Source organism: Bos indicus, chromosome 15 (assembly GCF_029378745.1).
Source record: "Bos indicus isolate NIAB-ARS_2022 breed Sahiwal x Tharparkar chromosome 15, NIAB-ARS_B.indTharparkar_mat_pri_1.0, whole genome shotgun sequence".
Classification (NCBI taxonomy): Eukaryota; Metazoa; Chordata; class Mammalia; order Artiodactyla; family Bovidae; genus Bos; species Bos indicus.
In genome coordinates, this window is record NC_091774.1 from 46,898,490 (window position 1) to 46,967,987 (window position 69,498).

The 69,498-nt window shown below is 40.0% G+C and overlaps 1 pseudogene; it reads left to right on the forward strand.

Annotated features, from left to right (window-relative positions):
* Positions 1-26,676: 26,676 nt before the first annotated feature.
* On the forward strand, positions 26,677-34,318 carry LOC139187317 (interferon-induced very large GTPase 1-like; annotated as a pseudogene).
* The last annotated feature ends 35,180 nt before the right edge of the window (positions 34,319-69,498 follow it).

Sequence of the window (69,498 nt, forward strand, 5' to 3'; positions counted from 1 at the left end):
TTTCCAGCACCACGAAGAATGGGTAAATAATCTACCTCTAGCCCAAAAGTCCTGAACTGTAGGCAAAAGCAAAGTAGACAAGAACTAAGAGAATCTTTTCTTCTCCTCATCCTTCTTCCTATTACACATATCTCTACTTCTCTTTCATTGACACAACACCAGTGTTAGCTCTGAGGCACATAAAGCTACAAAGAATGACTCATTGACATTAGACTATCAGAACAAGTGCCTTATACACAAGTGCTCAAATATACACACTATTTTATATGTATTTTTCTTAGAGAATAAGTCAGTGAAAGACAAAACAAGATCTTCAACAATGATGTAGTCCTATGATTATTGCTATTACCAGATCCTTGCTAGAACTGACAAGATTGAGTTTTATGTGACTTCAAAGGATTTCTTCCCAAACACTCTAGTTGGAGGTGGAAAGGAGGGATCCTGGTATACAACTTAACTGTAAAACTGATTTACTCCTGAGGAAAATACTAGTGTGTTCTGGACCTACATACACCTAGTAAAGACCTCTGCATTCGTCTTCAGCAGAGATCATTTTGTTAGGTTACAATAGATACCAAGGATTCAGTCTTTAGCAAGAATTAAATATACTGATTGATTTCCACATTACTCTTTCTGTGGTCAATATAAAATCTTACTTTTACCATGCTGCTTGGTGATCAAAGGTTGTGTTCATTGGGGTGTAAACCAATGTACTCAAATCACAGGCAGATCATCTCCTAATGTGGGGATATATCCATAGTGTGCCAGTTCCCTTCAGGGAAGGTAATCTTGAAAAATATCTTCTGACACATTCAACTCCTACCCAACACTCAGCACAGTTACTCATGCAGAATGAAGAATGACGGGAGCCTGACAGTGTAACAGGACAGACTCCCCAGCTTTCCAGTGTCACAACAATATCTGTCCAAATCTGAACCAGATCATCAAGTGGAGACAATCATTGAGAAGTCTACGCTCCTCCCTATGTGTCTTTGTCTGTGCTCTCGAACTGACAGCTCTGAGAATTCTCGGTCAGTAGACTTAGTCTTAAAGACTTAGAAGGAAAAAGCAGAAAGAGTTACTGTCCTACATTTTTTGTTCTTTCCTAACCTATATGGAGGTCAATGACTATGGCATTTCAAATGCTGAAGAGGTATTCTTTGGGTTACAATCTCCCACATCTCCTAAAGGAAAGCATTTCCCCATTTTGAGACAAGAAGAAAATAATAAAATTGCTAAAACATTAGCAGAAAAGACAAACAGCATCTCCATTAACTTTCAGTCTATACCAAAATGTTAAAAGTTATTTTCCATGTTGCAGCAATTTCCATATAGCTATTTCCTATTATTTCCTAATTGGAAATTGGAAATTTCCAAATTGCTATTTCCTAATATCGCCTATCATCTCATGGCAGAAGCTTCAGGAGACAGAAAGTCACTTCTGAAAGAAACCCTACAAGATCAATGTTCCTGACTACAGTTGTGGTATGTAGTTTCTAGTTAAAAATCAAACAAACAAAAAAAAATCTCGGCCTTAATTTAGACCCTTCAGTCTTGATCTTTCCTTTCATTCTCCAATGTATGTAAGCTTCCCAATCTTTATTGGGCTTGACATATTATCATTAAACCTTATATTTATTCTCCCTGGAGTGGTGGGTCTGACATTCTACTTTCAGTCTTCATGGTCTCCAGGAGAGTGGAACCTGCTTCTACCTTGAGGAGCTTCTCTTTTCCCTATATTTCTATTCTTGGTCCCATAGATCATCTAGTCCTTAGAATTTATTCATCCCATTCAAACAGCCTTTTCTCTTTTCATGATGTTTTCCCTGATACTCTTGCCACTTTTCAGGTTACTTTAGTTCACAGGCCAATCTTAACTGAATATCATCTCTTAAAATTTGCCTCTACCACCTGGAATAGGTATAGGCACCAAATGAATTCCATGTACAGAATAGCTCAGTTATAATCCTAAGCCACCTAAACTCTAAGTCCCTTTGGTCAACTAAAAGGATATCTTGAAGGTTATATGTATCTCCATATAACAGCCATCTTACTTGTTTGGATGGCATACACTCCCTGGGCTATGCTACTCTCTTAATTCCTTTCTATACTCTACCTTGATGCACTGAAAAATTCCCTGAAACCTAATCTGCATATGTATTCCTTCCAAGTTCTCTGGTTTAAGTCTTTAAGTCTCCACAAACAGTTCCTCTCTCCAGATTTTCCTAAACTGTGAAGCATGCTCTTATAAGTCAGAGAATCTGATTCTCCTTTGGCTAGGTGGTGGCAAACTCCTTTAGAGCCTCATCCCCTTCAGTGGGATTTACCTCATTGAATCTCACATCCCTCTGGGCACTGAGACTGTGGTTCCAACAGAGACTTTAGAAAAATCGAAAGATGGGAGGTGTTAACATTTATTGAGCTCTTAGTATATGTCAAACACTGGACTGAAGACTTCACATACTTTACCTCTTGGCATGCAGATGGGGGTAGCTCCATGATTCAAGGCCTACCTAATGACTTCCCTTTGCTGCTAAACAATAGAATGTAGCATAGATGAAGGAATTTTCAGATAAAATTAAGGACCCAAATCAATTGATTTTGCTTTAACCAAATGGAAGATTATCCTGGATAGGCTCAACTTAATCAGGCCAAAGGCCTTAAAGAGAGACTCAGCCCTTCTTTAGAGATAATTTTCCCTCCTGCTGACTTACAGAAGTAAGCTGTCATGTTGAAGGAAGGCCTATGGAAAAGATAATGTGGCCAGGAACTGTGAACAGTCCTAAAATCACAAGAAAATTAATTCTGTCAACATGTATAAGCTAAGAGCAGCTTTTCTAGTTGAAACTCTAGATGAAAATACAGCTCAGTCAACACCTGGAGTGCTGCCTTATAAAACCTCGAGTACAAAAATAAATAAATAAAACCTTGAGTACAGCATCCAGCTAAGTCACGCCAGACTCCTGACAGAAACTGGGATATATCTGTGTTTTGAGATACTAAGTTTGTGGTAATGCATTATAAAACAATATAAAAATAAAACAGATTTTGATGCCTAGAAATGGTACCTAAAAACTTGGAAATAGCTTTGAAATCAGTCAAGTGAGCAGAGACAAGAAGAACTTTGAGAGAAAGCCTATATGTTTTCAACACACTGTTGGTAGAAATCTAATCTTTAAGTATGCCACAGTGAGAGTCAGAAGAAATTGAGGAACATGTTATTAGAGACAGAAGGAGAAAGATTTTTGTTACAAAGTGATAAAAAAAACTTAGCAAAATTATATCCTGGAGTTATGTTCAAGAAAATAAAAGCTGGTTTTATACTTAGGGAGACTTCCAAGTAAAGTGTTAAAGTGATTCTTGAATTGTTTTTTCTACTTATGATAATATGTGAGAGGAGAATGATAAATTAAGGAAAGAACTTTTAAACAAAAAGAAATCAATACCTTACGATTTTGAAATTTCTCACCATCTGTAAGAATTAAGAGATTCACAGTCTTAATCTCTGTTTAGTATGATTGTACAACTTTTCCCTAAAATTTCAGAAAGATTAAAAGGTGAAGGAATCAGGCACAAAAATAGGCCTTCCTATCATCTTAAGGATAAAGGTTCCTTATAAAACTAGAAATAAAACTACCATATGACCCAACAATCCTATTAGTGGGCTATATATATACCCTGAGAAAACTGTAATTGAAAGAGACACCCGAACTCCAATGTTCACTGCACCACTATTTATAATGGCTAGGACATGGAAGCAAACTAGATGTCTATTGACAGATGAATGGATAGAGAAGCTGTGGTATATATATATATATATACAGCAGAATGTTCAGTTCAGTTTAGTCCAGTCGTTCAGTCGTGTCTGACTCTTTGCAACCCCATGAATCACAGCACGCCAGGCTTCCCTGTCCATCACCAACTCCTGGAGTTCACTCAGACTCACGTCCATCGAGTCAGTGATGCCATCCAGCCATCTCATCCTCTGTCATCCCCTTCTCCTCCTGCTCCCAATCCCTCCCAGCATCAGAGTCTTTTCCAATGAGTCAACTCTTCGCATGAGGTGGCCAAAGTACTGGGTTTTCAGCTTTAGCATCATTCCTTCCAAAGAAATCCCAGGGCTGATCTCCCTCAGCCATAAAAAGGAATGCATTTGAGCCAGTTCTAATGAGGTGGATGAACTTAGAGCCTATTATACGGAGTGAAGTAAGTCAGAAAGATAAAAACATATATGATATATTAACACACACACACACACACACACACACACATATATATATATATATATATATATATGGAATCTAGAAAGATAGTATTGATGAACCTATTTACAGGGCAGCAATGGAAACAATCCTAAAAGATGATGCTGTGAAAGTGCTTCACTCAATATGCCAGCAAATTTGGAAAATGTAGCAGTAGCCACAGGACTAGAAAAGGTCAGTTTTCATTCTAATCCCAAAGAAAGGTAGTGCCAAAGAATCCTCAAACTACCATACAATTGCACTCATCTCACATGCTACTAAAGTAATGCTCAAAATTCTCCAAGCTAGGCTTCAACAGTACATGAACTGTGAACTTCCAGATTTTCAAGCTAGTTTTAGTAAAGGCAGAGGGACCAGAGATCAAATCGCCAACATCCATTGGATCATCAGTAACAGCAAGAGACCTCCAGAAAAACATCTACTTCTTCTTCATTGACTATGCCAAAGCCTTTGACTGTGTGGATGACAACAAACTGTGGAAAATTCTGAAAGAGATGGAAATACCAGACTACCTGACCTGCCTCCTGAGAAACCTGTATGCAGGTCAAGAAACAACAGTTAGAACTGGACATTGACAATGGACTGGTTCAAAATTGGCAAAACAGTATGTCAAGGCTGTATACTGTCACCGTTCTTATTGAACTTATATGCAGAGTACATCATGCGAAATGTCAGGCTGGATAAAGCACAAGCTGGAATCAAGATTGCTGGGAGAAATATCATAATCTCAAATATGCATATGACACTACCCTTATGCAGAAAGTGAAGAAGAACTAAAGAGCATCTTGATGAAAGTGAAAAAGTTGAAGAGAGTGAAAAAGTTGGCTTAAAACTCAACATTCAGAAAGCTAACATCATGGCATCTGGTCCTATCACTTCATGGCAAATAAATGGGGAAACAGTGGAAACAGTGACACTTTTATGTTGGGGGGCTCCAAAATCACTGCAGATGGTAACTTCAGCCATAAAATAAAAAGATGCTTATTCCTTAGAAGAAAAGTTATGACCAAACTAGACAGCATATTAAAAAGCAGAGACATTACTTTGCTAACAAAGGTCCATCTAGTCAAAGCTATGGTTTTTCCAGTAGTCATGTATGGATGTGAGAGTTGGATTATCAAGATAGCTGAGTGCTGAAAAATTGATGTTTTGAGCTGTGGTGTTACAGAAGACTCTTAAGAGTCCCTTGGACTGCAAGGAGATCCACCCAAGGAGATCAGTCCTGAATATTCATTAGAAGGAGTGATGCTGAAGCTGAAACTCCAATACTTTGGCCACCTGATGCAAAGAGCTGACTCATTGGAAAAGACCCTGATGCTGGGAAAGATTGAAGGCAGGAGGAGAAGGGGACGACAGAGGATGAGATGATTGGATGGCATCATCGACTTGATCGACATGAGTTTGAGTGGACTCCAGGAGTTGGTGATGAACAGGGAGGTGTGGCATGCTGCAGTCCATGGGGTTGCAGAGTCAGACACATCTGAGCAACTGTCCTGAACTGAATGGAAACAATGACACAGAGAACAGATTTGTGAACAGAGTAGGGGAAGGAGACGTTGAGATGAATTCAGAGAGTGACAGGGAAATATATATTACCATATATAAAATAGATAGCTAGTGGGAATTTGCTATATGATGCAGGGAGCTCAACCCACTGCTCAGACAACCTAGAGGGATGGGATGGTAGGTTGGAGGGAGGTTCAAGAGGGAGGAGACATATGCATACTTGGCTGATTCATGTTGATATATGGCAGAAACCAACACAATACTGTAAAGCAATTATCCTCCAATTAATAATAATAATAATTAAATAAAAATCTTAACCACACCCTCCCCAAAAAAGAGGATAAGGGTTTGCCTCACAGATATCAACCAAACTAGAAGTCCTCTAGGGAGCTTAAGGGTACTGTTTCCTACTATTTCAGCAGGAGGGCAAGGCTTAGTAGGGTTTCTCTGGCAAAGATCTATAAATGTGGCTTTTGCCTAGAGGAATGAATCCCACTGACATTTACAGAAGATCCCCAAAGTTCTTGAGAAAATCTGTTCAGCAGAAATACTATTAAGTTGATGTTGGAGAGAGTGTCTGTTTATGTCTGTCAGATATAGCTGGTTTAGAGTATTGTTCAATTCCCCTGTTTGCTACTGGTCTTCTACCTGTTTCTCCATATGGAAAGTACAGCATTGAAATCTCCAACTGTTATTTTATAACTGTATATTTCTGCTTTCACTTCTCAATTTTTGTCTCCTATGTGTTAGAGTTCAGTTTTTAGGTTCCTAGGTTTATATCTTCCTGATGGGTTCACATTTTAATCAATATTTAGTGTTCCTCCTTGCCTCTTGTAACAATTTTCGACTGAGTCTATCTTATCTGATCTTTGCACTGATATCTCAGTTCTCTTTTAGTAGCTATTTGCCTGGAATGTCCTTTTCCATTCTTTTACTTTTGACCTATTTGTCTTGGATATGAAATGAGTCTTTTCTATACAGCATATAATAGCATTTGCTTTTTAATCTATTTTGAGAATATTTACCTTCTAATAGAAGAGACAAGAGTACTGGAGTGAGGTGCCATTGCCTTCTCTGAATAGAAGAGTTTAATCCATTTATAATTACTGATAATGAAACATTTATTTCTGCAATTTTGCTTTGCCTTTCATATGTTTCATATCTTGTTTGTTCCTCAATGTCACCATTAACTGTCCTCTTTTGTGTTTGTATTTTTGTAGTGTATGATTTTGATTCCTTTCTAATTTATTTTTCTGTATATTTAAAAATTATTTTAGCATTGGTTGTGCTGGAGCTTGTAATTAACCTCACAAACATGTAACAATATATTTTGAATTAATATCATATGAACTTCCATAGGTATGTAAAAATTCTGTTCCTACATTTCTCCATCCCTCCCCCCTTTATGTTACTGTGTCACAAATTACATCTTTCTACTTTGTGTGCCCATTTAACATAGGCTTATCATTATCATTTTATGATTTGTCTTTTTGATCAAACTGGGAAAGAAAAAGGAGTCACAAATGGAAAATACACTAATACTGGCTTATATATTCCTTTACCTGTGTTATTTCTTCCAGAGGCTTCAAGTTTACTGTCTAGTGTCCTTCCATTTCCACCTGAAGGTCTCTTTTTAGCATTTCCTATAGAGCACATCTAGCATCACCAACTCAATGAACATGCATTTGAGCCAACTCCAGGAAATAGTGAAGGACACAGAAGCCTGACAGGCCACAGTCCACAGGGTCACAGAGACTGGGACACAACTCAGCGACTGAACAAACAGGACACATCTACTAGTGATGAATTCCCTCAGCATTTGTTAATCTGGGAATGTCTTAACGTCTCCTTTATTCTTGAATGATAGTTTTGCCAGGTATAGAGTTATGGGCTTTCTCTTTCTTTAGGTGCTTTAAATATGTCATCACGCTGCCCTCTGGCCTCCATGTTTTCTGCTAAGATGTCCAGTCTTTTTCTTAATGAGTCTCCCTTAAATAAGACATTCAGTTCTCTTTTGCTGCTTCAAGGTTCCTCCTTTGTCTCTGACTTTTAAAAGTTTTTTTTTTTTTTTTTTTTGCCTTCTTTTTTTTTTTTTTTTTTATTCTTCCAATTTTATTTTATTTTTAAACTTTACATAATTGTATTAGTTTTGCCAAATATCAAAATGAATCCGCCACAGGTATACATGTGTTCCCCATCCCGAACCCTCCTCCCTCCTCCCTCCCCATACCATCCCTCTGGGCCGTCCCAGTGCACCAGCCCCAAGCATCCAGCATCATGCATCGAACCTGGACTGGCAACTCGTTTCCTACATGATATTTTACATGTTTCACTGCCATTCTCCCACATCTTCCCACCCTCTCCCTCTCCCACAGAGTCCATAAGACTGTTCTATACATCAGTGTCTCTTTTGCTGTCTCGTACACCGGGTTATTGTTACCATCTTTCTAAATTCCATATATATGCGTTAGTATACTGTATTTATGTTTTTCCTTCTGGCTTATTAGAACATGTCTCGGTGTGGATCTCTTGTGTTTTTCCTTTCTAAAGTTCATTGAGCTTCTTGAATGTGTAGATTCATGTATTTAATCAAAGTATGACTTGTTGGTCATAGTTTCTTCAAAATTCTTTTACATCCCTTTCTCTCTGTTCTCTCCTTATGAAACTTCCATTATTTGATGTTCTATTATTGATGGTGTCTCACAGATCTCATAGGCTCTCTTCATTTTTGTTCATTCCCTTGTCTTTATGTTCCTCAGACTGGATAATTTGTAAATGACTTCTTTTCAAGTTCTCTGATTTTCAACTCTGACTGCTCAAATCTGATGTTGAAATTCTTAGTGAATTCACTTCAGGTATTGTAATTTTTAACCTAGAATTAGTTTGGTCCCTTTTTATAACCTGCATCTCTTTAGAGGTGTACACTGTTTCAGTAATATCATTCCCTTGAAGTTATAGAATTTTTGTCCATGATTTCCTTTAGTATTTTGAGCATATTTAAGCCAGTTGAATTAAAGGCCTTGCTGACTAACTTCTATGACTTGATTCCTCATAGATAATTTCTACTAATTTTTCTGTGAATGGGTCATATTTTCTTGTTTCTTTTCAAGTTTTTTTTAATTTTTTTGTGTAAAACTGAACATTTTCAATTTTATAATAAGATAACTCTTGAAATCATAACCTTTCTCGTGCTCAGGGCTTGTTTTGGTTCGTTCCTGTGGGTTTTGGTTATATGTCTAGCACTTTTCTACCTTTTTCTCTAAAAATATTAGTGGTATGTGCTCTTAGGAATGTGTCCTTTATCTTATGGTAAGTTTATGCATTGTTTTGAGGTTTTTTTTTTTTTGGCCTGGAGACAAAACAAAAACATACCCAAAGCAACAACAGCAAGAAAAAAAAAAACACCTCTTTGCATACTGGCTCAGGGTTTAGCATGCCTTCAATGCTTTGTTGTTCAGTCACTCAGTCATGTCCAACTCTTTGCGACCCCAAGGATGGCAGGACGCCAGACTTCCCTGTCCATCACCATCTCCCAGAGCTTGCTCAAACTCATGTCCATTGAGTTGGTGATGCCATCCAACCATCTCATCCTCTGTCGTCCCCTTCTCCTCCTGCCCTCAATCTTTCCCAGCATCAGTGTCTTTTCAAATGAGTCAGCTCTTCGCATCAGGTGGCCAAAGTACTGGAGTTTCAGCTTCGACATCAGGCCTACCAATGAACACCCAGGACTGATCTCCTTTAGGATGGACTGGTTGGATCTCCTTGCAGTCCAAGGGACTCTCAAGAGTCTTCTCCAACACCACAGTTCAAAAGCATCAATTCTTTGGAGTTCATCCTTCTTTATGGCCCAACTCTCACACCCATTCTTTGATGTTACCTTTCTTTGGGATTGGAATGAAAACTGACCTTTTCCAGTCCTGTGGCCACTGCTGAGTTCTCCAAGTTTGCTGGCATATTGAGTGCAGCACTTTCACAGCATCATCTTTTAGGATTTGAAATAGCTCAACTGGAATTCCATCACCTCCACTAGCTTTGTTCGTAGTGATGCTCCCTAAAGCCCACTTGACTTCGCATTCCAGGATGTCTGGTTCTAGGTGAGTGATCACACCATCTTGATTATCTGGGTTGTGAAGATCTTTTTTGTATAGTTTTTCTGTATATTCTTACCACTTGTTCTTAATATCTTCTTCTTCTGTTAGGTCCATACCATTTCTGTCCTTTATTGTGCCCATCCTGACTCCAGCTTGTGCTTCATCCAGCCTGGCATGTGGCATGATGTACTCTGCATAGAAGTTAAATAAGCAAGGTGACAATATACAGCCTTGACATACTCCTTCCCAATTTAGAACCAGTCCATTTTTCCATAACCAGTTCTAACTGTTGCTTATTGACCTGCATACAAGTTTCTCAGGAGACAGGTAAGATTGTCTGGTATTCCCATCTCTTTAAGAGTTTTCCACAGTTTGTTGCAAATCACACAAAGGCTTTGGTGTAGTCAGTAAAGCAAAAGTAGCTATTTTTCTGGAATTCTCTTGCTTTTTCTATAATCTAATGGATCTTGGCAATTTGATCTCTGCTTCCTGTGTCTTTTCTAAATCCTTCAATGCTTTACCAGGCCCTTTAGAATTCTGCCTTAGCCTTTAGTTTCTGCTTCTCTTGAACCTAAAGATCACTTAGAGATATAAATCCTACACACAGGGAATATTTTACTGTTCCACTTCCCCACAAAATGTCTCTTCTCAGTCTCTCTTACCAAGTTTTCAACAAGTCTATTGTTTACCTCAACCTTAACATCCTCCCCCCAGATAGGAGGGGTTGTCTATTTACCTTTTGTTTGCCAGGAATGCCCTCCACTTGGCTGCATTCTAATGGAGCTGTGTGCTGCACAAAACAAAAACCAAACTGCATTTCTTCAGTCTTTCAGATAACTCCCAGAGAGCTCCAAGTAGAGAAACATTATCTTTGAGATCAGGGTCTGCTCCTTTCCCTTTGAAAGCAGGGAGAAAGTTCTCACAATGGGGACCTGGCCTATATCTTCATGACTCTCTTAAGCAGGGGAGGAAGGTGGCCCAAAGGCAAGTAAAAGTGCCACAACACTCCCCTCACATTTTTAAGTTGCCTTTTCTTGATCAGCACACATAAACCTTTAATTGTTTTCCAGATTTTCTTTTTTTTAATATAAATTTATTTATTTTAATTGAAGGTTAATTACTTTACAATATTGTACTGGTTTTGCCATACATCAACATGAATCCACCGCAGGTATACACGTGTTTCCCATCCTGAACCCCGCTCCCTCCTCCCTCCCCATACCATCCCTCTGGGTCGTTCAGTGCACCAGCCCCAAGCATCCAGTATCATGCATTGAACCTGGACTGGCGATTCATTTCATATATGATATTATACATGTTTCAATGCCATTCTCCCAAATCATCCCACCCTCTCCCTCTCCCACAAAGTTCAAAAGACTGTTCTATACATCTGTGTCTCTTTTGCTGTCTCACATACAGGGTTATCGTTACCATCTTTCTAAATTCCATATATATGCGTTAGTATACTGTATTGTTAATATACTGTTTCTCTTTCTGGCTTACTTCACTCTGTATAATAGGGTCCAGTTTCATCCACCTCATTAGAACTGATTCAAATGTATTCTTTTTAATGGCTGAGAAATACTCCATTGTGTATATGTGCCACAGCTTTCTTATCCATTCAGCTGCTGATGGACATCTAGGTTGCTTCCATGTCCTGGCTATTATAAACAGTGCTGCGATGAACATTGGGGTACACGTGTCTCTTTCAATTCTGGTTTCCTCGGTGTGTATGCCCAGCAGTGGGATTGCTGGGTCATAAGGCAGTTCTATTTCCAGTTTTTTAAGGAATCTCCACACTGTTCTCCATAGTGGCTGTACTAGTTTGCATTCCCACCAACAGTGTAAGAGGGTTCCCTTTTCTCCACACCCTCTCCAGCATTTATTGCTTGTAGACTTTTGGATCGCAGCCATTCTGACTGACATGAAATGGTACCTCAATATGGTTTTGATTTGCATTTCTCTGATAAACAAAGTAGATTCTGATGTTTTTTCCTCATTTATTGTTTCAGTAGAAGGATGGACCCCTGGAGTTACTTATCCCTTCATATTTGCAGATGTGCTCCCATGTAATTTACTTTTAATAATGGTTGTGCTTAATAACTGTCTTACAAAATCCTGAACATTTAACAATTTTCTTATGAGAGAGTATAGGCTGGTTCCATGATATCATGAAATATGGTCATTGAAGGCATAACAGATGTTTACAGAGGTTTCTGAGAAGGCACTAAGAGGGAATCTATAAGAAAAGTTTCCCAAATCAGTCAAGAATTGAAGGCCTGTGACTGAGATTTTATTCCTCCCTGAAAATGCTCTTGTACGCTCTTCTAACCATTTTATCACTTATCCTTGTCCCCTACACATATCCCACTTCTAATCTCAATGAGAGTTTCTCACAACATAGACCCTTACCTGCTCTAGCTCTCAGTTATCAGAACTGCTGAAGATTTTAGGCTCCTTTCAGCAGGCAATGTAATAAAATATTGCAGTATCATAAGATAAATGTCAGGTAATATTCTAAATCAAGCCTTTCTGGAAGAAAATGTGTGAACCAAAATTTCATAGGCTGTGTTATTATTTTAAACATTATAGTTATAACTGGGGTCATAGGATATAAAAACAGTACTGAAATGTTTATTTCTAAATGAAACTTCTGTCAGAAGAATGAAGTTAAGACAGAATCTGTACTACATGGCAATATTTCCTTATGTGAAAAAGTTTTCTATCCTTGCCAAGGCATTGATTGCTGAATTAAAAAAAGAAGAAGAAAAATTATTGTTTCTGGAAAATGAGAGAAAGAGAAATAAAACTGAAAGCATTTCCACAGCAGTGGGTAGAAGCAAATGAGGGGCTCATCTTGACACCTGGGTGATGAATAGGGCTTATATGTGTGATGTTCCACCCAGGGGTACTCACACACATACACACACAAGATAACCCATCTTATAATCAGTAGTCCTCTTGTGATAAATAATAACAATAAGTAAATAATAATAATATTTTATTATATTATTTATTATATCAATTTATGTAAAAATTATCTGCTCATGTGAGTGAGCAAGGACATCTCTGTCTTCTTCAGTGAGCAATCTATAGAACCTAGAACATTACTAGTAAAAGACCAGTATTGTAAACACTGAAATAAATGTGGGCATCCTTGGTTTGGGCTTCCCTGCTGGTTCAGATAGTAAAGAATCTGCCTGCAATGTGGGAGACCTGTGTTCAGTCCTTGGGTTGGGAAGATCCCCTGGAGGAGGGCATGGCAATCCACTCCAGTATTGCCTGGAGAATCCCCATGGACAGAGGAGCCTGACAGGCTATAGTCCATGGGGTCACAAAGAGTTGAACACGACTGAGTGACTAAGCACAGCACAGCACAACCTTGGTTTATTTTTGCTCACTCTGATCTATAATATTTACTGTATTAAACTAGCTTAGATAAACACAGGAAAGAAGAAAACAGTTTCATTGGACTTAATAATCAGTAAGATGAAGACAGAGTACAAAAATATGTTATTTAACTTAGCAACCAGAGATTGAAGGACAGGATTGTGTTATTAAAAGTCATATGGCACAACCTAAACTTATGAAAAAATAGTAAACTGAATGTTCATTAGCTTATTTAGCCATAATATATTCATATTTGAGGGCTTCCCTGGTGGCTCAGATGATAAAGAATCTGCGTGTAGTGTGGGAGACTTGGGTTCAATCCCTGAGTTGGGAAGATCCTCTGGAAGAGGGCATGGCAACCCTTCTCCGGTATTCTTTTTTTTTTTTTTAATTTTTTTTAAATTTTATTTTATTTTTAAACTTTATATAATTGTATTAGTTTTGCCAAATATCAAAATGAATCCATCACAGGTATACATGTGCTCCCCATTCTTGACTAGAGAATTCCCATGGACAAAGGAGCCTGGTGGGCTACCATCCATGGGGTCACAAAGAGTCAGGAGTGACTAAGTGCATTCATATTTGATGACTCAGAGAGTAAAGAATCCGCCTGCAGTGTAGGAAACCCAGATTTGACCCCTGGGTTGGGAAGATCCCCTGGAGAAGGAAATGACTACCCACTGGAGAACTACCTGGAGAATTCCATGGACAGAGAACCCTGGGAGACTATAGTCCATGGGGTCGCAAAGAGTGACACACGACTGAGTGACTAAGCACAGCACAGCCCACATAGTCACACTTACTAAGATAATGTTTCAAGTTTTTGGAAATATTATAGTGGAAGGAATAAAGAGACTGAGAGCTTAAAGAGGAGACAAACTCCAACCTGTATTTATTTAGAATAGGAATGCCTGAGCATGTTAGGGGGATAATATGAAACAATCAGGGGATAAAAATAGATGCAAAATATGAAATAAAGGATAAGTGAGAGAGCAAAGCTCAAAGAAGGTGGATGAACCTTATGCATTCTCTGGAGAAGGGAATGGCAAACCACTTCAGTATTCTTGCTTTGAGAACCCCATGAACAATATGAAAAGGGAAAAGATATGACACTGAAAGATGAACTCCCCAGGTCGGTATGTGCCCAATAGGCTACTGGAGAAGAATGAAGAAATAACTACAGAAAGAATGAAGAGACAGAGCCAAAGTGAAAATAACACTCAGTTGTGGATGTGACTGGTGACTGAAGTAAATAAAGTCTGATGCTATAAAGAGCAATATTGCATAGGAACCTGGAATGTTAGGTCCATAAATCAAGGTAAATTAGAAGTGGTCAAGCAGGAGATGGCAAGAGTGAACATCACCTTTTTAGGAGTCAGTGAACTAAAATGGACTGGAATGCGTGAATTTAATTCAGATGACCATTCTATCTACTATTGGGGGCAAGAATCCAATAGAAGAAATGTAGTAGCCCTCATAGTCAACAAGAGCCTGAAATGCAGTACTTAGGGGAAATCTCAAAAATGACAGAAAGATCTCTGTTTGTTTCCAAGGCAAACCATGCAATATCACAGTAATCCAAGTCTATGCCCCAACCAGTAATACTAATGAAGCTGAAACTGAACAGTTCTATGAAGATCCACAAGACCGTCTAGAATTAACATCCAAAAAATATGTCCTTTTTATCTTAGGGGACTGGAATGCAAAAGTAGGAAGTCAACAGATACCTGGAGTAACAGGCAAATTTGGCCTTGGAGTATAAAATGAAGCAGGCCAAAGACTAACAGAGTTTTGCCAAGAATAAGCACTAGTCATAGCAAACACCCTCTTCCAACATACAAGGGAAGACTACACATGAACATCACCAGATGGTCAATACCAAAATAGGGTTGATTATATTCTTTGCAGTCAAAGAAGGAGAAGCTCTATACAGCCAGCAAGAACAAGACTGGGTGCTGACTGTGGCTCAGATCATGAACTCCTTATTGCAAAATTCAGACTTCAATTGAGGAAAGTAGGGAAAACCAATAGACCATTCAGGTATGACCTAAATCAAATCCCTTATAATTATACAGTGGAAGTGACAAATAGAGTCAAGGAATTAGATCTGATAGAAAGAGTGTCTAAGAACTATGGATGGAGGTTTGTGACACTGTACAGGAGACAGGGATCAAGACCATCCTCAAGAAAAAGAAATGCAAAAAGGCAAAATGGCTTTCTGAGGAAGCCTTCCAAATAGCTGAAGAAAGAAGAGAAGCTAAAGGCAAAGGAAAAAAGGAAAGATATACCCATTTGAATGTAGCGTTCCAAATAGCAAGGAGAGATAAGAAAGCCTTCCTCAGTGATCAATACAAAAAATAGAGGAAAACAATAGAATGGCAAAGACTAGAGACCTCTTCAAGAAAATTAAAGATACCAATGGAACATTTCATGTAAAGATGGGCAAAATAAAGGACAGAAATGGTATGGACCTAATAGAAGCAGAAGATATTAAGAACAGGTGGCAAGAATACGCAGAAGAATTATACAAAAAAGATCTTCATGACCCAGATAACCATGATGATGTGATCACTCACCTACAGCCAGACATCTTGGAATACAAAGTCAAGTGGGCCTTAGGAAGCATCACTATGAACAAAGCTAGAGGAGGTGATGGAATTTCAGTTGAGCTATTTCAAATCCTTAAAGATGATGTTGTTAAAGTGCTGCACTCAATATGCCAGCAAATTTGGAAAGCGCAGCAGTGGCCACTGGACTGGAAAAGGTCAGTTTTCATTCCAATCTCAAAGAAGAGCAATGGCAAAGAATGTTCAAACTACCGCACAATTGCACTCAACTCACACGCTAGCAAAGTAATGCTTAAAACTCTCCCAGCCAGGTTTCTATAGTACATGAACCGTGAACTTTCAGATGTTCAAGTTAGATTCAGAAAAGGCAGAAGAACCAGAGATCAAATTGCCTACATCTGTTGGATCATAGAAAATGCAACAGAATTCCAGGAAAATAGCTACTTCTGCTTCATTGACTACACTAAAGCCTTTGTGTGAATTGTAACAAACTTTGGAAAATTCTTAAAGAGATGGGAATACCAGACCACCTTATCTGCCTCCTGAGAAAACTGTATGCAGGTCAAGAAGCAACAGTTAGAACCGGACATGAAACAACAGACTGGTTCCAAATCAGGAAAGGAGTATGTCAAGGCTGTATATTGTTACCCTGCTCATTTAACTTAAATGCAGAGTACATCATGAGAAATGCTGGGCTGGATGAAGCACAAGCTGGAATCAAGACTGCCAGGAGAAACATGAATAATCTCAGACATGCAGATGACATCACTCTTATGGCAGAAAGCAAAGAGGAACTGAGGAAGTGATGAAATGATGAAAGTGAAGGAGGAGAGTGAAAAAGCTGGTTTAAAACTCAACATTCAAAAAATAAAGACCATGGCATTTGGTCCCATCACTTCCTGGCAAATTGATGGGGAAACATTGGAAATGGTGAAAGACTTTATTTTGTTGGGCAAAAAATCACTGCAGATGGTGACTGCATCCATGAAATAAAAGATATTTGCTTCTTGGAAGAAAAGTTATGATCCACCTAGACAGCATATTAAAAAGCAGAGACATTAGTTTGCCAACAAAGGTCCATCTAGTCAGGCTATGGTTTTTCCAGTAGTCATGTATGGATGTGAGAGTTGGACTATAAAGAAAGCTGAGCGCTGAAGAATTGGTGCTTTTGAACTGTGGTGTTAGAGAAGACTCTGGAGAGTCCCTTGGACTGCAAAGAGATCCAACCAGTCCATCCTAAAGGAAATCAGTCCTGAATACTCATTGGAAGGACTGATCCTGAAGCTGAAACTCCAATACTTTGGCCACCTGAAGCAAAGAACTGACTCATTGGAAAAGACCCTGTCACTGGGAAAGATTGAAGGCAGAAGGAGAAGGGGACAACAGAGGATGAGATGGTTGGTTGGCATCACTGACTAAATTGACATTAGTTTGAGCAAGCTCTGGGAGATGGTGATAGACAGGGAAACCTGGCATGCTGCAGTCCATAGGGTCACAAAGAGTTGGATATGACTGAGTGACTGAACTGAACTGAACTGAACGGAGAGAGCAAGGCTCAAAGAAGGTGGATGAACCTTATGCATTCTCTAGAGAAGCAAGAACTAAAATTAGTCTAGTGAGGATTAGAGGAGTTCCCGTTAAAGCTCTGTTTCTCCCTCCTCCTAGACTACTCATGATTTTCTTTCCTCCTAGACTGATGCAGAACCTTCTCTGACCTTGTCTTATTCATACCTATAACCCCATTTTCAATCAGAACACCTGATACATAGTCTATGATATATACACGTTTGAACATATGGAAAAATTTGAGAATATCATGTCTGATTGAGGTGAGCTAAAGAGACACAGAAGTCAAAGAGAACTATTTGCAACCTGAGACACTAGAAAAATTAGAGTGGGATGAATGTGATGGGAAAACAAAAGGAGGAAGAGGTCTGGAAATCTGGTGATAAGTGCAAATTGGGACATCCTTTTTTGATCCACCTTTATGGGGAGTCCTGTCTGCTGAAGACCACATCTCTGTCTTAGGCAGATCTCTAGATTGGCTCTCCAAATACATATTTTCATGTCCTTACCTCAGGTATTCAACTTTCTTCTCTCCTTTCAACTGTCCACAAACAATACCCAAATATGTGTCTGTCCTCTGTCCAGATAAGCAGTTTGTGCCGAGCCTAGAAGTTTCCCAAAACTCATTAGAGACACAATGCAAACATGTTGTGAGCAGTTTTAAATGAGGACATTAGGTTGATTTGTTAATCATATTGTTTCAGTGTTCTTTGTATTTACTGATTTTTTATTGATTTATCAGGTACAAAATATACGGTAATATTAAATCTTTCCTAAAGTAGTTGTAGATTCAATTTCACCAAGTCTGTAAACTTTGCTTTATTTTTATTGAATTTATTTTTTAGAGCAGCTTCAGGTTTACCCAAAAATGAGCACAAGTTACAGAGGCTTCCCCTATACCTCTCGGCCCCACAAATGTGTGATCTACTGCATTATCAATATCCTCCAACAAAGTGGCACATTTGTTACAGTGATGAACCCACACTGAAATGTCAGAATCACCCAGAGCACATAGTTTATGTACATCTTGCATATTCTGTGGGTTTTGAAAAATGTCTAATGAAGTGTAACAAACTTTTCAATATACAGAATAGGTTCATTGCCCTAAAAATCCTCTGTGCTCCTCCTTCTCATCCTTTCCTTGTAACCACTCATCTTCGTGCTTTTACTATAATTTAGTTTTTTCAGAATATATTACAATTGAAGCCTTTTTGATCTGGCTTTATACATTTTGCAATATATATTTACATTTGCTCCATGGCTTCTCATTTCATTTCATTTAATTCTTTTCATTTTTTTTTTTAGATAGAATTGAATAATATTCCATTGTTTAGAAGTATCACAGTTTATTTAGTCACTCACCTACTGAAGGATGTTTTGGTTGTCTCCAAGTTTTTGAAATTATAAATAAAGTTGCTATAGATATCTCTGTACTAGTTTTTGTGAGTATAATTTAGGTATAAATACCAAGGAGCATGATCGCTGCTGCTGCTGCTGCTAAGTCACTTCAGTTGTGTCTGACTCTGTGCGACCCCATAGACGGCAGCCCACCTGGCTCCCCCGTCCCTGGGATTCTCTGGGCAAGAACACTGGAGTGGGTTGCCATTTCCTTCTCCAATGCATGAAAGTGAAAAGTGAAAGTGAAGTCACTCAGTCGTGTCCGACTCTGAGCGACCCCATAGACTGCAGCCTACCAGGCTCCTCCATCCATGGGATTTTCCAGGCAAGAGTACTGGAGTGGGATGCCATTGCCTTTTCCGAGCACTATTGCTAGTTGCTAGTCATATGGAAAAAGAACATTTAACTTTGTAAGAATGAAACAAACTGTCTTTCAAAGTAGCTATTCCATTTGCATTCCCAGAAGCAATAATTAAGAGTTGCTTTCACACCACACCCTTGCCAGCAATTTGTGCTGCTAGTGATCTGAACTTTAGCCATTCTAATAGGGGTACTGATGCCAAAGAATGCTCAAACTACCGCACTACTGAACTCATCTCACACGCTAATAAAGTAATGCTCAAAATTTTCCAAGCAAGGCTTCAACAGTACATGAACCATGAACTTCCAGATGTTCAGGTTGGTTTCAGAAAAGACAGAGGAACCAGAGATCAAACTGCCAACATCTGCTGGATCATCAGAAAAGCAAGAGAGTTTCAGAAAAACATCTATTTCTGCTTTATTGACGATGCCAAAGCCTTTGACTGTGTGGATCACAATAAACTGTGGACAATTCTGAAAGAGATGGCAATACCAGACCACCTGACCTGCCTCTTGAGAAACCTAAATGCAGGTCAGGAAGCAACAGTTAGAACTGGACGTGGAAGAACAGACTGGTTCCAAATAGGAAAAGGAGTACGTCAAGGCTGTGTATTGTCACCCTGGTTATTCAACTTATATGCAGAGTACATCATGAGAAACGCTGGGCTGGCTGAAGCACAAGCTAGAATCAAGATTGCCAGGAGAAATATCAATAACCTCAGATATGCAGATGACACCACCCTTATGGCAGAAAGTGAAGAACTAAAGAGCCTCTTGATGAAATTGAAAGAAGAGAGTGAAAAAGTTGGCTTAAAGCTCAGCATTCAAAAAACTAAGATCATGGCATCCAGTCCCATCACTTCATGGCAAATAGATGGGGAAACAGTGGCAGACTTTATTTTTGTCGGGCTCCAAAATCACTGCAAATGGTGACTGCAGCCATGAAAGTAAAAGATGCTTACTCCTTCAAAGGAAAGTTATGACCAACCTAGACAGCATATTAAAAAGCAGAGACATTACTTGCCAACAAAGGTCCATCTATCAAAGCTATGTTTTTCCAGTAGTCATGTATGGATATGGGAGTTGGACTATGAAGAAAGCTGAGCACTGAAGAATTGATGCTTTTGAACTGTGGTGTTGGAGAAGACTCTTGAGAGTCCCTTGGACTGCAAGGAGATCCAACCAGTCCATCCTAAAGGAGATCAGTCCTGAGTGTTCATTGGAAGGACGGATGTTGAAGCTGAAACTCAAATACATTGGCCACCTGAAGCAAAGAACTGACTCATTGGAAAAGACCCTGATGCTGGGAATGATTGAAGGCAGGAGGAGAAGGGGACGACAGAGGATGAGATGGTTGCATGGCATCACCAACTCAATGGACATGAGTTTGGGTAAACTCTGGGAGTTGGTGATGGACAGGCAGGCCTGGTGTGCTGCAGTTCATGGGGTCACAAAGAGTCGGACACAACTGAACTGAACTGAATAGGTATACGGGCATATCTCATTTTATTGTGCTTTGTGGATATTATGTTTTTTACAAACTGAATTTTTGTGGCAACCCTGCATTAAGCAAGTCTATAGGCACCAATTTTTTTTTTTTTTGGTTTTGTATTATTTATTTATTTATTTATTTATATTATTTTTTTTTTACTTTACAATATTGTATTGGTTTTGCCATACATCCACATGCATCCACCACGGGTGTACACGTGTTCCCAATCCTGAACCCTGCCTCCCACCTCCCTCCCCATACCATCCCTCTGGGTCATCCCAGAGGCACCAATTTTTTTTTCTCTCAACAACCTCTGGCAACCACTGATCTATTTTACAGTCTCCATAGTTTTGACTTCCACTATTTCATATAGTTGGAATAATAAAGTATGTAGCATTATCAGACTGTTCTCTTTCACATAGCAATGTGATTTAAGATTCTTCTGTGTCTTTCATAGCTTTATAGCTCAATTCTTTTTTTTTTTTTTTTTTGCTAAACAGTAATAATAAACTAGATGGCATATTAAAAAGTAGAGACATCACTTTGTCAACACAGGTCCATATAGTCAAAGCTATAAGATTTCTAGCAGTTATGTACAGATGTGAGAGTTAGACCATGAAGAAAGCTGAATGCTGAAGAACTGATGCTTTCAAATTATGGTCTTGAAGAAGATACTGTCTCTATAAATTAAGTTGAGAAGAATTGATGCCTTAACAATATTAAACATAAATATCTCTCCATTTATATAGATATTCCTTGATTTCTTTAATCAGAGTTTTGTAGTTTTCCTTATAGAGATTTGGCACATATTTTATTAGGTTTATATCTAAGTATTTATTTTGCAAGGGTGCTAGTTTAAATGGTATTGTGTTTTTAATCTCAAATTCCAATTGCTTATTGCTAGCATATTAAAAAACAATAGTTTTTGTATTCTCACCCTTATATTCTACAACCTTGTTGTATTCACTTATCAGTTCCAGGAGATTTTTTGTTGAGCCTTTGGCATTTTTCACATAGTGTCATCTACACACAAAGACATGTTTTATTTATTTATTCCCAAATCAGTATATTTTTATTTCCTTATCTTATTAACTAACTCTTCCAATAGACTGTGTGATAGGAGTGATGAGGGGGGATATCCTTAACCTATTTTTCTTTAAGATGAAAGCTTCTAAGTTCTTACCATTAAGTGTAATGTTAATAGTAGGGCTTTTGTTAATGTCTTTTATCAAGTTCAGTAAGTTCCCCTCTATTCTTAGCTTGCTGGAAATTTTAATAATGAGTAAGTATTGAATTTTATCAAATGGGTTCTCTCCATGTGGTTTTTCTTTTTAGTTCATTGTAGTATATTACATGAATTGATTCTGAACATTGAATCCACTTTGCTTACCTGAGGTAAATCCCACATGGTTGTCGTATATAACTCCTTTTTACATTATTAGATTTAATTTGTTAATTTTTTTCATAAGAGATATAGGTTTTCAGTTTTCTTTCTTGTAATGTCCTTAACTGGTTTTGGTATTAGGGTAACATTGACCTCATGAACTAAACTAGGAAGTATTCCTTCTGCTTCTGTCCTCTGAAAGAGATTGTACATATTTGGTACTGTTTCTTCCCTTAATGTTTGGTAGAATTCACCAGTGAATCCCACTGGGACTGGTGCTTTCTGTTTTGGATGGCTGTTAAATATTGATTCAATTTTTTTAACAGACACAGGCCTATTCAGAGTATTTATTTCCTCTCCTGTAAGCTTAATAGTTGGTCTACCAAGGAATTGATACCTTTTATCTAGGCTATCAAATGAAAGAGTAAATAGTTTTTCATAGTACTCACTGCATTCTGGCTTCCATCAGTGCTGTTGAGGTCATCATTCTCTCTAATTATTATTTGAAGATAAAATCCACTTACTTCAGACAGTCCTCAGAATGGGAGAAAGTAATAGCAAATGAAAAAAAATTGACAAAGAATTAGTCTCCAAAATATATAGGCAGCTCATGTAGCTCAATACCAGAAAAATGAACAATCCAATCAAAAAGTGGGCAAAAGACGTAAAAAGTCATTTCTCCAAAGAAGACATACACATGGCTAATAAACACAGGAAAAGATGCTCAATATCATTCATTATTAGATAAATGCAAATCAAAACCACAATGAAGTATCATCTCACATTGGTCAGAATGGCCATCATCAAAGTCTATAAGACTAAATGCTGGAGAGGGTGTAGAGAAAAGGGAATGCTCTCACACTGTTGGTAGGAATGCAAACTGGTACAGCCACTATGGAAAACAGTGCAGAGATTACTTAAAAAATTGGGAATAGAATTGTCATCAGTTCAGTTCAGTCGCTCAGTCATCTCCGACTTTTTGTGACCCCATGAATTGCAGCATTCCAGGCCTCTCTGTCCATCACCAACTCCCGGAGTTCACTCAAACTCACATTCATCAAGTCGGTGATGCCATCCATCCATCTCATCCTCTGTAGTCCCCTTCTCCTCCTGCCCCGAATCCCTCCCAGCATCAGAGTCTTTTCCAATGAGTCAACTCTTCGCATGAGGTGGCCAAAGTACTGGAGTTTCAGCTTTAGCATCATTCCAACCAGTAATCCCACTGCTGGGCATACAGTCCAAAGAAACCAGAATTAAAAGACATCCTTGGAAGGAAAGTTATGACCAACCTAGATAGCATATTCAAAAGCAGAGATATTACTTGGCCAACAAAGGTTCGTCTAGTCAAGGCTATGGTTTTTCCTGTGGTCATGTATGGATGTGAGAGTTGGACTGTGAAGAAGGCTGAGCACCAAAGAATTGATGCTTTTCAACTGTGGTGTTGGAAAAGACTCTTGAGAGTCCCTTGGACTGCAAGGAGATCCAACCAGTCCATTCTGAAGGAGATCAGCCCTGGGATTTCTTTGGAAGGAATGATGCTAAAGCTGAAACTCCAGTACTTTGGCCACCTCATGGAAGAGTTGACTCATTGGAAAAGACTCTGATGCTGGGAGGGATTGGGGGCAGGAGGAGAAGGGGACGACAGAGGATGAGATGGCTGAATGGCATCACTGACTCGATGGATGTGAGTCTCAGTGAACTCCGGGAGTTGGTGATGGGCAGGGAGGCCTGGCGTGCTGCGATTCATGGGGTCGCAAGGAGTCGGACACGACTGAGCGACTGATCTGTTCTGTACTCCAGTGTTCAGTGCAGCCCTCTTTACAGTAGCTGGGACATGGAAGCAACCTTGATGTCCATTGACAGATGAATGGATAAGGAAGTTGTGATACATATACACAATGAAGTATTACTCAGCTATTAAAAAGAGTGCATTTGAGTCAGTTCTAAGGAGGCTGATGAGCCTGAAGCCTATTATACAGAGTGAAATAAGTCAGAAAGAGAAAGACAAATACTGTATAATAACACATATATATGGAATTTTGAAAGACAGTACCAACAATCCTACATGCAAGCCAGCAAGGGAGACATAAATATAAAAAACAGACTTTTGAACTCAGCAGAAGAAGGTGAGGGTGGGATGATTTGAGAGAATACCACTGAAACATGTACATTCAGTTCAGTTCAGTCACTCAGTCGTGTCCCATTCTTTGAGACCCCATGAATCGAAGCACGCCAGGCCTCCCTGTCCATCACCAACTCCCGGAGTTCACCCAGACTCACATCCATCGAGTCAGTGATGCCATCCAGCCATCTCATCCTCTGTCGTCCCCTTCTCCTCTTGCCCTCAATCTCTCCCAGCATCAGAGTCTTTTCCAATGAGTCAACTCCCCGCATGAGGTGGCCAAAGTACTGGAGTTTCAGCTTTAGCATCATTCCTTCCAAAGAAATCCCAGGGCTGATCTCCTTCAGAATGGACTGGTTGGATCTCCTTGCAGTCCAAGGGACTCTCAAGAGTCTTCTCCAATACCACAGTTCAAAAGCATCAATTCTTTGGTGCTCAGCCTTCTTCACAGTCGAACTCTCACATCCAAACATGACCACTGGAAAAACCATAGCCTTGACTAGATGGACCTTTGTTGGCAAAGTAATGTCTCTGCTTTTGAATATGCTATCTAGGTTGGTCATAACTTTCCTTCCAAGGAGTAAGCGTCTTTTAATTTCATGGCTGCAGTCACCATCTGCAGTGATTTTGGAGCCCAGAAAAATAAAGTCTGACACTGTTTCCACTGTTTCCCCATCTACTTCCCATGAAGTGGTGGGACCGGATGCCATGATTTTCGTTTTCTGAATGTTGAGCTTTAAGCCAACTTTTTCACTCTCCTCTTTCACTTTCATCAAGAGGCTTTTGAGTTCCTCTTCACTTTCTGCCATAAGGGTGGTGTCATCTGCATATCTGAGGTTATTGATATTTCTCCCGGCAATCTTGATTCCAGCTTGTGTTTCTTCCAGTCCAGCGTTTCTCATGACTAAGATAGAGTTAGCTAACACCTCTATCATATCACAGTACCATGTCTTTATTGTGGTGAGAACAATTAAGATATAGTCCCTTGGCAACTTTGAGGTTTATAATACAGTGTATTGTTTATAATCACTATGTGTGCTATGTGCTGTGCTTAGTCGCTCAGTCATGTCCATCTCTTTGTGACCCCATGGACTTTAGCCCACCAGGCTCCTATGTCCATGAGGATTCTCTCCAGGCAAAAATACTGCAGTGGGTTGCTATGCCCTCTTCCAGCGGATCTTCCCAACCTAGGGATCAAACCCAGGTCTCCTGCATTGCGAGTGGATTCTTTACCATCTGAGCCACCAGGGAAGCCTAGATATCTAGGATTTATTTATCTACTGATGGTACATTTGTACCTTTAAACAGTATCTCCCCAATTCCTACACCTTCCAACCCCTGGTAACCACTATACTACTCTGTTTTACAAGTTTGGCTTTTTTAGATTCCACATGTAAATGATATTAACAGAATTTATCTTTCTTGGTCTGACTTATCTCACTTAGTATAATGCACTCAAGGTCCATCCATGTTGTCACACACAAATGGCAGGACTTCCCTCTTTCTCATGACTATGAAATATTCCATTGTGTGCCTGTGTCTGTGTGCATATGTGTGCATGCTGTATAACATATCCTTTATCCATTAAGCCATGGAGTGACACTTAGGCTGTTTCCATATCTTGGCTATTGTGAATAATGATGCAGAAAGCATGGGGGTATATATATATCTTCAATATACTGTCTTCATGTCCTTTGCATATATACCCAGGAGTGGAATTATTGGGGAATATTGTGATCCTACTTTTCATTTTTGAGGAAACTACAATTCTTTCCATAGTGGCTAACCAACTTAAATTCTCAGCAACAGTACACAAGGGTTCCCTTTATTCCACACCCTCCTAGCATTTATTATTTGTAGATTATATGATGATGGCCATTATGATTGGTTTGAGATGATACCTCATTATGGTTTCCCTAAGAATTAACAATGTTGAGTAACTTTTCACATGCCTGTTGGTCATCTGTATGTTTTCTCTGGAGAAACATCTACTTATTCTTTGCCTATTTTTTCCTAATATTCTTTTAATGTAGCTATCCAGTTTTCCCAGCACTACTTATTGGAATTATCTTTTTTCCATTGTTTTTCACCTCTTTTGTCATAGATTATTGACCATGAATGTGTAGGTTTATTTCTGGGCTCTCTGTTCCATTGATCTGTGTTTGCTTTTATGCCAATATCATGCTGTTTTGATTAATGTAGCTTTGTAGTATAGTCTCAATAGAGAACATGATACATTCGGCTATTATTTTTCTCCAGTCAGCTTTGGCAATTGAGCCTTTTGTGGTTCCAAAATAATTTTTAGAATCATTTTGTCATACTTTTGTGAAAGTGTCCTGGGTATTTTGATAGTGATTGCATTAAATCTATAGATTGCTTTGGATAGTATGGACATTTTTAACAACATTAATCCTTCTAATCAAGGAACACAGCATGTTTTCTACTCCTTTTCATCATTTTCAAAATCCTTTATCAGTGTTTATAGTTTTCAGAGTATAGGTCTTTCGCCTTCTTGGTTAAGTTTATTCCCTGGTATTTTATTCTTTATAGTGTGATCATAAATGGGATTGTTGCCTGAATTTCTTTTTCTGATAGCTCATTATTAGTGTATGAAGTGTATTAGTGTAAAAAGCAACAGATTTCTGCAAATTAATCACGGAATTCTGCATATTAACATGCCACAGGCTAACTGAGTGTCTTATCTTCACACAGCCATGTACACAGCAGAGTCTATGCCCAATGAACCCTTGCACAGAGGCAAAAGTGGGCAAGATCTCCAAGAGATGCTCTGAGAAGTAGCACTGGCAGTTGAATACTAGTTGTCAAAGCTGCAGGAACAGCTGGATGTGACTTCTACCATGCCTTACAAGATCTAGAAGAAAAAGACTTCCAGAAACTGAAATGCCAGATGCAACATTCCTGGGAGAAAAGGCCCTTGGAGAAACTGCTTAACCAGTCATACTCAAATACTCTTTCAGAGTTATAGGAGCCTCATGTAGAATCAGTAAAGGAAAGGCAGAAGAAGGCAGAATGGGCACTGCAGGAATTAAGAGAGACGCTGTCAGAAGGAAGGCAGTGATAGGATGAGGCAGAATAGAAAAAGGAAGCAGAGCTGAAGCAGGCAATGGAGATCCCCAAAGAGTTCTGTCCAGCTCCTGAAAAGCCCTAAGAGAAGTCATGGAAGACATGCAGAGACAACTCAACATAAAGGGGGCACTGTCTCACAGGAAAAGTCTCACAGATAGAGAACTGGTGAGATATGCATCTGGAGGACTAGCCCTACAGGGAATTTACAAAACCAGTGACCAAAGGTGTATTATAGAGAAGAAAGAGGAGCTACTCTGTGTCCCCAGGGAGTTTGTACTCCGTGGCCCTGAGCAGGGTACACGGATGGAAACAAAGGAATTTACATCTTCTCAAGAAGAATCTACGTTCACTCAGATTTTAGAGAAGCTGGGCTTCAGTGTAACTGCCTTAGCAAAGGGTGGAGGTTGGGGAATTAGTCTGAAAGCTGGTATGGATCAGAGCATGTATTCAGAATCCAAGAAAATACAACAGTCACATTCTACACAATCTTATTTCTGCTCAACCAAGTTCAGCTATATCCCACTGGCCTCCTTCCACTTTCCCATTGACCAGCTCCAACTTTCCAATGCTGCTCTCCAGGAATTAAAATACATTGAAGACATTTTAGATCAGTCAGAAGACCCAGACAAACTACGCTTGCTGAGGCAAAGGGCTGAAGCCTTCTTCCAGAGGTTTGGTTCTCATGCTAACCAGGGCCCTCTGCACCTGGGAGGAATCTACTGGTGGAAAGCCATTTCAGAGGGTTTCCAAAAAGAGCAGCTGGCAGAAGTGAAACAGCAAGCAGCAGAGGTGCTGGATATTTGCATAAGGGGCAATTACAGTGGCTTTGGAGTGAACATTGCTACAGGTGTGGATATATCAGACTCTCACTCAAAAAAAGCATCTCAGAAAACAACCTTCCAAAATCTCCAAACCAAAGTCCAATTATCTGTGGCCCAGACAGGTGGCCCACCAGAAGCAAATGGCTTTTCTGACTGGAAAGAAGGTCTAGTTGCCAATAATCCAACCTGGTATGTCATTGACCGTGGACTTCAGCTGGTACCTGTTTGGGACATTGTCCTCTCTGGCCACAGAAGTGATTTTAAGGATCCTTTTAAAGTAGCTAACTGCCTGAAAGACAACTATACTATTCTGACTGAACTCACTGCCCAGATCCAGGAGGGAGAATTACTGAGTATTGAGAAGGAGGCTAGGATTTTCCTAGAAGATGTGAAATTCTGGAAAGTTTTTGATCCTGAAGAACAGCTTAAAAGGCTGATAAATTTCATGCAAAGATTGAGTCAAATAACTGAAAGTTATACCACGTGGACTAATATATGCCTTAAAGACAGGGGTCTGCAGAATTTTCTGGTAAATATGGTCAACTTTTGCAAAAAAGCTTCCATTTATGAAACTAAATTTATTAAATCTCAGTTGAGCCGTCTTTTGGTTCCTCACATCCATATAGTAACAAACTTTCCTCAGGCTCATTCCATTATGCAGTGGATAGTTCAGTCAGAACCAAAGGAAGACAATATCCATATCACCCAATTTTCTGAATTAATCAAAATGTTAAAAAAAACACAGAATGACTTTATGGAAGTAAAGGCCAACTCTGAATCCACAGAGTTGGTGGAGGAAACTCAAAGAAAGCTGACTTATGAGGTCAGCTTGTCTCTTGGGTGCTTCTTGAAATACCTTCGAGAAACAGGGAAACCAGACACATACATCTTGCTACTTTTGATAGCATCTGGTGCAGGATATCATGTGGTTGACAATATGTTTCATCATCCCCTGGGGCATGATGAGTTAGACTTCCTATTGGATAAAATGCAAACTGCGCAAAATAAATACCAAGAGCTCAAAAATATTTCCAACTACAGGGCTCAGGCATTCCTGGTGCTCACAGGTCTGACAGCAACAGCGGGCATCAAAGCTATTTCTCCAGAGGAGAAAACACAACGCTTGGCATTGATCAAACATCACATGGGACGATCTTTGACTAAAGAAGTTGTATATGTCCTCACCAAATCTGGAGATCATGATTGGGAAAACCTAGAAAAAGACTTGAGACTGCTCATTTATGGGAATTATGAGGCCACTGTCTCTTCATTGCAAGTGGACGAGGTGAGAAAACAATTTCAAAGTGTCTTCCATGAAAAGAAAGAGCAACATGAACCACATAATAATGAAAATAAAGAGGAGGAAGTCAGAGAAAATGCAGCCTTCCAAGACTTACTCCAGCATTTAGGCCTAGAACATTATTACCCAAGAAAAATGAGCAGAGCTAACTTCCAACTGATCCACAAGACTTCTGTGTACAACACCCAGCCCTGCTCTGGAAGAGAACTTCCCTTCTATTTCCTACAGAAGCTGTTGATGCTGGATTATGGGCTGAGATACCTGATCATCAAACATGAAGACTACACAGACAACCAAGCCTATTCAAGCACCTCAAATCAAGAAAAGGAAGCTTTTGATCCATATGAAGATCTACTTGAAGAAAGTGTTAGTCCTACTGAGCCTTCAGCAGCCACTAATGTCAGACCCTATGTTCACCCTATGGATATTCAGATGGCAATTCTTCACTGTGCAGATGATTTTGCCAGACAATATATTTTGGACAAACTTTCCATTTGCCAGTTTGCCCTCCCCCTTCTCATACCTAATCCTTGCAATGCTCAAATTGAATTCTCTCTCTGGTCTCTCAGTCAAATTCGAAGGAGCTGGCAGCAAGTAGGGAAATCAATAAATGAGGAGAAGGACAGTTACACGAATCAACAGATGTGTCGTGTTTCTGCCCCCATTGTGTCCTTTATTAGAGTTGGAACTGGCTTCTCTGCTTCCAAATCTCAGATCATGAACTGTCTTCTCAGTGAACACAAACATGATGTCTTTTTTCACCGACACTGCAAAGGCAGCAGCAGAGACTGTCTGTTGATGGGAGGAGTGGTGGAAGTCACCTGGTTCTGTCCTGGGGGGGAAGAGCAGGACAGATTTGACAAGTGCTTGACCTTTACGAATCTTCATGGAGATGCAAAGGAATATGAGAAGCAACTCGCCTTTTTGCAGGAAGTCTCTTCCATAATTGTGGTCCTCATGTCAACTTCTGATGATAATAGAGGAAACCAAAAAATAGTCCGTGACATGTGTCAGTCATCAAAACCTTTAATCCTTTTGCTTGATGATAAAGGAAAAGTCACAGTCAATAAATCTGGCTCAAGAGTGAGAATTGGGATCAGGAACAGAAATGAGGCAGAATTAATAGGGGAGCTCACAACTACAATCAGACGTTTGCTGGAGCTCTCTAACACTGCATTCAGCTTGGAGAACTGTGCCCAAGTTGCTCGCAAGCAAGGAATCCGTATTGATGAAGACCAGAGAGATTGCAAGGAAGCCAAAGAAAAGGCAGAGGCTCTAATGACCCTACTGGGAGAAATGGAAATACCTCAGGTCAAGGAAAACTTACTACCTCTTCAGGGAAAACTGTGGCAACTTTGGTGTAAAAAAGGACAAAGAACTCTATCATCTGAGAGAAAAGGGGAATCGCAGCATTGAACAACACAAAAGTGAGACTGAGACAGAAAAACAAATGATAAGACATAAACAGTTGAGAAAAGCCTTGCCTCTCAATGCTTTAATGCGTTCTGTCCTTGAAATTCTCCAAAATCATTCAGAAACTCACACCAAACTCTACTTCCTCCAATGGCTGAATGTAGCTTTGGACAACCTGACTGCAGGACACTTGGAAAATCTAAATGAGAAGAAAAAGGCATTGGTTCAAAAAGAAAACCAAGAGGCCCCAAAGAGTAGCTCTCTGAAAGACTGGCAAAATGACATAGAAGCTATTTCCAGAGAGATTAATGACTGTACCTTGGGAATTGAGCACATTCTCAGAGAAGCTGGCCAGATCTATGAAGCTCTGGAAGAAGCTTCACCCATGAAAGATACCCTATTTCTCTCCCTTCCCCACATTGCTGCAGATCTGATGATATCTGGTGTTCCCATTGAGCTAATGGATGGGGATGTTTCATATGTGCCCCTGAGGTGGGTGGCAGCTGTTTTTGACAAGCTCTCTGAGAAACTTGGAAACAAGCGACTCTTTGTTCTCTCTGTCCTTGGCCTGCAGAGCTCAGGGAAGTCCACCCTGCTGAATGCCCTTTTTGGGCTGCAGTTCACTGTCAGTGCTGGGAGGTGTACCCGGGGGGCATACATGCAACTTCTGAAAGTGGAGGAGACATTCACAGCTGAACTTGGCTTTGACTTTGTGCTTGTTGTGGACACAAAAGGACTTCGAGCCCCAGAACTCAGCAACAAGTCCCAGAAACATGACAATGAGTTGGCAACCTTTGTCATCGGACTTGCAAACTTGACTCTGATCAGTATTTTGGGGGAAAATCCATCAGAAATGCAAGATATTCTACAAATAGTTGTCCAAGCTTTTCTGAGAATGAAACAAGTAAAAATCTCTCCCAGTTGCCTCTTTGTCCATCAGAATGTGGGGGAAGTTACAGCTAAAGACCAAAATATGGATGGAAGAAGGCAGCTAGGGCAGAGATTGGACAAAATGGCAGCAACAGCAGCTGAAGAAGAGCAGTGCTCCAACGTAACCTGTTTCAGTGATGTCATTAAGTTTGACGTCAATACCCACGTGTACTACTTTGCTCACCTCTGGGATGGCAATCCCCCAATGGCCCCACCCAATCCTCGCTACAGCCACAATGTTCAGGAACTAAAAAGCAGAATTCTTGTGACTGCCCAACAGGAATCGAGGGGAAGCATCATGAAGATATCAGATGTGAAATTCCGAGTTCAAGATTTGTGGAGAGCCCTACTGAATGAGAACTTTATCTTCAGTTTCAGGAACACTTAAGAAGTCATGGCCATGAGCAAACTGGAAACCATGTACAACTCCTGGACATGGGACCTGAGGAGTCAGGTGAAGATATTACAGGACCAGCTGATCAACCAGATTCAGAATGGAAAAATCCAGACACTCAAAACATATACCCTAGAGGCTCCAGTTACAGAGATATATGAAGCCATCAAGCAAGAACTTGAAACATATTTTAATGAAGACTCAGATCATGAAGTGCTGGTTCAGTGGAAAAAAATTTTTGAAAATAAACTTATAGCCCTTAAAGATACACTAATTTTAGATTGCCAAAGAAAAGCCAATGAACTTATTAGTTTAAAAAAAATCAAGAAAAACTGGATAACAAAAAGTCAGGTTATGAAAAGGAATTATTGGAAAAAAGCCGGAATTTGGCTTTACAGCTAGATGGCACCAAATTGAGCGAGGAAGAGCTCTGTGAGAAATTCAACCCACTTTGGGAAAAATGGGTCTATGATGTGTCCTCAAGTCTCCCTCCAGCCACAGACCCTATTATTGAAGTGGATTCTGAAAACATCCTTTTGGAATATTTCAAAAAGGAAAAAGACATGGTAAGCATACTGGAGAACTATTCTGGAGAAAAGTTTGAAATCAACTACGACAAACATGTTAGGATGAAAAGGAAATCTTGGAGATTCTCTACAATGACAATAGATCCCCAGGATATATACTCCATAAGTATGACTACTGACAACATTACTTCAAAAGTTAATGAAACTGTTAACAAAATATGTTAGCAAAAGCATGATTACAATCCAACTTATTTCCATGAAATCCTGAGAATAATAGAAGAGGAGGTGAAGTCACCCACTCAGAAAAGGTACACATTTACAAAAAAATATGAAATAGACTTGTCATTGTGTTTATTCCAAAGAGCAGCAGTGAAGTTTAAGGAGATGCACAAGGCATTCAAGAGGGCAAATGATCCTGTACACTATCTGCAAAGCAAGAAAGATGATTTCTTCATGAGCTTTAAGATCTCTTGTCAAGGAGCATCTTCAATTAAAACGTTTGTTGATTTTCTGTGGAAGAAACTCACACCTGCTGTCTCCAGCACCATAAGGAAAAACATGGCCCTCAAAATTGCTGGGGACATTCGAACCACCTGCCGGGCATTCAATGAAAACAGAGCTAACCTGGAGAAACACATTCTCATCTCTCTGGCAGAAGAGGAAAATTTTGATAACTACTGTCAGTACCTTCATAATCCAGAATCATTTTTTAAGAATTACATTGAAAACCACATTAAAAGATATTTTTCTGACACAAGAAGTAAAAAAATAAAGACTTTTTTACAAATGAGTTTAGATGACATCAAGAATGCCATCCTCTCAGCTATGCATGCATCTACAGAAATTGCTAAAGATAAAAGCAGCACAGTGTCTGGGTGGTTAGATTTGTTCTGTGATCACCTGGGGAGTACCTTGATCTTTCCACGAAAAGATTTGATAAGCACTGAACACCAGGAGATAAAAGATATCGAGTTTATCAAAGAGGCCATGAGTAAATCTTTGGATCCTGAAATGAAGAAGGTAGAAGAGAACTTTTTGTCTAAACTTTAAGAAGAAATGATTCCTGAAATTCAGAGAATGCTCTCTGAACATCTCTGTGGCTGCTGAAACAGTGTCCCTTCTGTAAAGCAATTTGAACAAACACAATCCCTTCCCATGAAGGAGACCACAGTGCTCCCTTCCACCGTCCAAAGGCTCTCAGTGGATGGGTGTGGTATCAAACTATTTTACCCTTAAATACTGTACTAGTTCAGTAGCAAGTGATCGTTTTTTTGTTTTGAATGATGGCAGGAAATTCCCATATAAGACCTATCGAGAAGCAGGAGGGGAATATGCCACATGGAGCATCACCCCAGACACATCCACCCAGCCATACTGGAAATGGTTTGTCTGTCACTTCAGATCAAAGCTAGAAGAAAAGTATCACAAAAAATTTATCAATAAAGGTGAAATTCCTGATGCCTGGGAGAAAATCACAAAACAGGATGTGCTTGATGACCTGAAAAAAAATTAATACTCAATGACCAAAGTAATCTAAACAAAGAAGGCACATTACCAGGACAAGCCAAAAATATCACCCACTCAGAATGAAAACCTTCCTTGTATCAATTTTTTTTTCAAATGAAACATATAAAACTAAATCAATCATAGCAAGAGTTAAAGATTTCTTGAATAAGAACCTTATTTTTCTTTGCCTCAATTCCTTCTTCTTTAAAAACAGATAACTGATACATATGAGTACATGATAAAATTGAATAAAGTCCATTTAATATTTCAACTGCATATTTTACATTATTATTCTGAATGTTTAAATTTTTAAATATGTAGTGTTATATAAATCTTCAAGAAAGTCATTTTCATAGAGGGAAATAAAAATCATTGCAGACTGCTACAAAATCTATAGAAAAACTATATGAATACTTTTATCAATATACAGTTATTGACTGGAAGTTACAAAATCTTTTCATTTCTAAGTGTATTTTTTTCACTCTCTGAAATTGTGAGGAAGAGTTATTAATGCTTGAATGCAAAAACAGTCATAGGAAATACAAGATTTCCAATTCTCAAATAAAATGCCACTTAGAGTTATTCTAGTACACTAGGACCACAGCCTTGTCTAACTCAATGAAACTAAGTAATGCCGTGTGGGGCCACCCAAGAAGGGCAGGTCATGCTGGAAAGTTCTGACAGAATGTGGTCCGCTGGAAGGAAATGGCAAACCACTTCAGTATTCCTGCCTTGAGAACACCATGAACAGTATGAAAAGGCAAAATGATAGGATTCTGAAAGAGGAACTCCCCAGGTCAGTAGGTGCACAATACATTACTGGAGATCCGTGGAGAAATAACTCCAGAAAGAATGAAGGGATGGAGCCAAAGCAAAAGCAATACCCAACTGTGGATGTGACTGGTGATTGAAGCAAGGTCTGATGCTATAAAGAGCAATATTGCCTAGGAACCTGGGATGTCAGGTCCATGAGTCAAGGCAAATTGGAAGTGGTCAAACAGGAGATGGCAAAAGTAAATGTCGACATTCTAGGAATCAGTGAACAAAAATGGACTGGAATGGGTGAATTTAACTCAGATGACCATTATATCTACTACGCAGGCAGGAATCCCTTAGAAGAAATGGAGTAGCCACCATGGTCAACAAAAGAGTCCGAAATGCAGTACTTGGATACAATCTCAAAAATGACAGACGATCTCTGTTTGTTTCCAAGGCAAACCATTCAATATCACAGTAATCCAAGTTTATGCCCAACCAGTAATGCTGAAGAAGCTGAAGTTGAACGGTTCTATGAAGACCTACAAAACCTTTTAGAACTAACACCCAAAAAAGATGTCCTTTTCATTATAGGGGACTGGAATGCAAAAGTAGGAAGTCAAGAAACACCTGGAGTAACAGGCAAATTTGGCCTTGGAATATGGAATGAAACAGGGCAAAGGCTAACAGAGTTTTGCCAAGAGAATGCACTGGTCATAGCAAACACCCTCTTCCAACAATACAAGAGAAGACTCTACACTTGGACATCACCAGATGGTCAACACCAAAATCAGATTGATTATATTCTTTGCAGCCAAAGATGGAGAAGCTCTATACAGTCAGCAAAAACAAGACCAGGAGCTGACTGTGCTTCAGACCATGAGCTCCTTATTGCCAAATTCAGACTGAAATTGAAGAAAGTAGGGAAAACCACTAGACTACTCAGGTATGACCTAAATCAAATCTCTTATGATTATACAGTGGAAGTGAGAAATAGATTTAAGGGACTAGATCTGATAGAGTGCCTGATGAACTATGGACTGAGGTTCGTGACATTGTACAGGAGACAGGGATCAAAACCATCCCCATGGAAAAGAAATGCAAAAAAGCAAAATGGCTGTCTGGGGAGGCCTTACAAATAGTTGTGAAAAGAAGAGAAGTGAAAAGCAAAGGAAAAAAGGAAGGATATACGCATCTGAATGCAGAGTTCCAAAGAATAGCAAGAAGAGATAAGAAAGCCTTCTTCAGCGATCAATGCAAAGAAGTAGAGGAAAACAACAGAATGGGGAAGACTAGAGATCTCTTCAAGAAAATTAGATATACCAAAGGAACATTTTTTATGCAAAGATGGGCTCGATGAAGGAGAGAAATGGTATGGACATAACAGAAGCAGAAGATTTTAAGAAGAGATGGCAAGAATACACAGAAGAACTGTACAAAAAAGATCTTCATGACCAAGATAATCACAATGGTATGATCATTGACCTAGAGCCAGACATCCTGGAATGTGAAGTCAAGTGGGCCTTAGAAAGCATCACTACGAACAAAGCTAGTGGAGGTGATGGAGTTCCAGTTGAGCTATTTCAAATCCTGAAAGATGATGCTGTGAAAGTGCTGCACTCAATATGCCAGCGAATTTGGAAAACTCAGCAGTGGCCACAGGACTGGAAAAGGTCAGCTTTCATTCCAATCCCAAAGAAAGGCAATACCAAAGAATGCTCAAACTACCGCACAATTGCACTCATCTCACACGCTAATAAAGTAATGCTCAAAATTCTCCAAGCCAGGCTTCAGCAGTACATGAACCATGAACTTCCAGATGTTCAAGCTGGTTTTAAAAAGGCAGAGGAACCAGAGATCAAATTGCCAACATCCGCTGGATCATGGAAAAAGCAAGAGAGTTCCAGAAAAACATCTATTTCTGCTTTATTGACTATGCCAAAGCCTTTGACTGTGTGGATCACAATAAACTGTGGACAATTCTGAAAGAGATGGCAATACCAGACCACCTGACCTGCCTCTTGAGAAACCTGTATGCAGGTCAGGAAGCAACAGTTAGAACTGGACATGGAACAACAGACTGGTTCCAAATAGGAAAAGGAGTAGGTCAAGGCTGTATATTGTCACCCTGCTTATTTAACTTATATGCATAGTACATCATGAGAAATGCTGGACTGGAAGAATCACAAGCTGGAATCAAGATTGCTGGGAGAAATATCAATAACCTCAGATATGCAGATGACACCACCCTTATGGCAGAAAGTGAAGAGGAACTCAAAAGCCTCTTGACGAAAGTGAAAGAGGACAGTGAAAAAGTTGGCTTAAAGCTCAACATTCAGAAAAGGAAGATCATGGCATCTGGTCCCATCACTTCATGGGAAATAGATGGGGAAACAGTGGAAACAGTGTCAGACTTTATTTTGGGGGGCTCTAAAATCACTGCAGATGGTAACTGCAGCCATGAAATTAAAAGACGCTTACTCCTTGGAAGGAACATTATAACCAATCTAGATAGCACATTGAAAAGCAGAGACATTACTTTGCCAACAGAGGTCTGTCTAGTCAAGGCTATGGTTTTTCCAGTCGTCTTGTATGGATGTGAGAGTTGGACTGTGAAGAAAGCTGAGCGCCGATGAATTGATGCTTTTGAACTGTGGTGTTGGAGAAGACTCTTGAGAGTCCATCGGACTGCAAGGAGATCCAACCAGTCCATTCTAAAGGAGATTAGCCCTGGGTGTTCTTTGGAAGGAATGATGCTAAAGCTGAAACTCCAGTACTTTGGCCACCTCATGTGAAGAGTTGACTCATTGGAAAAGACTCTGATGCTGGGAGGGATTGGGGGCAGGAGGAGAAGGGGATGACAGAGGATGAGATGGCTGGATGGCATCACTGACTCGATGGACGTGAGTCTCAGTGAACTCCGGGTGTTGGTGATGGACAGGGAGGCCTGGCGTGCTGCAATTCATGGGGTTGCAAAGAGTCAGACACGACTGAGCGACTGAACTGAACTGAACTGAACGGAGAGTTATTCTATTACAGGAATAAAAAAAAAAAAAAAAAACAGAAACTTGGCCAGGATAGATTCTGCATCAATTCAGGAAACGATATTAAACAAATATGAAAAATAGAAGTTAAATAACTTTTTGTAATGTAACCATTTTTCTCTTCTTCCTGGGTACTTTGGCACTTGCCTATGCATGTTTTTAAAAAAAAGGTAAAGAAAAAATTCACAGGAGTTTAAGTATTCAAACCTAGTTTTCTGTACAAGTCTGAGAAGGACCCATTTTGGGGATGAGATTTATGACCAGGGAAAAAGGGCCATTTTAATCAAGGTTGTGGACCAGGTCGGGGCTTCCCTCATAGCTCAGTCATTAAAGAGTCTTTCTGCAATGCAGGAGACCCAGGTTCAATTCCAGGGTTGGGAGATCCCCTTGAGAAGGAAATAGCAACCCACTCCAGTATTCTTGCCTGGAGAATCCCATGGGTAGAGCCTGGCTAGCTACAGTACATGGGGTCAAAAGAGTTGGACACGTCTTAGTGTCCATAAGTGATAATTCAAAACCATAGTGATAATTCAATAAGAAATGTTTCTGTATATTAAAATATAAGAAAATGCCTATCTCCAATCAAGCACCTTTGTGACTTTTCACACTATTTGAGCCATAGAGTCATGATCAGAAATAAAAACGAACATGCTGAAGCCAACCAAAGACCTGAGAGGGGAGGAAATCTCCACTCTGCAAACCTATACCTTCTGAAACAATGACTTATGTTAGGTTCTCAAAGCTGATGATCTGAAGGAATCCTGACGCAAAGAAAAAAGTTACTCACGTCTGACATAGGGCCATTCATTGGCTTCCCTTTAAGAGTACACTCTCTACCCCTCCACAGCCTATATAAAAACATACAGTACAAAGAAGAACAATCAAAAGACTTGGATCTTCAGAGCTGGGAGACAGGAGTGCTCACTCTGCTATCTTTGTGCCAAGTTCAAAAGAGCAAATTTAATCAGAAAAGTGAGAAAATACAGAAACAAAGGGAAACAGTTAAGTAAGACAAAATAATAATAGTTTAGTCATACAACCAAGTCAAGGACTTCAGTTCCTCTCAAAGGCTATATCTAATATTCTCAGCCATATCCTTGAGCTGTCTTGCAGATATGGAAAGCCCGATCAGATAGAAGCTAACTGCATGCTGACCACAAGCACATAGACCCCAGAACTGTTGGTACTAAGGTTGATAATATTGACTCTCAATTATATACCTCACCACCAACTAATCAGAATGCCCATAAGTTGATCAGGCACCCTACAACCCTCTCACTCACATGAGAAAGTGTCTTTAAAAATACTTCCATCAAATCCACCAGGGAGTTCTGGTCTTTTCAGCATTAGCAGCCCATACTCCTTGCTTGGCCTTGCAATAAATGCTGCACTTCTCTTCACCACAGTTAGAGGTCAGCATATTGACTTTGCTGTGCATGAACAAGCAGACCCAAGTTTGTCTCAGTATCACCAGTCCTCCTGGAGACTCTAAATTCCTATGCCTCAACACTGTTGGAGACACTGTTGGTCTGCTGACACAGAGATAGCCTTAATGAATCAATATTGGTGGGAAAGCATTAACAAGGTTGCAAAGAGTGCTTACCTCACTTGTTCCACTTGTCCAAAGCACAACAGAAACAAGCCTGTTTGTACTGTTCCTTAACAATTTAAACTGGTCATTGGAATCTGGCCAATATGTTTCATAAAATTTCATCTGTCTAATAAATATAAATATATTTTAATCGCGATCTGTATGGTTTCACACTGAAGCCTCCCCTTTCAAGAGGCCTGTTCTGTGGCCAAAGTCCTCTGGAGAAGATAATCCATACCTATAAAACTCCTCTCAATCTCAATAATGATCAAGAAATTCATTTTACTGGCCAGATACTTCAACAGCTATGCTGGTTTCACAATACATACACTGTGCTTACCACCCTCATGCCTCTAGTTTAGTCAAACATACTAACAGGATTCTTAAGGTTTAATTTACAAAACTTGTACAGGCTCTCCAATTGCACTGGCAAATATCATTGCCATAAGTTCTTCTATATCTTGAATCCACATTTTTCAGAACTTAGAAGCTCTCACCTTTTCAGATAGTGATAGGATGCCCAGTGCACTTGGGTCCTGCTTCTTTTGACTCAAAACTGATAAAAGGAGAGATATTCTAATACTGCAGAGACCTAATTATTTCTATTAAAAGTAACCATATTTTGGCAGATCAATCATTTCACAGTGCACTTTCAAGAGATGAAGACCTTAAGCATGACAGCTTGCAACCTGGAGATTTCTCTACGGAAAAGATACCTCCAGCAGAGGTCTCCTCAACCTAGGTGGAAAGGCCTGTTTCAGGCACTGCTAAGCAACACTTGTGCCACCAAACTCCAAGGAATAGACAGACTCTGGATTCACATAACATACCTAAAGAAAGCACCAAATCCTGACCGGACTGCACATCCTCTGGTGACCTGATAGTAAAAATTTCCCACAACTGAAGCAGGAGACATTGGATGAGACAGTTTTCCCAAGATATCCAGATTAGGTTTGTCGGGAGTTTGTCACATACAGTTTTGTGACATAAAACTTTGATGATGATATAAAGCTTCAGATGACCCCCAATGTCCATGATCTTGATAACATATGGACTTCAGATAAAAAGTTCCTGAAAATTCTCCATCCTACCCCTCGTTACTCAAATGTGACTCCAACAGGTGTCCAATCTGCACCTTCCCTCCAACGTGAGAGACTATGTTCATGCTACACTTATAGGAAGAAAGGTCCTTCCTGGCACTGATGGACCAAAACAACACTGAATTCAGAAAACCCAACTCTTGATCAGCAATGCTTCCTGAGAAAAATCCTGATAATAAGGGGGAGGGGGGAATGTAAAAAAATAATAAATAGAAACCTTAATTAAATAGAGTCAACAGACCAGAGAGGAAGCTCACAAACACTCTGGGACAGTAGCAGAGTCCAACAGGAAGAAGAAATACTCCTCCTGCTCCTGTCAGGACTCAGACATGAAAAGCCATGGGTCCCTTTTTTCACTATGACCTTTGCAATGTCCTTCTTCCTTCTATCCAAGCATTCTCCTTCCCTTGCTGTGTGGGTGGGGACTTGCATGTGGCTTGCCAAGATGGCAGCCCCCAGGTTGTAGTTCTCTGCTGATCATGAGTAAACCCATACTTGCTAGAGAAATGTCTTGCTGTCTGTTTCAGGACCATTTAATAATCCATTTACATTATTATTAGGTGTTTATATCAATTTTATACCTTATTGAATTTTCCTTCCAAGCAGAATAAATAAATTACAAGTTATATTTCATAGTGAAATCATATTTTATGGTGAAAAGTATAAGGTAAAAAAACATCAGGGATGAAAAGGGTAAGGGATTAAGAGATACAAACTACTATGTATAAAAGAAATAAGCAAAATGGATACTCCATACAGCACAGGGGGAAATGGCTACTATTTTATAATAAGTTTAAATAACCTATAAATATATTGAATCACTATATTGCACACCTGAAACTAATATGATATTGTAAATCAGCTATACATTAAAAAAACGTATCAGGGAAGGGTAGTAGAAAGGGGAATAGCAAACATAGGATGTCAACTTCACATAAAGTGATTAGAAAGGCCTTTCCAGGGCTTCCCTGGTGGCTTAGTGATAGATAAAGAAGGCCAGCGCAGGACACATGGGAAGATCCCACATGCCTAGAGCAACTAGGCCCATGCACCACAACTACTGAGTCAGTGCTCTAGAGCAAAGGAGCTGCAATTACTGAAGCCCAAGCGCCCTAGAGCCGGTGATCTGCAGCAAGAGAAGCCATGTCAATGAGAAACCTGTGCACTGCAACTGGAGAGTAGCCCCTGTTTGCTGCAGCCAGAGAAAAAGCCCACACAGCAACAAAGACCCAGCACAGCCAAAAACAAATAAATCAACAAAACTATCTTAACAAAAAATAAAAGGTCTTTCTAACAAAGTTATTTTGAATTAAAGGCCTAAAGGAATTGAAAGAGGGAGTAATTCAGTTATCTGAGGAAAAAGCATTCTGAACAAAGCTAACAGCAAGTTTAAAATTCCTTAGAAGGGAATACAGCAGATGTGTTTGAGATGTTAGTACAGGAAGCTTTGACTTTTCAGGAAAGCCTCGTTTCATTTTGCTGTCTGACCTCATGTTCCACAGGACACAAGAAAAGGATTTGAAGGACATAAAGTTAAAAGTTAAGCCGCTCAGTCGTGTCCAACTCTTTGCAACCCCGTGGACTGTAGCCCACCAGGCTCCTCCGTCCATGGGAATCTCCAGGCAAGAATACTGGAGTGGGTTGCCATTTCCTTCTCCAGGGGATCTTCCTGACCCAGGGATCGAACCCAGGTCTCCCGCACTAGAGGCAGACGCTTTAACCTCTGAGTGAAGGACATACGATACAGTCAAATGAAGGCTGTATAAACTGTATGAGAAGTAACATGCAGAGGTATGTGCTATACTGTATGTCATGGATTTCTTGTAACAAGCACAAATAAAGATAAAGGGTGTAAGGATATACTGTGTACATTAGTTGCCTAGGGTTTCATTAACAAGGTACCACACACTCTTTTGCTTAAAATAACAGAAATTCATTGCCTCAAGTTCTTGGAGGCTAGAAGTTCAAAATCAAGGTGTTAGGAGAGCCATCCTTCATCTGAAACCTGTAAAGAAGAATCTTCACCAGGTTCGATGCACGATACTGGATGCTTGGGGCTAGTGCACTGGGACAACCCAGAGGGATGGTATGGGGATGGAGGAGGGAGGAGGGTTCAGGATGGGGAACACATGTATACCTGTGGTGGATTCATTTTGATATTTGGCAAAACTAATACAATTATGTAAAGTTTAAAAATAAAATAAAATTTTAAAGAAAAAGAATCTTCATTTGCCTCTTCAATTTTTTTGGTGATTTGTTGACAAATTTTGGCATTCCTGAACTTGCAGTTACAGCAACTCAGTCTCTGCCTGCATCATCACATGGTATTCCCACTGTGGGTCTCTTTCTCCTCTTCTTATAAGGATACCAGTTATATTGGATTAAGGGCCCCCCTGCTCAGAAATGACCACAGCTCACCTAATTACATCTGGAATCACCCTATTTCCAAATAAGGTCACATTCTGAGCAACAGGGAGTGAAAATGTATTAACATATCTTTTAGGGGACACAATTCAACCCATTAAACTGGGCTTAACCATCAAGGCTCAAGGCAGATACTGACAGCAAAGTTGTGAGTTTAGGGATATACTGAGAAGTAAAGGGATCTTGCCAAGATAAACACAGAGTTCTGAGGCTCCTTCTCCACCTGCTGCTGCTGCTGCTAAGTCGCTTCAGTCGTGTCCGACTCTGTGCGACCCCATAGACAGCAGTCCACCAGGCACCGCCGTCCCTGGGATTCTCCAGGCAAGAACACTGGAGTGGGCTGCCATTTCCTTCTCCAATGCATGAAAGGGAAAAGTGAAAGTGAAGTCACTCAGTTGTGTCAGACTCTTCGCGACCCCTTGAACTGAAGCCTTCCAGGCTCCTCCATCCATGGGTTTCTCCAGGCAAGAGTACTGGAGTGGGGTGCCATTGCCTTCTCCACCTACACAGGTGAAAGCATTGAAGGCAGGAGGGCAGAAAGATTTTCCTGACATACTTGGTAAACCTGACCACTCCCAGATCACCTGACCACTCCTAGTCTCCACGATCTAGTCTGCAAGAACACTGTTTCTAACTAATAAACGTTTATCATATTTATCATTTCAATAATGTATACTTCCCAAGGTATAGAAATGATATTTGTAACAATTTAAAGTGTCTATTTCTCAACACATTCAAAGACATTCAAAGACATCCTCTTATTTCAAACATGTCTCCAAATCATACTATTGAATAGGTCGCTTTTTGGATATTTTCCTGATTGTGTTAATTCCACACCCAGGACACAGATTCAGCTGTTTTCTACATCAGACCATGGTTCAACTTACATTAGTCTGTTCTTGATCTGGTTTCCTCTTCTTGTATTTGTATTTTCCCCCAAGTCTCTGTGTGTACATATTTCTCAAATAATCAGTATAAACATAAAGCAGTCGTTTGAGATAAACTTTTTAGCATTCAGCCATGACTCTGTGCTATCCTATGTGACTTTCAATTCCTGTTTAAATTTCTCCTTTATTCCTGACAATGATGGAATATCATCAAAGAGAACTTTCTAAAGAGAGAGGACAATCCTGTTCAGCGAAGGAAAGATCCACTGAACTCAGGAATTTCCAATCATCCATCTCTGTTATGAACAGTCATTTAGAGCTGGATGTTCCCCTAAGATCAACAATTAAAAACTTTGAAATGTGAATTTTTTTTAAGTTAGGTTTTTATTTACCAAATGAATTGATGTAGTTTAGATAAATGGGAAAAATATCAACACCTCAGATATACAGTGATACCACCCTAATGGCAGAAAGTGAAGAACTAAAGAGCCTCTTGATGAAGGTGAAAGAGGAGGGTAAAAAAGCTGGCTTAAAATTCAACATTCAAAAAACTAAGATCATGACATTCAGTTCCATCACTTCATGGCAAATAGATGGGGAAACAATGGAAACAGTGGCAGACTTTATTTTGGGGGGCTCCAAAATCACTGCAGATGGTGAAATTAAAAGACGCTTGACATGAAATTAAAAGACGCTTGCTCCTTGGAAGAAAAGCTATGGCAAACCTAGACAGCATATTCAAAAGAAGTGACATAATTTGCCAACAAATATCCATATAGTCAAAGTTATGGTTTTTCCAGCAGTCATGTATGGATGTGAGAGTTGAACCATAAAGAAGGCTAAGCACTGAAGAACTGATGCTTTCAAATTGTGGTGTGGGAGAAGGCTCTTGAGAGTCCCTTGGACTGAAATGAGATCAAACCTGTCAATCCTAAAGGAGATCAACTATGAATATTCATTGGAAGCACTGATGTTGAAATTGAAGCTCCAATACTTTGGTAACCTGGTGTAAAGAGCCAACTCATTGGAAAAGACCCCGATGCTGGAAAAGACTGAGGGCAGGAGGAGAAGGCAGTGACAGAGGATGAGATGATTAGATAGCATCACCGACTCAGTGGACATGAGTTTGACCAAACTCTGGGAGATGATGAAGGACAGGGAAGCCTGGCATGCTGTAGCCCATGGGGTTGCAAAGAGTCAGACATGACCTAGTGACTGAACAATGACAAGATAAACTCCAGAAATTATGGTGCCCCCAATACATCAAGGCCATTAGTAGATACACTAAGCCCATATACTGATTTAAGGAAAGAAGCCAAAGTTTTTAGTTTTGTTTTGTTGTTTTTAATTTTTGGCTGTGCTGAGTCTTAATTGCTATGTAAGGGCTTTCTCTATCTTTCTCTAGTTGTGGCGAGTGGGAGCTACTTTTCCTTTTGGTGCCTGAGCTTCTCATTGCAGTGGTTTCTCTTGCAGAGCATAAGCTCTAGGCACATGATTTTCAGCAGTTGCACTACGTGGGCTCAGTTGTGCATGTGGGTGTAGTTGTCCTGAGGCATGCGGCATCTTTTCAGACCAGGGATCAAATCCATGTGCCCTGCACTATCAGGCAGATTCTTAACCACTGGACCACCAGGGAAGTCCTGAAGACAAAGCTTAAAGCCGTATACAGACCCACTCCAGTATTCTTGCCTGGGAAATCCCCTGAACAGAAGAGCCTGGCGGGCTAGTTAATGGGATTAGAAAGAGTCAGACACAACTGAGCAACTAACACTTTCACTTACACTAGCCTTCAGTTCAGTTCAGTTCAGTTGCTCAGTCATGTCCGACTCGTTGTGACCCCATGAATTGCAGCACGCCAGGCCTCATGTCCATCACCAACTCCCAGAGATCACTCAAACACACATCCATTGAGTGGCTGATGCCATCCAGCCATCTCATCCTCTGTCGTCCCCTTTTCCTCCTGCCCCCATGGTCTAGTGGTCATGGAAAGATGGGCTCGATGAAGGACAGAAATGGTAGGGACCTAACAGAAGCAGAAGATATTAAGAAGAGGTGGCAAGAATACACAGAGGAACTGTAAAAAAAAAAAGATCTTCACGACCAAGATAATCACGATGGTGTGATCACTCACCTAGAGCCAGACATCTTGGAATGTGAAGTCAAGTGGGCCTGAGGAAGTATCACACGAACAAAGCTAGTGGAGGTGATGGAATTCCAGTTGAGCTATTTCAAATCCTGAAAGATGATGCTGTGAAAGTGCTACATTCAATATGCCAGAAAGTTTGGAAAACTCAGCAGTGGCCACAGGACAGGAAAAGGTCTGTTTTCATTCCAAAGGCAATGCCAAAGAATGCTCAAACTACCATACAATTGCACTCATCTCACACGCTAGAAAAGTAATGCTCAAATTTCTCCAAGCCAGGCTTCAGCAATACGTGAACTGTGAACTTCCAGATGTTCAAGCTGGTTTTAGAAAAGGCAGAGGAACCAGAGATCAAATTGCCACATCCGTTGGATCATGGAAAAAGCAAGAGACTTCCAGAAAAACATCTATTTCTGCTTTATTGACTATGCCAAAGCCTTTGACTGTGTGGATCACAATAAACTGTGGAAAATTCTGAAAGAGATGGGAATATCAGTCCACCTGACCAGCCTCCTGAGAAACGTATATGCAGGTCAGGAAGCAACAATTAGAACTGCACATGGAACAATAGACTGTGTCCAAATAGGAAAAGGAGTACATCAAGGCTGTATATTGTCACCTTGCTTATTTACCTTATATGCAGAGTACATCATGAGAAACGCCGGGCTGGAGGAAGACAAGCTGGAATCAAGATTGCCAGGAGAAATATCAATAACCTCAGATATGCAGATGACACCACCCTTATGGCAGAAAGTGAAGAGGAACTAAAAAGGGTCTTGGTGAAAGTGAAAGAGTAGAGTGAAAAAGTTGGCTTAAACCTCAGCATTCAGAAAACGAAGTGATCTGGTCCCATCACTTCATGGGAAATAGATGGGGAAACAATGGAAACAGTGTCAGACTTTATTTTTCTGGGCTCCAAAATCACTGCAGATGATGATTGCAGCCATGAAATTAAAAGACACTTACTCTTTGGAAGGAAAGTTATGACCAACCTAGATAGCATATTCAAAAGCAGAGACATTACTTTGCCAACAAAGGTCCATCTAGTCAAGGCTATGGTTTTTCCAGTGGTCGTGTATGGATGTGAGAGTTGGACTGTGAAGAAAGCTGAGTGCCGAAGAATTGATGCTTTTGAACTGTGGTGTTGGAGAAGACTCCTGAGAGTCCCATGGACTACAAGGAGATCCAACCAGTCCATCCTAAAGGAGATCAGTCCTGGGTGGCCTTTGTTTTTTTTTTTTTTTTTTTTTAATTTTATTTTATTTTTAAACTTTACATAATTGTATTAGTTTTGCCAAACATCAAAATGAATCCATCACAGGTATACATGTGCTCCCCCTCCTGAACCCTCCTCCCTCCTCCCTCCACATACCATCCCTCCAGGTCGTCCCAGTGCACCAGCCCCAAGCATCCAGTATCGTGCATTGAACCTGGACTGGCATCTCATTTCATACATGATATTTTACATGTTTCAATGCCATTCTCCCAAATCTTCCCACCCTCTCCCTCTCCCACAGAGTCCATAAGACTGTTCCATACATCAGCGTCACTTTTGCTGTCTCATACACAGGGTTATTGTTATCATCTTTCTAAATTCCATATATATGCGTTAGTATACTGTATTGGTGTTTTTCCTTCTGGCTTTCCTTCCTATCACTCTGTATAATAGGCTCCAGTTTCATCCACCTCATTAGAACTGATTCAAATGTATTCTTTTTAATGGCTGAGAAATACTCATTGTGTACATGTACCACAGCTTTCTTATCCATTCATCTGCTGATGGACATCTAGGTTGCTTCCATGTCCTGGCTATTATAAACAGTGCTGCGATGAACATTGGGGTACACGTGTCTCTTTCAATTCTGGTTTCTTCAGTGTGTATGCCCAGCAGTGGCATTGCTGGATCATAAGGCAGTTCTATTTCCAGTTTTTTAAGGAATCTCCACACTGTTCTCCATAGTGGCTGTACTAGTTTGCATTCCCACCAACAGTGTAAGAGGGTTCCCTTTCCTCCACACCCTCTCCAACATTTATTATTTGTAGACTTTTGGATCTCAGCCATTCTGACTGGTGTGAAATGGTACCTCATAGTGGTCTTGATTTGCATTTCTCTGATAATGAGTGATGTTGAGCATCTTTTCATGTGTTTGTTAGCCATCTGTATGTCTTCTTTGGAGAAATGTCTATTTAGTTCTTTGGCCCATTTTTTGATTGGGTCATTTATTTTTCTGGAGTTGAGCTGTAGGAGTTGCTTGTGTATTTTTGAGATTAGTTGTTTGTCAGTTGCTTCATTTGCTATTATTTGCTCCCATTCTGAAGGCTGTCTTTTCACCTTGCTAATAGTTTCCTTTGAGGTGCAGAAGCTTCTAAGGTTAATTAGGTCCCATTTGTTTATTTTTGCTTTTATTTCCAATATTCTGGGAGGTGGGTCATAGAAGATCCTGCTGTGATGTATGTCAGAGAGTGTTTTGCCTATGTTCTCCTCTGGGAGTTTTATAGTTTCTGGTCTTACGTTTAGATCTTTAATCCATTTTGAGTTTATTTTTGTGTATGGTGTTAGAAAGTGTTCTAGTTTCATTCTTTTACAAGTGGTTGACCAGTTTTCCCAGCACCACTTGTTAAAGAGATTGTCTTTTCTCCATTGTATATTCTTGCCTCCTTTGTCAAAGATAAGGTGTCCATATGTGCGTGGATTTATCTCTGGGCTTTCTATTTTGTTCCATTGATCTATATTTCTGTCTTTGTGCCAGTACCATACTGTCTTGATAACTGTGGCTTTGTAGTAGAGCCTGAAGTCAGGTAGGTTGATTCCTCCAGTTCCATTCTTTTTTCTCAAGATCGCTTTGGCTATTCGAGGTTTTTTGTATTTCCATACAAATTGTGAAATTATTTGTTCTAGCTCTGTGAAGAATACTGTTGGTAGCTTGATAGGGATTGCATTGAATCTATAGATTGCTTTGGGTAGTATACTCATTTTCACTATATTGATTCTTCCAATCCATGAGCATGGTATATTTCTCCATCTATTAGTGTCCTCTTTGATTTCTTTCACCAGTGTTTTATAGTTTTCTATATATAGGTCTTTAGTTTCTTTAGGTAGATATATTCCTAAGTATTTTATTCTTTCCGTTGCAATGGTAAATGGAATTGTTTCCTTAATTTCTCTTTCTGTTTTCTCATTATTAGTGTATAGGAATGCAAGGGATTTCTGTGTGTTGATTTTATATCCTGCAACTTTACTATAGTCATTGATTAATTCTAGTAATTTTCTGGTGGAGTCTATAGGGTTTTCTATGTAGAGGATCATGTCATCTGCAAATAGTGAGAGTTTTACTTCTTCTTTTCCAATTTGGATTCCTTTTATTTCTTTTTCTGCTCTGATTGCTGTGGCCAAAACTTCCAAAACTATGTTGAATAGTAATGGTGAAAGTGGGCACCCTTGTCTTGTTCCTGACTTTAGAGGAAATGCTTTCAATTTTTCACCATTGAGGATAATGTTTGCTGTGGGTTTGTCATATATAGCTTTTATTATGTTGAGGTATGTTCCTTCTATTCCTGCTTTCTGGAGAGTTTTTTTATCATAAATGGGTGTTGAATTTTGTCAAAGGCTTTCTCTGCATCTATTGAGATAATCATATGGTTTTTATTTTTCAATTTGTTAATGTGATGTATTACATTCATTGATTTGCAGATATTGAAGAATCCTTGCATCCCTGGGATAAAGCCCACTTGGTCATGGTGTATGATCTTTTTAATGTGTTGTTGGATTCTGATTGCTAGAATTTTGTTAAGGATTTTTGCATCTATGTTCATCAGTGATATTGGCCTATAGTTTTCTTTTTTTGTGGGATCTTTGTCAGGTTTTGGTATTAGGGTGATGGTGGCCTCATAGAATGAGTTTGGAAGTTTACCTTCCTCTGCAATTTTCTGGAAGAGTTTGAGCAGGATAGGTGTTAGCTCTTCTCTAAATTTTTGGTAGAATTCAGCTGTGAAGCCATCTGGACCTGGGCTTTTGTTTGCTGGAAGATTTTTGATTACAGTTTCAATTTCTGTGCTTGTGATGGGTCTGTTAAGATTTTCTATTTCTTCCTGGTTGAGTTTTGGAAAGTTTTATTTTTCTAAGAATTTGTCCATTTCTTCCACGTTGTCCATTTTATTGGCATATAATTGTTGATAGTAGTCTCTTATGATCCTTTGTATTTCTGTGTTGTCTGTTGTGATCTCTCCATTTTCGTTTCTAGTTTTATTGATTTGATTTTTCTCCCTTTGTTTCTTGATGAGTCTGGCTAATGGTTTGTCAATTTTATTTATCCTTTCAAAGAACCAGCTTTTGGCTTTGTTGATTTTTGCTATGGTCTCTTTTGTTTCTTTTGCATTTATTTCTGCTCTAATTTTTAAGATTTCTTTCCTTCTACTAACCCTAGGGTTCTTCATTTCTTCCTTTTCTAGTTGCTTTAGGTGTAGAGTTAGGTTATTTATTTGACCTTTTTCTTGTTTCTTGAGGTGTGCCTGTATTGCTATGAACTTTCCCCTTAGGATTGCTTTTACAGGGTCCCACAGGTTTTGGGTTGTTGTGCTTTCATTTTCATTTGTTTCTAGGCAAATTTTGATTTCTTTTTTGATTTCTTCTGTGATTTGTTGGTTATTCAGCAGCGTGTTGTTCAGCCTCCATATGTTGGAATTTTTAATCGTTTTTCTCCTGTAATTGAGATCTAATCTTACTGCATTGTGGTCAGAAAAGATGCTTGGAATGATTTCTACTTTTTTGAATTTACCAAGGCTAGCTTTATGGCCCAGGATGTGATCTATCCTGGAGAAGGTTCCATGTGCGCTTGAGAAAAAGGTGAAATTCATTGTTTTGGGATGAAATGTCCTATAGATATCAATTAGGTCTAACTGGTCTATTGTATCATTTAAAGTTTGTGTTTCCTTGTTAATTTTCTGTTTAGTTGATCTATCCATAGGTGTGAGTGGGGTATTAAAGTCTCCCACTATTATTGTATTATTGTTAATTTCTCCTATCATACTTGTTAGCATTTGTCTTACATACTGCGGTGCTCCCGTGTTGGGTGCATATATATTTATAATTGTTATATCTTCTTCTTGGATTGATCCTTTGATCATTATGTAGTGACCTTCTTTGTCTCTCTTCACAGCCTTTGTTTTAAAGTCTATTTTATCTGATATGAGTATTGCTACTCCTGCTTTCTTTTGGTCCCTATGTGCATGGAAAATCTTTTTCCAGCCCTTCACTTTCAGTCTGTATGCGTCCCCTGTTTTGAGGTGGGTCTCTTGTAGACAACATATGTAGGGGTCTTGTTTTTGTATCCACTCAGCCAGTCTTTGTCTTTTGGTTGGGGCATTCAACCCATTTACGTTTAAGGTAATTACTGATAAGTATGATCCCGTTGCCATTTACTTTATTGTTTTGGGTTCGAACTTATACACCGTTTTTGTGTTTCCTGTCTAGAGAATATCCTTTAGTATTTGTTGGAGAGCTGGTTTGGTGGTGCAGAATTCTCTCAGCTTTTGCTTTTCTGAAAAGCTTTTGATTTCTCCTTCATACTTGAATGAAATCCTTGCTGGGTACAATAATCTGGGCTGTAGGTTATTTTCTTTCATCATTTTAAGTATGTCTTGCCATTCCCTCCTGGCTTGAAGAGTTTCTATTGAAAGATCAGCTGTTATCCTTATGGGAATTCCCTTGTGTGTTATTTGTTGTTTTCCCTTGCTGCTTTTAATATTTGTTCTTTGTGTTTGATCTTTGTTAATTTGATTAATATGTGTCTTGGGGTGTTTTGCCTTGGGTTTATCCTGTTTGGGACTCTCTGGGTTTCTTGGACTTGGGTGATTATTTCCTTCCCCATTTTAGGGAAGTTTTCAACTATCATCTCCTCAAGTATTATCTCATGGTCTTTCTTTTTGTCTTCTTCTTCTGGGACCCCTATGATTCGAATGTTGTAGCGTTTAATATTGTCCTGGAGGTCTCTGAGATTGTCCTCATTTCTTTTAATTCGTTTTTCTTTTATCCTCTCTGATTCATTTATTTCTACCATTCTATCTTCTAATTCACTAATCCTATCTTCTGCCTCTGTTATTCTACTATTTGTTGCCTCCAGAGTGTTTTTAATTTCATTTATTGCATTATTCATTTTATATTGACTCTCTTTTATTTCTTCTAGGTCCTTGTTAAACCTTTCTTGCATCTTCTCAATCTTAGCCTCCAAGGTATTTACCTGTGATTCCATTTTGATTTCAAGATTTTGGATCAATTTCACTATCATTATTCGGAATTCTTTATCAGGTAGATTCCCTATCTCTTCCTCTTTTGTTTGGTTTGGTGGGCTTTTATCCTGTTCCTTTATCTGCTGGGTATTCCTCTGTCTCTTCATCTTGTTTAAATTGCTGAGTTTGGGGTGTCCTTTCTATATTCTGGCAGTTTGTGGAGTTCTCTTTATTGTGGCTTTTCCTCGCTGTGTGTGGGTTTGTACAGGTGGCTTGTCAAGGTTTCCTGGTTAGGGAAGCTTGTGTCGGTGTTCTGGTGGGTGTCCAGTAATGAGTTATGAGATGTCTGTGGTTTTGGGGTGACTTTGGGCAGCTTGTATCTTGAAGCTCAGGGCTGTGTTCCTTTGTTGCTGGAGAATTTGCTTGGTATGTCTTGCCCTGGAACTTGTTAGCCCTTGTGTGGTGCTTGGTTTCAGTGTCGGTTTGAAGGTGTTTGATGAGCTCCTGTCAATTAATGGATTTAAGCCTCCTGCTTCCAGTTATCGGTCTTATTTATACAGTAGTTTCAAAACTTCTCCCTCTATACAGCACCATTGATAAAACATCTACGTTAAAGATGAAAAGTTTCTCTACTGTGAGGGTCACTTAGAGAGGTTCACAGCGTTACATGGAGAAGAGAAGAGGGAGGAGGGAGTTAGAGGTGACCCAACTGAGATGAGGTGGAATCAATAGTGGAGAGAGTGGGGTAGCCAGTAGTCACTTCCTTATGTGCACTCCACAACTGGACCACTCAGAGATGTTCACGGAGTTATACAGAGAAGAGAAGAAGGAGGAAGGAGACAGAGGTGGCCAGAGGGATAAAAGGGGGGAATGAAAAGGAAGGAGACAGATCCAGCCAGTAATCAGTTCCCTAAGTGTTCTCCACCATCTGGAACACACATAAACTCACAGAGTTGGGTAGAGTAGAGAGGGGTTAGGGAGGAGATACAGGCGACCTGGTGGAGAAAAAGGAGAGTCCAAAGGGAGAGAGAGCAGTCAAGCCAGTAATCTCGGTCCGTAGTGAAAAATGGGTCCTGAAGATTGGGTTCTTAAAGGTACAAAATTGGTAACAAATACATAAAAGCAAAAATTAAAAATCTAGAGTAGAGTTTGGAATTTCAAAAATATGATGTTAAAGAAGAGAAGAAGGAAAAGAAAGAGAGAAAAAACGAACAAAGAAAAACAAACAAGGTCACGAAAATTATAAAGAAAATACAGGTACAAAATTGATAACTAATACCAAAAAGCAAAAATTAAAAATCTAGAGTAGAGTTTGGAATTTCAAAAATACAATGTTAAAAAAAAGGAAGAAGAAACATAAAGAGAGAAAACAAACAAACAAAAACAATGTTGCAAAAATTATAAAGAAGATACAGGTACAAATTTGATATCAAATACCAAAAAGCATAAATTAAAAATCTAGAGTAGAGTTTGGAATTTCGGATATACAATGTTATATAAAAGAAGAAGAGAATGAAACAGAAAAAAAGTCACAGAAATTATAAAAAAAAAACTGTAGGTACAAAATTGATAACATATACCAAAAAGCTATAATTTAAAAACTAGAGTAGAGTTTGGAATTTCAAAAATACAATGTTAAAGAAAAGAAGAAGAAGAAGAAAAAAAAAAAAAAAACAAGATCAAAAAATTATAAAATATATATATATATGAAGTTTGCTGAAGAAGAAAAAAATAGGGTCTTTTTTTTTTTTTTTTGCAAAGTAATAGGTTATAAAAGTGAAAATTAAAGGAACAATAGAGGACTTAAAAAAATTTTTTTAATTAAAAAAAAAGAAAGAATGATCGTAAAAATAGTAAAAATATATCTAGGACTTTCTCTGGTTTTGTTGTATGGTGGGTTCAGTTCATTTTTGGCTAGTTCCTTGGTCCGACTTATATTTCTCAAGATCTATAGGCCCCTTCCTATGCAGTCCGTAGTAACCACGGGGTTTTAATCTATTGCCTGTAGCTTCCAAGGCGTTTCCCTCTGTTACAACTTCTTCTGTTTGCTGGTCTCTTCAGTGTCTGGCTTCCGCCCTGACACAAAGGGGACGGTGGGGGAAACTTTTTTTTTTTTTTTTTTTAGGCTCACTTGTTCAGTCGCGCTGTGGGGAGGGAGGGAGGGATGCTGCAAACAAATAACACTGGCGTGCGCTCGCAGTGCCTCAGCCACACTGGGTCTGCCCCCACTCACGGCGCGTGTAGCCTCCCTGCCCTCACTGCTCGGGCTCTAGGTTGTTCTGCCGAGAACAATCCGAGGCCAGCCCTGGGCTGCATGTATCTCCCAGGTCCAAGCCACTCAGGTTCAAGCATTCGGGTAGTCCTCAGAGGCGCAGACTCTGTTGGGCCTGAATTTTGTGCTTTTCCCAGGTCCGAGCAGCTCAGGTGATGAGGTGCTTGGCGAACGTCAATGCTGCGACTTATCGCCTCCCCGCCACTCAGTTATCTGGGTGTAAAACTGGCGCACCTTCTCAGGCAGATGTTGACCGTCCAGACCCCCAAGAAGTTTTAGTTAGCAAAGAAGCCTGCTTACAGTTTTATAGATAATGTCTCTCTCGGGCTGCGATTGTCCCCTTCCGGCTCTGGCTGCCTGTTACCGGAGGGGGAAGGTCTGCAGCTGGCTATCTCTGTTCAGTCCTTTGTTCCGTGCGCGGGCCTGGTGGTGTCTTAGGTTGGGGCTGGCTTTTCGCGTGGTAGATATCCCACAGTCTGGTTTGCTAGCCCAAATTATTTCGCTCAGATAGTGCTCAGGGTATTCAGGCCAGATTCTTACTCTGAGCGATGCAGCCCGCGCCGCGCCTCCCTGCCCAGCCCCCGCTTGCTAAAGGCGTGTGCAGGCGTCTGCACTGCTTCTCCGCTGGGGGAGTTACCATAGGGCTCGCAATCTGCGAGTTTATTGTTTATTTTTTCTCCCTGTTATGTTGCCCTCTGTGCTTCCAAAGCTCGGCACAGATTCGGCAGTGAGAAGGTTAACTGGTGTTTGGAAACTTCTCTCTTTTTAAGACTCCCTTCCCCGGACGGAACTCTGTCCCTCCCTCTTTTGTCTCTTTTTTTTTTTTTTGTCTTTTATATTTTTTCCTAACTCCTTTCGAAGAGTTGGATTGCTTTTCTGGGTGCCTGATGTCCTCTGCCGGCATTCAGAAGTTGTTTTGTGGAATTTACTAAACGTTTAAATGCTCTTTTGATGAATTTGTGGGGGAGAAAGTGTTCTCCCCGTCCTACTCCTCCGCCATCTTGGCTCCTCCCCCCGGGTGGTCTTTGGAAGGAATGATGCTAAAACTGAAACTCCAATATTTTGGCCACCACATGCGAAGAGTTGACTCATTAGAAAAACTCTGATGCTGGGAGGGATTGCGGGCAGGAGGAAAAGGGGATGACAGAGGATGAGATGGCTGGATGGAATCACTGACTCGATGGACGTGAGTTTGAGATAACTCTGGGAGTTGGTGATGGACAGGGAGGCCTAGCATGCTGCAATTCATGGGGTCGCAAAGAGTCAGACATGACTGAGCGACTGAACTGAACTGAGCTGAAATTTTAACGATCTCTTTGGCTTTATTCAATGAATCATGTACTAGTCAGAGTCCAATCTAGTAGACAGAAGGGATCTCTGAAAAACTATACAGTGAAGTAATTTCATAGAGGAGAATCTTCTCACTTAAACTGAGAAGATTCCATGGAGGAAAAAAGCAGAAGTAAATGGAAAACAGGAAAACAATATATTTAGAGCTCATTATTATAGAAACCCGGAGGAGGGCATGGCAACCCACTCCAGTATTCTTGCCTAGAGAATGACCATGTACAGAAGAGCCTGGTGAGCTACTGTCCACAGGGTTGCAAAGAATTGGACTGTACTGAACGACTAAGAACACAAGCCCATTATAGAGACCACCATGGCAGAAGATTGTAAAAGCCAGGGGAGAAATTTTGGTTGCCACAGGAATGTGTCTTTTAGGAGAAGGCCACAGCAACCCACTCCAGTACTCTTGCCTGGAAAATCCCATGGACGGAGGAGCCTGATAGGCTGCAGTCCACGGGGTCGCGAAGAGTCGGACACGACTGAGCCACTTCCGTTTCACTTTCATGCATTGGAGAAGGCAGTGGCAACCCATTCCAGTGTTCTTGCCTGGAGAATTCCAGGGACGGCGGAGCCTGGTGGGCTGCCGTCTATGGGGTCACACAGAGTCGGCCACGACTGAAGCGACTTAGCAGCAGCAGCAGCAGCACGATGCTAAGAATAAACTCGACTAGCATCAGAAACTGAACTTGGAGGAAATACCAGTCTAAAGTAGATACTTTGCAAGTTTAGAGTATATATATTCTAAATAGATGGCCTGGAGTGCTGTAAGGATTTTAGCATTTGCCCCATCATCTTTTGCTCTTTAAAGTGCCCCATTTTAAAAGCAAATCATGTGGTCACCATAGTTTATGGGGCTGAAAATCAAGACTGTAGTGGAGCTGTCCTGTGTCTACTTAGTTAAACTGAAACTACATTCTCTAGAACTTCCTTCCTTGTGTTATTAATAGTTCAAGGTTAGTGTAAACCACAGAGATATTTTGTGTGAGATTTAGAGGGCAGAGCTGAAGCAGCAGCTATATTCTTTGTATTCTTCTTCTATGTAGGAAGTTGATTAGGGACACTATCTCAACTCACAGAGGTTTTCACTGACTCACCTTGTAGATGTGGGGCAGTGGATCAGTTGACAACTCCATCAGTTCCCATCCAGCTCCCCTCTTTCATCTTCACTGACTCATGAGCCAGGTAGAAGTTTAATATCGTGACCAAGTATACCAGCTTCTTTTGTAGATTACCTGCATTATCAAAGTCAGGTAACTGGAGGCTATAAGAGACCACAACAGTCTATAGCTCATCCTCATGAATTCTAGTTTATGATTATCCTCCCCCATGTCATATTTATCTTTCCTCCCCATTTATCTTTCCTCCCCTATGACTTAGGCCCATCACTAATCACAGAGGCAATAGTCATACTGCTTCATGAAATCAAACTCCTAGAATAAATCCCATATTCCAAATTATTCAAAGTTACAGTTTCCTTTTAGATAGAACTCTGATACAATGCTTGATAGACAAAACAATAATTTACATATAAATTGACCAGATGTCCTTTTCCTTATACGGGACTGGAATGCAAAAGTAGGAAGTCAAGAAACACCTGGAGTAACAGGCAAATTTGGCCTTGGAATACAGAATGAAGCAGGGCAAAGGCTAATAGAGTTCTGCCAAGAGAATGCACTGAGCATAGCAAACACCCTCTTCCAACAACACAAGAGAAGACTCTACACATGGACATCACCAGATGGTCAACACTGAAATCAGATTGATTATATTCTTTGCAGCCAAAGATGGAGAAGCTCTATACAGTCAGCAAAAACAAAACCGGGAGCTGACTGTGGCTCTGATCATGAACCCCTTACTGCCAAATTCAGACTGAAATTGAAGAAAGTGGAGAAAATCACTACATCATTCAGGTATTACTTGAATCAAATACCTAATGACTATACAGTGGAAGTGAGAAATAGATTTAAGGGACTAGATCTGATAGACAGAGTGCTTGATGAACTATGGACGGAGGTTCATGACATTGTACAGGAGACAGGGATCAAGACCATCCCCATGGAAAAGAAATGCAAAAAAGCAAAATGGCTTTCTGAGGAGACCTTACAAATAGCTGTGAAAAGAAGGGAAGTGAAAAGCAAAGGAGAAAAGGAAAGATATACCCACTGGAATGCAGAGTTCCAAGAAGAGCAAGGAGAGATAAGAAAGCCTTCCTCAGCAATCAATGCAAAGAAATAGATGAAAACAACAGAATGGGAAAGATTAGAGATCTCTTCAAGAAAATTAGGGATACCAAGGGAACATTTCATGCAAAGATGGGCTCAATAAAGGATAGATGGTAGGGACCTAACAGAAACAGAAGATATTAAGAATAGGTGGCAAGAATATACAGAAGAACTGTAAAAAAAAGATCTTCATAACCCAGATAATCACCATGGTGTGATCACTGACCTAGAGCCAGACATCCTGGAATGTGAAGTCAAGTGGGCCTTAGGAAGCATCACTACGAACAAAGCTAATGGAGGTGATGGAATTCCAGTTGAGCTATTTCAAATCCTGAAAGATGATGCTGTGAAAGTGCTGCACTCAATGTGCCAGAAAGTTTGGAAAACTCAGCAGTGGCCACAGGACTGGAAAAGGTCAGTTTTCATTCCAATCCCAAAGAAAGGCAATGCCAAAGAATGCTCAAACTACCGCACAATTGCACTCATCTCACATGCTAGTAAAGTAATGCTCAAAATTCTCCAAGCCAGGCTTCAGCAATACATGAACCATGAACATCCAGATGTTCAAGCTGGTTTTAGAAAGGGCAGAGGAACCAGAGATCAAATTGCCACATCTGCTGGATCATGGAAAAAGCAAGAGAGTTCCAGAAAAGCATCTATTTCTGCTTTATTGACTATGCCAAAGCCTTTGACTGTGTGGATCACAATAAACTGTGGAAAATTCTGAAAGAGATGGGAATACCAGTCCACCTGACCAGCCTCTTGAGAAACATGTATGCAGGTCAGGAAGCAACAGTTAGAACTGGACATGGAACAACACACTGGTTCCAAATAGGAAAAGGAGTATTTCAAGGCTGTATATTGTCACCTTGCTTATTTACCTTATATGCAGAGTACATCATGAGAAACTCTGGGCTGGAGGAAGCACAAGCTGGAATCAAGATTGCCAGGAGAAATATCAATAACCTCAGATATGCAGATGACACCACCCTGATGGCAGAAAGTGAAGAAGAAGTAAAGAGCCTCTTGATGAAAGTGAAAGAGGAGAGTGAAGAAATTGGCTTAAAGCTCAACATTCAGAAAACGAAGATCATGGCATCCAGTCCCAACACTTCATGGAAAATAGATGGGGAAACAGTGGAAACAGTGGCTGACTTTATTTTTCTGGGCTCCAAAATCACTGCAGATGGTGATTGCAGCCATGAAATTAAAAGACGCTTACTCCTAGGAAGGAAAGTTATGACCAACCTAGACAGCATATTCAAAAGCAGAGACATTACTTTGCCAACAAAGGTCCGTCTAGTCAAGGCTATGGTTTTTCCAGTGGTCGGGTATGGATGTGAGAGTTAGACTATAAAGAAAGCTGAGAGCCGAAGAATTGAGGCTTTTGAACTGTGGTGTTGGAGAAGACTCTTGAGAGTCCCTTGGACTGCAAGGAGATCCAACCAGTCCATCCTAAAGGAGATCAGTCCTGGGTGTTCATTGGTAGGACTGATTTTGAAGCTGAAACTCCAATACTTTGGCCACCTGATGTGAAGAGCTGACTCATCTGAAAAGACCCTGATGCTGGGAAAGATTGAGGGCAGGAGGAAAAGGGGACGAGAGAGTATAAGATGGTTGGATGGCATCACCAACTCAATGGACATGGGTTTGGGTGGACTCCAGGAGTTGGTGATGGACAGGAAGGCCTGGCATTCTGCAGCTCATGGGGTCACAAAGAGTCAGACACAACTGAGCGACTGAACTGAACTGAACTGACCAGTGAAGCCAAGGGGTCATGTAGAATGAGAGAACAATGTAGATGAGGAACATAGTACAACAGTGCCATAATGAATTATCATATGCATGTCTGTATAAGTTTTGAAGAGCCTGCAAAGCCAACAGAGGAGAAGTGCATCCAGGTTTGCAAAGGAGGGAAACTAGAAAAGTGCTCTGTCTTGAAAGTCTGTGGTGTTTTCAAGAAGCAGGAAGATTGTCACAGGCTCTGTTAAAAACAAGACTGATCAGTTTAGTTCAGGTCAGTCACTCAGTCGTGTCCGACTCGTTGTGACCCCATGGACTGCAGGCTTCCCTGTCCATCACCAACTCCCAGAGCTTACTCAAACTCATGTCCATTGAGTCAGTGATGCCATCCAACCATCTCATCCTCTCTCGTCCCCTTCTCGTCCTGCTTTCAATCTTTCCCAGCATCCGGGTCTTTTCAAATGAGTCGGTTCTTTGCATCAGGTGGCCAAAGTATTGGAGTTTCAGCTTCAACATCAGTCCTTTCAATGAATATTCAGGACTGATTTCCATTAGGAAAAAAAAAAAAAAAAAAGCCAACAGGCCCTAAATTGAATCATTCATGCTAATCCTATACAGCAAACTGAGACAATTATAGTTTTGGCTTTCCCAAAAAATAGTCTAACACCACGCAATCAGGAATATCCTGATCAGCATGGATTAGGTAATCTGTCTGATAAATTCTACCCATTCCCTATAAGGAAATTAAGCTTTTAGTAACCGATGTGCTTTTCGCCTAGTTCTGCTTCCTTGTTCCTTTTCCCCTCTGTCTATGAAATTACTTCACTGTATAGCTCTTCAGAGATCCCTTCTGTCTACTAGATTGGACTCTGACTAGTACATGATTCGTTGAATAAAGCCAAAGAGATCTTTAAAATTCACTCAGTTGAGTTTTGTTTTTAACACTCCCAAGGCTACTGTAAAGTGAAAGTGTTAGTTTCTCAGTTGTGTCCAACTCTTTGTAACCCCATTAACCAGCCCTCCAGGCTCCTCTGTCCATGGGATTTCTCAGGCAAGAATACTGGAGTGGGTTGCCATTTTCTTCTCCAGGGGATCTTCCCAACTCAGGAATAAAACCCGGGTCTCCTCTTATTGCTGGTGGATTCTTTCTGACCCAGGGATAAAACACAGAATGGAGTGGGTTTGACAAATGTGACTAGAAAAACACAGCATATCATTTAGGAAAATATCTGTTGGATAATTACACATACTTTACATAAAATAAAAATCCAAATGTACAAAAATCCCCACAGAAGTGACAAATATTTTGAGTAACTTACCCTATTTCAGTGAGAAAGACCTTTTAATAAACCAAAAGCAGGCAATATTAAGGAAAATATTAACAGATCTGACTTCATATCAATTTAAAACTTTTATCTGCTTCCCTAGTGGCTCAGATGGTAAAGAGTCTGCCTGCAATACAGGAGACCTGGGTTCATTTCCTGGGTCAGGAAGATCCCCTGGAGAAGGGAATGCTATCCACTGCAGTATTCTTGCCTGGAGAATTCAATGGACAGAGGAGCCTGGCAGGCTACAGTCCATAGGGTCCCAAAGAGTTGGACACAACTAAGTGACTAACACTTTCACTTAAACTTTGAAATTTTTATATAGCAAAAATGGACATGAGTTTGAGCAGGCTCTGGTAGATGGTGAAGGACAGGGAGGCCTGACGTGCTGCAGTCCACGGGGTCACAGAGTTGGACACGACTGAATGACTGATCAACATAGCAAAAATAAAGCAAAACAATTACATTTAAAGATACAACAAAAAGAAAAAAATAACTGCAATATATAATAAAGACAAAAATTTCCCATCTTTAATGTATAAAGTTTATTTAAAATAAGTAAACATGAAAAAATAAACACATCAAAAGGAAAATGATAATTCAAAATGCATATCCAAAAAACTGAAATAAAAATCATAAATATATAAATAAATCTTAAATATCATTAATATCAAGATAATTTTAAACTGAATAAAATTAAAACTTAACAAACATTAAAATGAACAATCATGTCACTTTTAACTAGCACCTGTACTGCTAATAGAAATATAAAGTAGTACACTGGAAGGCAATTTCATGATGTGTATCAAAAGCCTTAATAAAGGACATGCCCTAGCAATTTCACTTGTAGGAATTTATTCTAACTAAATATATAAACATATACAAGCTAACTATGGAAAAGTACTGGTCATAGAAACATACATTAAAAAAAATGTGAAAATGGTTTAAAAGTCCATTATTTTGAAGATGCTAAGCAGGAAAACAATCTATCTCTTCAATAGGATTTAATACAGAAATTAAGAAAAATGAGACAATGCCTTGTACATCTATTAGAAAAATATGAACACACATTAAATAAACATAGCAGGGTACAAATAGCTGTGTACAATGTGATCCAATTTTGTTAAAATAAACAATTACTATTACATATGGTCAATAATCATTGAGGCACATTCTGTGTTCTAGCTACTATTATAAAAGGTAGTGAGCAAGTGTTAAAGAAACTTTTTTTATAAACTTTTTTATAAACTTTCTAATGGAAAGAGACAATAAATAAACAAGGATATAAATAGAATGTTCAGTTCAGTTCAGTTGCTCAGTCGTGTCTGACTCTTTGTGACCCCATGGATGGCAGCATGCCAGGCTTCCCTGTCCATCCAGCACCAACTCCCAGACCTTGCTCAAATTCATGTCAATCGAGTCGGTGATGCCATCCAACCATCTCATCCTGTTGTCTTCTTTTCCTCCTGTCTTCAATCTTTCCCAGAATCAGGGTCTTTTCCAAGGAGTCAGTTCTTCACATCAGGTGGCCAAAGTATTGAAGCTTCAGCTTCAGCATCAGTCCTTCCAATGAATATTCAGGACTGATTTCCTTTAGGATTGACTGGTTTGATCTTCCTGCAGTCCAAGGGACTCTCAAGAGTCTTCGCCAACAGCACAGTTCAAAAGCATCAATTCTTCAGCGCTCAGCTTTCTTAAGCTGAGCGTGAGTCCAACTCTCACATCCACACATGACTACTGGAAAAACCATACTTTAGACTAGATGAACTTTTGTTGGCAAAGTAATGTCTCTGATTTTTAATGTGCTGTTGGTTTGGTCATAGGTTTTCTTCCAAGGAGCAAGCATCTTTTAATGTCGTGGCTGAGTCACCATCTGCAGTGATTTTGGAGGAAAGAAAATAAAGTCAGCCACTGTTTCCATTTTTCCCCATCTATTTGCCATGAAGTGATGGGACCGGATGACATGATTTAGTTTTTTGAATGTTGAGTTTTAAGCCAACTTTTTCACTCACCTCTTTCACTTTCATCAAGGGGCACTTTAGTTCCTCTTTGTTTTCTGCCATAAAGGTGGTGTCATCTGCATATCTGAGGTTATTGATATTTCTTCTCCTGGCAATCTTGATTCCAGCTTGTGCTTCATCCAGCCCAGCATTTCGCATGATGTACTCTGCATAGAAGTTAAATAAGCAGGGTTACAATATACAGCCTTGAGATACTACTTTTGCAGTTTGGAACCAGTTTGTTGTTCCATGTCTGGTTCTAGCTGATGCTTCTTGACCTGCATACAGACTTCTCAGGAGGCAGGTAAGGTAGTCTGGTATTCCTATCACTTAAAGAATTTTCCACAGTTTGTTGTGATCTACACAGTCAAAGCTTTGGCATAATCAATAAAGCAGAAGTAGATACTTTTCTGGAACTCTCTTGCTTTTTTGATGATCCAACAGATGTTGGCAATTTGATCTCTGGTTCCTCTGCCTTTTCTAAATCCAGCTTGAACATCTGGAATTTCTTGGTTCACATACTGTTGAAGCCTGGCGTGGAGAATTTTGAGCATTACTTTGCTAGTGTGTGAGATACAGTGCAATTGTGCGGTAGTATGAACATTCTTTGGCATTGCCTTTCTTTGGGATTGGAATGAAAACTGACCTTTTCCAGTCCTGTGGCCACTGCTGAGTTTTCCAAATTTGCTGGCACATTGAGTGCAGCACTTTCACACCATCATCTTTTAGGATTTGAAATAGCTCAATTGGAATTTCATCACCTCCAGTAGTTGTGTTTGTAGTGATGCTTCCTAAGGCCTACCTGATTTCACACTCCAAGTGTCTGACTCTAGGTGAGTGATCACAACATCATGGTTTATCAGGGTCATGAAGATCTTTTTTGTATAGTTCTTCTGGGTTATTCTTGCCACCTCTTCTTAATATCTTCAGCTCGTTTGGTCCATACTGTTTCTGTCCTTTATTGTGCCCATCTTTGCATGATGTTTTCCCTTGGTATCTCTAATTGTCTTGAAGAGATCTCTGCTGCTGCTGCTAATTCGCATAAGTCGTGTCCGACTCTGTGCAACCCCATAGACGGCAGCCCACCAGGCTCCCCCATTCCCGGGATTCTCCAGGCAAGAATACTGGAGTGGGTTGCCATTTCCTTCTCCAGTGCATGAAAGTAAAAAGTGAAAATAAAGTCGCTCAGTAGTGTCCGACTCTTAGTGACCCCATGGACTGCAGCCTACTAGGCTCCTCTGTCCATGGATTTTCCAGGCAAGAGTACTGGAGTGAGGTGCCATTGCCTTCTCTGAAGAGATCTCTAGTCTCTCCCATTCTATTGTTTTCCTCTATTTCTTTGCATTGATCACTTAGGAAGGCTTTCTCATCTCTCCTTGCTATTCTTTGGAACTCTGCATTCAGATGGGTATATCTTTCCTTTTCTCCTTTACCTTTGGCTTCTCTTCTTTTCTCAGTTATTTGTAAGGCCTTCTCAGACAACCATTTTGCCTTTTTACATTTCTCTTTCTTGGGGATGGTCTTGATCACTGCCTTCTGTACAATGTCACAAACCTCTGTCCATAGTTCTCAGGCACTCTATCAGATCTAATCCTTTGAATCTATTTGTCACTTCCACTGTATACTTGTAAGGGATCTGATTTAGGTCATAAATTATATGTTAGATAATGACAAATGCTAAGAAAAAAATATAGCAAAATAAAGAAAGTAATGAGTGCTGGGCATACAAGACTGCTATTTAATATAGGGTCATCAGGAAATATTTTTCCAGGTACAGTGAAATATGAGCATAATTCTGAAGAAAGTGATGGAAACAAAAATTTTTTTCAGACAGAGTAAGAGCAAAGACTCCAAAGATGGAAGCAGGTGAGGTCTAACAAGAAAGCCAGTATAGTTGTAACACACACACAAAAAAAAAAAAAAAACAAGGGAGAGAGTGGTGACAAAGGAAACTGACATAAGACCTTGTGGGACATTGTAGGACTTGCTACTTTTGTTAAGAGAGAGATGGAAAGCTCTTGGAGATTTCTAAGGAGAGGAGTGACATCTTACTTTTTATTTAAAAGGGTCATTCTCTTACTAAAATGTTCATACTGTGTGAATAGACAGAGAAAATGAGGTAAAGTACAATGACAATGACAACTCGGGAGTAAGTTAGAAGACTATTGCAACAACTCAGGAAAGAGATGATAACAGCCTGTATTAGGATAGTGCTTAGTGCTACCCATGGCCTGTGGCCTAATCCAGCATATATTTTGATAGTAGAACCAATAAAATTTGTTGAATTGAATTCATATCCCAGACCTCCCAACATGTCTGCAATAATCTGATTGAGGGTTCAAAAATATTCCCCTAAAATGGTGTCCCAAATTACGTCAACTCTAAGTCTCTATTTGACCAAATTAGCAAAAATCCTGGATCTGCTTCCCCCTCATATCTGACCCCAAACCCGAGGGATACCTTTAGTAATTAGTAATCTCTTCTAAAGTTTTCAATATTCATGAGTGGTACCAGAATGCAACCAAATCCCTTTCAGAGCCAGCAAAATCCACGACTGCTCCCATATTACTGGGAGCTCTTCCCTAAGTTCATTCTTACCACTTCCATGGTGGACACTCTAAATTAAGCTTCTACCTTAATTTCCCTTTGCATTCTTCCTGGCTATTCTGAAAATCCCTCAGGTTCTTCTGAAATGGGGGCCACCCTATATCCCCAACAACTGTAAATTTTCTACATTTGCTCTTCTAGATTCCTATTGATGGACATTTACCCTGGATTCTAAAGTGTTCAATATCATCAATTATAAAACCTATCATAATGTCAAGAAAGGCACAGTAAGTTCTCCACTTGGCTTGGTGATGGAAGCATCTTTGAATTCCACCTTCTGTTTCACAGTGTGTGAAAGTCAAAGTCACTCAGTCATGTCCAACTCTTTGCAACCCCATGGCCTGTAGCCTGCCAGGCTCCTTTGTCCATGGAATTCTCCAGGCAAGAATACTGGAGTAGGTAGCCATTCCCTTCTCCAGGGATCTTCCTGACCCAGGGATCGAACCCAGGACTCCTGCACTGCAAGTGGATTCTTTACTGTCTGAGACACTTTCAGTTTTGCATAATTGGTTTCAGTATCCCCACCTGAGACTGAGATAGAGTTTACACCGGAGATTCCTTTAAGCAGAACTTAAATGGGAAGAAGAGATGGAAAGAACTAATATTTTGAGCCCCTATCTCAGGTTAAGCCCTGGAATTCTCATTTCATCAACACAATGAAAAGTCACAAGAAGAAATGTTACTGAACTTTTATAAACCTGAGTCCATTAGCACATGTAATGCCAATCTACTGACACCAAGGTTCGGTGAAGGAAGTGAAAGTGAAAGTCACTCAGTCCTATCCAACTCTTTGCAGACTGTACCCATGGACTATATGGTCCATGGAATTCTCTAGGCCAAAATACTGGAGTGCATGGCTGTTCATTTCTCCAAGGGATCTTCCCAACCCAGGGATCGAACCCAGGTCTCCCACATGCAGGCTGATTCTTTACTAGATGAGCCACCAGGGAAGCCAAAGAATACTGGAGTGGGTAGCCTATCCCTTCTCCTGGGGAATCTTCCCTACTCAGGTATCAAACCGGGGTATCCCACACTGCAGGTGGATTCTTCACCAGCTGAGCTACGAAACATGCTGCATTTATTAGAGAGCCATACAAGGAGTCATATGGGCTCAAAAGGTCCAGATTCCCCAGTAGATTTCAGAAAAGTCTTCCTTTTTTTTCAAAGGCAAAGTGAGTGAGAAAATCACAGGTATGTGATAAGCTTGTGTATAATTCTCTGATTGGTTGATGGTGATATAACAAGGTGGTGTCATAGAGGTTAATACCATCAATCCTCAGACTCCAATAAGTCTGGGGGCCATGTTCTCATAGTCATAATGCAGTTAACTCTTACATCTGGTGGAGGTTTTCTAGTATTTGCAAAACAACTCAGGAAGTTGTATCAGACACCATTATCTAAGTATTTCAAGAAGAAACTAAAGGTCCTGTGACTGCTATATGGCTGATCTGTTGTTTAAATTGTTACCAGTTCTCCTGGCCCAGCTGCTATTTTTTGTTACTACAAATTCACAGTCTTTAAATCAAGTCTTGAGCCAGCCTTTTGTGACTCAGGAGTGACCTGGGAGACTAAAGCTTTTCTACAAAGAGGCAGATGGAGCACATGGGAGGGTGGGCAGTTTGGTTTGGGGAAAGCCCTATAGGGTCCAACTTAGTTACTGGAAAACTGAGAAAGATTAAATGTGTCACCAAACTTCTTGGAAGGAAAGTTATGACCAACCTGGGTAGCATATTAAAAACCAGAGACATTACTTTGCCAACAAAAGTCCGTCTAGTCAAGGCTATGGTTTTTCCAGTGTCATGTATGGATTTGACAGTTGGACTGTGAAGAAAGCTGAGCACCAAAGACTTGATGCTTTTGAACTGTGGTGATGGAGAAGACTCTTGAGAGTCCCTAGGACTGCAAGGAGATCCAACCAGTCCATTCTAAAGGAGATCAGTCCTGGGTGTTCTTTGGAAGGAATGATGCTAAAGTTGAAACTCCAATACTTTGGCCACCTCATGTGAAGCGTTGACTCATTGGAAAAGACCCTGATGCTGGGAGGGATTGGGGACAGGAGAAAAAGGGGACAACAGAGAATGAGATGGCTGGATGGCATCACCGACTCGATGGACGTGAGTTTGAGTGAACTCTGGGAGTTGGTGATGGAGCACACCAGGCCTCCCTGAGGTTCATGGGGTCGCAAAGAGTCAGACACTACTGAGCAACTCAACTGAACTGAAAGTTTGCATAGTTAGAAAGTAACAACAATGGAGTTTGGGTCCACTTTCCATGAAAATACATACCTTTAAGAAGACTAGTACTGATAGCCATTCCTAAACTTGACAAATCTGTCCAAATTTTTATATCCCTGTCATCTGCAAGGATAATGCCACCTAAATATTTGCTTAGAAATTCATGTTTTCTAAAGGGAGTAGACTGGAAGTAGGGTCAGACAGCAGAAGCAGGAAAATCTCAGGGTTCAAAGAAGAATACACTCTGCCTTTCTACCTCTACCTAGGGCTAGCAAAGCCCTACTGGTTGCAGCTGGCCACTGTCCTGAGAGGTAGGGGGAGAAGTCCACTGAAGGCAGGATCTGATGCCTCTGTGTCTTTCCCTCTGTAATATTGTTATTTATTTATAACGAGAAGTATATAAGTAATCTTTGTCCCAGTTCATAAAACATGTTCTTGAAATGCTTATAAATTCCTAAGTAATAAGAATGGTAGAACTTTTGTTCTAATGAGGCAACTGTAGTTGTGCCCCTGGATGGGAGATAGTCACCAGAAAGACAAAGCCATGATTAGAAGTTTCATATTTTAAGGCCTCCACTTCCCATTTTCCAGAGAGGGGCTGGAAATTAACTTAAAAATAGATTAATCCTATGTGAGAAAGCCTACATAAAATCCCAATAGCATGAGGTTTGAAGGGCTTTCAGTTTTGTGAACATATCCACATATACCAAGAGAGGGATGGACCCCCTACTCCACTGGGACAGAACCCACCAGACCTCAACCTATGTATCTCTTTATCTGTATGTTCATCTGTATCCTTTATCACATTCTTTACTCAACTAGTAAACATAAGTCTTCCGTGAGTTTTAGAAGTTGCTCTAGCAAGTACATCAAACCTGAAGAGGCAGCTTTCGGGAACTTCTGATTTATAGCCAAGTCATACAGAAGTTGAGGGTAATCTGAAGATCTACTGCCTGAATTTGACATGTGAAGCCAGTGGCAGTCTTCTGGGACTGAGCCCTTAACCTGTGGGACCTGACAGTACATTCAGAAAGATACATAGTGTCAGAATCAAGTTAAATGTAGGACACCAGCTAGTGCTGCAGAATTGCTTGTTGTGGGGAAAGCCCCACACACATGTGGTGTTGAAACAAAGGAAAACTGTTGTTGTTTTTTTTCTAAAACACCTAGGTTGTCTGCTTTTTATCCTCCTCTTCTTCCTCTCTTTTGATGGGATACAGTGTAGGTGACCCAACATGTGCCACTTGGGTGTGTAGATTATTTCAACCTGAAGGTAAGGAAGTTCCAAAAGACTCAGAAAGAAACTTTGAACTTCTACCTAACTGCCTAAGAGAACAGAATATAGAGCCTGTTCGAGGAGGGAGATACCACTAAAGAGAACTATACAACACTATACATAACTATAGTAAACTATGAACTAGGTGTGCTAAATACGGAGGAACTTAGCAAGGCCAGTTTGATC